This window comes from Phocoena phocoena, chromosome 9 (assembly GCF_963924675.1).
Source record: "Phocoena phocoena chromosome 9, mPhoPho1.1, whole genome shotgun sequence".
Classification (NCBI taxonomy): domain Eukaryota; kingdom Metazoa; phylum Chordata; class Mammalia; order Artiodactyla; family Phocoenidae; genus Phocoena; species Phocoena phocoena.
This window is the reverse complement of record NC_089227.1, coordinates 23,569,756-23,641,844: the sequence shown is the minus strand read 5'-3', so window position 1 is coordinate 23,641,844 and position 72,089 is coordinate 23,569,756. Positions and strand designations below refer to the sequence as shown.

Below are 72,089 nucleotides of genomic sequence, written 5' to 3'. Positions count from 1 at the left end.
CCAGGTTGTCCATTATATTTGCATATAGTTGCTTGTAGTAATCTCTCATGATCCTTTGTATTACTGCAGTGTCAGTTGTTACTTCTTCTTTTTCATGTCTAATTCTATTGATATGAGTCTTCTCCTTTTATTTCTTAATAAGTGTGGCTAATGGTTTATCAATTTTGTTTATCTTCTCAAACAACCAACTTTTAGTTTTATTGATTTTTACTATCATTCCCTTTATTTATTTTCATTTATTTCTGATCTGATCTTTATGATTTCTTTCCTTCTGCTAACTTTGGGTTTTTTTGTTCTTTTTTCTCTAATTGCTTTAGGTGTAGGGATAGGTTGTTAATTTAAGATGTTTCTTAAGGTACAATTGTATTGCTGTAAACTTCCTTCTTAGAATTTCTTTTGCTGCATCCCATAGGTTTTGGGTTGTTGTGTTTTCATTGTCTTTTTCTTCTAGGTATTTTTTAATTTTCTCTTTGATTTCTTCAGTGATCTCTTGGTTATTAAGTAGTGTATTGTTTAGCCTCCATGTGTTTGTATTTTTTACAGATTTTTTCCCTGTAATTTATATTTAGTCTCATAGTGTTGTGGTCAGAAAAGATACTTGATATGATTTCCATTTTCTTAAATTTACCAAGGCTTGATTTGTGACCCAAGATATGATCTATCCTGGAGAATGTTCCATGAGAACTTGAGAAGAAAATGTATTCTGTTGTTTTTGGATGGAATGTCCTATAAATATCAATTAAGTCCATCTTGTTTAATGTATCATTTAAAGCTCGTGTTTCCTTATTTATTTTCATTTTGGATGATCTGTCCATTGGTGAAAGTGGGGTGTTAAAGTTCCCTACTATGATTGTGTTACTGTCAATTTCCCCTTTTACGGCTGTTAGCATCTGCCTTATGTATTGAGGTGCTCCCATGTTGGATGCATAAATATTTACAATTGTTGTATCTTCTTCTTCGATTGATCCCTTGATCATTATGTAGTGTCCTTCTTTGTCTCTTGTAATAGTCTTTGTTTTAAAGTCTATTTTGTCTTATATGAGAATTGCTACTCCAGCCATCTTTTGATTTCCATTTGCATGCAATATCTTTTTCCATCCCCTCACTTTCAGTCTGTATGTGTCCCTAGGTCTGATGTCGGTCTTTTGTAGACAACATATATATGGGTCTTGTTTTTGTATCCATTCAGCCAGTCTATGTCTTTTGGTTGGAGCATTTAATCCATTTACATTTAAGGTAATTATCGATATGTATGTTCCTATTCCCATTTTCTTAATTGTTTTGGGTTTGTTATTGTAAGTCTTTTCTTTCTCTTGTGTTTCCTGCCTAGAGAAGTTCCTTTAACATTTGTTGTAAAGCTGGTTTTGTGGTGCTGAATTCTCTTAGCTTTTGCTTGTCTGTAAAGTTCTTAATTTCTCCATCAAATCTGAATGAGATCCTTGCTGGGTAGAGTAATCTTGGTTGTATTTTTTTCCCTTTCATCACTTTAAATATGTCCTGCCAGTCCCTTCTGGCTTGCAGATTTTCTGCTGAAAGATCAGCTGTTAACCTTTTGGGGATTCTCTTGTATGTTATTTGTTGTTTTTCCCTTGCTGCTTTTAATATTTTTTCTTTGTATTTAATTTTTGATAGTTTGATTAATATGTGTCTTGGTGTGTTTCTCCTTGGATTTATCCTGTATGGGACTCTCTGTGCTTCCTGGACTTGATTAACTATTTCCTTCCCCATATTAGGGAAGTTTTCAACTATAATCTCTTCACATATTTTCTCAATACCTTTCTTTTTCTCTTCTTCTTCTGGGACCACGATAATTCGAATGTTGGTGCATTTAATGTTGTCCCAGAGGTCTCTGAGACTGTCCTCATTTCTTTTCACTCTTTTTACTTTATTCTTCTCTGCAGTAGTCATTTCCACTATATTATCTTCCAGGTCACTTATCCCATCTTCTCTCTCAGTTATTCTGCTATTGATCCCTTCTAGAGAGTTTTAAATTTCATTTATTGTGTTGTTCATCAGTGTTTGTTTTCTCTTTAGTGCTTCTAGGTCCTTCTTAAATGTTTCTTGTATATTCCCCATTCTATTTCCAAGATTTTGGATCATCTTTACTATCATTTTTCTGAATTCTTTTTCAGGTAAACTGCCTGTTTCCTCTTCATTTGTTAGGTCTGTTGGGTTTTTACCTTGCTCCTTCATCTGCTGTGTGTTTCTCTGTTTTCTCATTTTGCTTAACTTGCTGAGTTTGGGGTCTCCTTTTCACAGGCTGCTGGTTCGTAGTTCCCATTGTTTTTGGTGTCTGCCCCCAGTGGCTGAAGTTGGTTCAGTGGGTTGTGTAGGCTTCCTGGTGGAGGGGACTACTGCCTGTGTTCTGGTGGATGAGGCTGGATCTTGTCTATCTGGTGTCAGGTCCATGTCTGGTGATGTGTTTTGGGGTGTCTGTGAGCTTATTATGATTTTAGGCAGCTTCTCTGCTAATGGGTGGGTTGTTTTCCTGTCCTGCTAGTTGTTTGGCATAGGGTGTCCAGCACTGCAGCTTGCTGGTCGTTGAGTTGGACTGGATCTTGGTGTTGAGATGGAGATCTCTGGGAGATTTTCACCATTTGATATAACGTGGAGCTGGGAGTTCTCTGGTGGACCAATGTCCTGAACTTGGCTCTCCCATCTCAGAGGCACAGCCCTGACGCCTGGGTGGAGCACCAAGAGCCTGTCATCCACACAGCTTTTGTGCCGCTCTAGTCTCGAAGTTCCCACCCCTGCTCCTGAGGCCTGGGGCCCCATGGTAGGTGGACCTGTGTGCTGACACTCTCCTGGCTTTTTTGTTTGCCTCTTCTCCTTTGACAGCTCATTCTCATCTAACAAGCCATTTCCAGTCACTCACCAATCCTGACATTTCTGTCTCCTACTTGTTGCTCAAACCTATCTACTCCTCTCCACCATAATTACCTGCTCTCTTAGTCCATACCGAGATGACCATTTCTTTTGTTTTACATATATTTCCTGAGCAAAAATGAAGGGACTAGGAATGGTATGTAAAATTAAATAGTGTGATTAGGGAAGGTCTCTTGGAAAGGTGACTTTTAAGCAACAAGGTTGAATGGGTTATGGGTTAAGTCATTGAGGCTAGAACTGAGTGACACAGGGAGAGAGGAACAGAAGGTAAAGTCAGAGAGTTAAAGGTGGATGGTGGACTGATCACCTGGGATCTTGAAGGATAGATATGTTTGGAAAGGTGTAAGAGTCTGGGCTCATTGAAATCATTCCTTTGATATGTACCTTAACTATTTAGGGCCAGTATCCTGTTTTCTCCATCCTGAATCCCCTCAGGGTGCACCATCTGGGGACACCTGTGGTAGCTGATGTCTTGATGGCGACAACATCCTTTGTTTATGGATATGGCAGGTGACATTCTTTGCTCACAGTGCATCCTCTTGGTGATAAATTCAACTAACATTTGGGAGGCGTTTCATGACCAGTTTTGTCCTATAGCACTTAGGAAGGCTCATTCCTAGATCAGCAAAGATTCTCTTGATAGGCCACTCAATGTGTTAATTTTTGGATTAGGCCCTGTTGATAATCTAAAATTCTCTGGATCGCCTGTCTTTACCAGTCTGTTATGATACAGGAGATGTTTTCCCTTGTTCCTCTTCCCATATCTAGAGTTGCTCTTTATTAACTTGTTGATGCATACTTAAGTATGTATCAACCCATACATGCTTATACCATTCATGTAGCCTCTTTCAAGTCAAATCATTCCAAACATAACCTTCCAGTTTTTTACAACTCTATCTAGTCATTTGTCTCTATTTCATAAGAAAAAGACAGAAACTTAATGCATTATATACACCAGTAAAAGATGCTAGGAGGCCTCAGTCTAATGCATTTTTTTTTTAAGGGCCTTAGAAACCAGTTAAAATCCCAACCATTCTTCCTGCTTCGTTCTTTTCTGATTCCTTTGAGATGTGAAAAGCTTTGGAAGGAGTGTTTAATTTAATCTGAACCTACCAGATATTTATCATCCTGTGTAAATGCAGCTCTGAGAGGTAGAATTCGATGTGTATAAAACGGAAAAGCGTAAATGTAGGGACATTATTGGAAATTGGGAGAGGCATGTGACCAGAGAGGAATCACAGTGGATCAACAGCACCTCCTTCACAAATGAGGACAAGCTTATCTTGATAATGACATTAACAGTGAGGCGTTAAACTGTTACTGTGAAAAATTATTAACGAAATGGATGGAGGAAAAGTTTTCATGATAGAACACATCTTTCAAATAGCCTGTAAATTTCAGATAAATGTTTCATTATTTGAAATTTAGAGTTTATTGCTTAGAAGTTTTGCAGACTATTCAAAGACTCCCGCTGTTCCTGCAGGCACTGGCTAGATCGCCTTCTGATTCATGCACTTGGGTCACACTTAACAAGACTTAGCCACAACCTTTGTTGGAGAATGTTCTACAACATATTGTGCTAACCAGCTACAGATCTGACGAGAAACTTTCCCTCTCACATACGGGAGAGCACAATTGTCTTCACATTTTTCCTGCTTAGTTAGAACTCTGGGTCATAGTCCATGTCTCCTCAGACTGTGGTAATTAATTTGAATCTGAAACTAAGCTTTATTGTAGGGATATTGTTTGCAAGTGTGAATCTATGGTTTTCTTGGGGATAGAGAGAGTGGGGGAAATTACTGAGTCTGAATGACTAGAGTGTAGACAGTACCAGCAGGGAAGCAATGCCTCTACAGAAAGGCTACTAAAAGGCAGAGGGAAGTGTGAGGGGACAAGTGTGACACCATTTGGCTTCTGTTCCATAGATTTGAAAATTAAATGACTCTAGCAATGTGACTTTGAATCAGTTTCCTGTTTTTCTCTCATGAGAGCCAAGTAAGGGCTTTAACTCATAGAGCAAGCATCCTTGTGATATACAGTATGAGAACCAGTAGAATGTTTTACCTGGAGTAGAGAAACTTGAGAATATCCATAGAAATCTGGAATCAAATACAGATAAAAGCCACCGGAGCTTGAGGGCACTGAGGGTGCTTCCCACAGGGGATGTGGGGGTTGGTTAAGGGGAGCCTACATGACTTGAGGTCCTCAGCCCCACCATTTGAATCACAAAAGGGGGGAAAAAGCTTTGAAGTAACAGTAATCAAAACTTGCTTAGTGCTTTATAGTTTACAAAGCGATCTTCCATACAACCCCCCAAACCCCTCTAATTTAGGTAGTGCTTTAGTATTTATTATTTCCAACTTATGGGTAAAACAATGAGATTGAGAGAAGATAATACAGTTCCTCAAAACTTTTACTAGGACCCAGGCCTCTTTTTATACACTTTCCACTATACCCTTCTCTGTATAGCCATGCCATTGGTTCAGTGTTAGACTAACGTATAGAAAGTGTTTCATATGAAGTATATCTCTGTAGATTAGTGATAGGAGTCTATTAATAAATTGAATAAACATGTCAAAGTCAGAAGCTCATTCTTTGAAAAAAGAAATATTTGGTTGTCCATCTGCCCCCCCCACGCCCCGCCGTCCACCTTCAAGCTCACTATATTTAACACTGGATTTCATCTGCCATCTAGTGGAATTTTGATAAACCACATGTAAAAACTAAGGAGTCATTCCCTCCAGTAGACTGTCCAATGTACTTCTGAAATTTCATCAAATTTTTTATGTTCACCTTACACTTTTAAAGCACTTGTATGTGAAGATTATTTCCTATATCAAAAATTAGTAAGTGTTCTCTCACCTTGAATTTTTGTACAACCTAGTTCTTGACTACTAATATCTTATGTGACCTAGGATAATTATCTCTCTCCTTACTTTATTTAACTTTTTTTTTGACTCTCCATTTACTCTTCTACAAAATGAGGTTAAAATCCCTGTCAGCTATAAAATTCAATGGCACTATGCTACATTTTGACTTAATAACAGTAAAAAATCAGTATGTTTTTAAAAAATTTGTTGATACTCTTCCCCTATTCCCATACCTAACTCTACCCTACCTTTACTCAGATAATTCCTACAGATCAGTGAGCTATTAGAAGACCAGAATTATGTGGAAAATCAACAAGTGATGTTTTAAAAGATGGTTAATGTATGTCACATATGTCATGGGAAAGAGGAAAACAATACCCACTGAGAGAACCATTGAACCTACATAATTAACTTACATAGATAAAATATTTTAAAATTTTATTTAATCATTACATAAAATTTCATTTTATCTTCACAACAGCTCTGTGAGGACTTTGGAAATGGTATTGTTATCATTCTTTGCCAATGAATAAACAAAGGAACAGAAATATTTAGACGATCAATCTCACAAAGGCAGGCGGTTGTAGAAAATGAATTAAACTCAAATCTGTGCTACTCCCTGCAGAGTAGCAGCTTCAAGATCACCTGGGAGAACTTCCCTGGTGTCACAATGGTTAGGCATCTGCCTGCCAATGCAGGGGACACGTGTTCAAGCCCTGGTCCAGGAAGATCCCACGTGCTGCAGAGCAACTAAGCCTGTGTGCCACAACTACTGAGCCTGTTCTCTAGAGCCCGTGAGCTACAACTACTGAGCCCACATGCTGCAACTACTGAAGCACAGGTGCCGTGCTCCACACCAAGGGAACCCACTGCAATGAGAAGCCTGCGTACCACAATGAAGAGTAGCTCCTGCTCACCACAACTAGAGAAAGCCCGCACGCAGCAACAAAGAACCAATACAGCCAAAAAAAGAGATCACCTGGGAGCTTGTGAGAAATGCAGACTCTGAACCCACATCCTAGACCTAAAGAATCAGAATCTGCATCCTCCCAAGATCCCTAGGTGATGTGATGCTCATTAAAGTTTGAGAAACACCAAACTAACCCATGAACCATTTATCAGACCAAGATGTCTTTCCAGGGCATGTAAGGAAGCCATGTGGTCTTTGAGGACTATTTGAATCAGTTTTAGTCTGGACAAAAGCTTAAATATGGGAAAATACTGTCTCGAGTGAGAGGGCAAATTTCAAAATAGTCAAATCTCATCAGATATGTAAAATAATAAAATGCTTTGAATTATTTGGTTTTTTATTATTAAAAAAATTTTATTGGGCTTCCCTGGTGGCACAGTGGTTGAGAGTCCACCTGCCGACGCAGGGGACACGGGTTCGTGCCCCGGTCCGGGAAGATCCCACATGCCGCGGAGCGGCTGGGCCCGTGAGCCATGGCCGCTGAGCCTGCGCGTCCGGAGCCTGTGCTCCGCAACAGGAGAGGCCACAACAGTGAGAGGCCCGCGTACTGCAAAAAAAAAAAAAAATTATTGAAGTATAGTTGATGTACAGTTTTACATAATTTATAGGTGTACAATATAGTGATTCACAGTTTCTGAAGGCTATATTCCATTTATAGTTATTATAAAGTATTGGCTATATTCCCTGTGTTGTACAATATGTCCTTGTAGCTTATTTTATACATAATACTTTGTACCTCTTACTCTCCTACCCCTATATTGACCCTCCCCGCTCCCTCACCCCACTGGTAACCACCAGTTTATTCTCTATATCTGTGGGTCTGCTTCTTTTTTTTGGTTATATTTCTTAGTCTGTTGTATTATTTGGATTCCACATATAAGTGATATTGTACAGTATTTGTCTTTCTCTGTCTGACTTATTTCACTTAGCCTAATGTCCTCCAAGTCCATCCATGTTGCTCCAAATGGAAAAATTCCATTCTTTTTCCTGGCTGAGTATCTTTTCGAATTAGTGGTCTTGTTATTTTTGGGTATATACCCAGGAGTGGAATTGCTGGGTTATATGGTAGTACTATTTTTAATTTTTTGAGAAGGTTCCATAATGTTTTCCACAGGGGCTGTACCAATTTACATTCACACCAACAGTGCACTAAGGTTCCCTTTTCTCTGCATCCTTGCCAACATCTGTTATTTGTGTTCTTTTTGATGATAGCTGTTCTGAGAGGTGTGAGGTGTTATCTCATTGTGGCTTTAATTTGCATTTCCCTGATGGTTATCAATGTCAAGTATCTTTTCATATGTGCCTGTTGGCCATTTGCGTATCCTCTTTGGAAAAATGTCTATTCATGTCTTCTGCCCATTTTTAATTGAGTTATTTGGTATTTTTTGGATGCTGAATTGTATTAGCTATTGATATATTTTTGATATTAACCCCTTGTCAGTCATATGATTTGCAAATTTTTCTCCCATTTGTTGTAGGTTGCCTTTTTGTTTTGTCTGTGGTTACCTTTGCTGTGCAAAAGCTTTTAAGTTTAATTAGGTGCCATTTGTTCATTTTTGCTTTTATTTCCTTGGTATTAGGAGACAGATCCAAAAAAATATTAGTATGATTTATGTCAAAGAGTGTTCTGCCTATGTTTTCCTCTAGAAGTTTTATGGTTTCTGACCTTTATTTTAGGTCTTTAATGCATTTTTAGTTTATTTTTGTTTATGGAGTTAGAGAATGTTCTAATTTCATTCTTTTATGTTTAGCTGTCTGGTTTTCTCAACAACACTTATTGAACAGACTGTCTTTTCTCCATTGTATATTTTTGCCTCCTTTGTCATACATTAATTGCCCATAAGTACCCACATTTGTTTCTGGTTTCTCTGTTCCATTCCATTGATCTGTGTCTGTTTTTGTGCCATAACATGTTTTGATTACTGTAGCTTTGTAGTATTGTCTGAAGTCTAGAAGGGGTATGCTTCCAGCTTTGTTCCTTATCCTTAAGATTGCTTTGGCAATTCTTGGCCTTCTATGTTTTCATACACATTTTAAAATTATTTTTTCTAGTTATGTGAAAATGCCGTTAGTATTTTGGTAGAGATTGCATTGAATCTGTAGACTCCCTTGGGTAATACAGTTATTTTTCCAATCCAAGAACACAGTATATCTTTCCATCTGTTTGTTCATCAGTGTCTTACAGTTTTCAGGGTACAGGTCTTTTGCCTCCTTAGGTACAGTTATTCCTAGGTATTTTATTCTTTTTGATGTGATGGTAAATTGGATTGTTTTCCTAATTTCTCTTTCTGATAGTTCATTGTTAGTGTATAGAAATGCAACAGATTTATATATATTAATTTTGCATCCTGCAACTTTACCAAATTCATTGATGAGCTCTTATAGTTTTCTGGTAGTATCTTTAGGATTTTTTAATATATAGTATCATATCATCTGCAGATAGTTATAGTTTTACTTCTTCCTTTCCAGTGTGCATTTCTTTTTATTTCTTTTTCTTGTCTGATTACTGTGGGTAGAACTTCCAATACTATGTTGAATAAAAGTGGTGAAAGTGTGTATCCTTGTCTTCTTCCTAATTCTAGAGGAAATGCTTTCAGTTTTTCACTGTTGAGTATGATGTTAGTGTGGGTTTGTTATATATGGCCTTTGTTATGTTAAGGTATGTTTCTTCTATGCCCACGTTCTGGAGAATTTTAACCATAAATGGATGTTGAACTTTGTCTAAAGTTTTTTCTGCATCTGTTGAGATGATCATATGGTTTTTATTTTTCAATTTGTTAATGTGGTATATCACCTTGACTGATTTGTTGATATTGAAAAAGCCTTGCGTCCTTGGGATAAATCCCACTGCATCACAGTGTATGATCCTTCAGTGGATTTGATTTGCCAGTATTTTGTTAAGGATTTTTGCATCTTTGTTCATCAGTGATATTGGCCTGTAATTTTGTTTTTTTGTAATACCTTTGTGTGGTTTTGATGTCAGGGTGATTCTGACCTTCTAGAATGAGTTCACAAGTGTTCCTCCTCTGCATTAATTTTGGAATCATTTCAGAAGGACAGCTGCTAACTTTTCTCTAAATGTTTGATAGAATTTACCTGTGAAGCTCTCTGGTCCTGGACTTTTGATTGTTGGGAGTTTTTAAATTACTGATTCAATTTTATTACTGGTAATTGGTCTTTTCATATTTTCTATTTCTTCCTGGTTCAGTCTTGGGAGAATGTATCTTTCTAAGAATTTGTCCATTTCTTCTAGGTTATCCATTTTATTGGCATATAATTGTTCATAGTAGTCTCTTATGATCCTTTGTATTTCCTTTTTAAGATTTTTTTGATGCAGACCATTTTTTAAGTCTTTATTGAATTTGTTACAGTATTGCTTCTGTTTTATGTTTTTTGTTTTTTTGGCCATGAGGCATGTGGGATCTTAGCTCCCCAACCAGAGATTGAACCTTCACCCCCTGCATTGGAAGGCAAAGTCTTAACCACTGGACCACCAGGGAAGTCCTGATCCTTTGTATCTCTATGGTGTCAGTTGTAACTTCTTTTTCATTTCTGATTTTATGGATTTGGGCCCTCTCTCTTTTTTTTCCTTGATGAGTCTGGCTAAAGGTTTATCAATGTTGTTTATCTTTTCAAAGAACCAGCTTTTAGTTCAATTGATCTTTTGTATTTTTTTTAGTCTCTATTTCATTTATTTCTGCTCTTTATGATTTCTTTCCTTCTACTAACCTTGTGGTTTTTTTGTTCTTCTTTCTCTAATTCCTTTAGGTGTAAATTTTTCAGATTCTTTTCCCATATAGGTTATTACAGAATATTGACTGTAGTGCCCTGTGCTATACAGTAGGTCCTTGTTGATTATTGATTTTATATATAGTAGTATGTATATGTTAATCCCAAACTGCTAATTTATTCCTCCCCCCACCATTCCCCTTTGGTAACTATAAGTTTGTTTTTGAACTCTGTGAGTCTGTTTCTGTTTTGTAAATAAGTTCATTTGTATCATTTTTTTAGATTCCACATATAAGGGATATCATATGATATTTATCTCTGTCTGACTTACTTCACTTGGTAAAATAATCTCTAGGTTCAACCATGTTGCTGCAAATGGCATTATTTCATTCTTTTTATGGCTGAGTATTACTCCTTTGTATATATGTACAATGTTTTCTTTATCCATTCTTCTGTTGATGGATATTTAGTTTGCTTGCTTGTCTTGAGTATTGTAAATAGTGCTGCAGTGAACACAGGGGTGCATATATCTTTTTGAATTAGACTTTTCTCTGGATATATGTCCCGGAGTGGGATTACTGGATTTTATGGTAGTTCTATTTTTAATTTTTTAAGAAACCTCCATACTGTTCTCCATAATGGTTGTACCAATTTACATTCCCACCAGCAGTGCAGGAGTGTTCCGTTTTCTCCATACTCTCTCCAGCAATTATTTTTTGTAGACATTTAGATGATGGCCATTCTGACCAGTGTGAGATGACACATCATTGTGGTTTTGATTTGTATTTCTCTAATCATTAGTGATGTTGAGCATCTTTTCACATGCTTTTTGGCCATCTGTATGTCTTTTTTGGAGAAATGTCTATTTAGATCTTCTGCCCATTTTTTGATTGGGTTGTTTGTTTTTTATGTGATATTGAGCGGCATGAGCTGTTTGTATATTTTGGAAATTAATCCCTTGTCGATCACTTTGTTTGCAAATATTTTTTTCTGTTCTGTCTGTTGTCTTCTTGTTTTGTTTATGGTTTCCTTTGCTGTGCAAATCTTTTAAGTTTAATTAGGTCCCATTTGTTTATTTTTGTTTTTATTTTTATTACTCTAGGAGACAATTCAGAAAAGACATTGCTATGATTTACATCAAAGAGTGATCTGCCTATGTATTTCTCTAAGAGTTTTATAGTATCTAGTCTTACATTTGGGCCTTTAATCCATTTTGATTTTATTTTTGTGTATGGTGTTAGAGAATGTTCTAGTTTCATTCTTTTACATGTACCTGTCCTGTTTTCTCAGCACCACTTATTGAAGAGACTGTCTTTTCTCCATTGTATATTCTTGCATCCTTTGTTGTAGATTAATTGACCATAGTTGTGTGGTGTTGTTTCTGGGCTTTCTGTCCTGTTCCATTGATCTGTATTTCTGTTTTTGTGCCAGTACCATACTGTTTTGATGACTGTAACTTTGTAGTACAGTCTGAAGTCAGGGAGCCTGATTCCTCCAGGTCCTTTTTTTTCCCCCTCAGGATTGGTTTGGGTATTCAGGGTGTTTTGTGTTTCCATGCAAATTTAAGAGTTTTTGCTCTAGTTCTGTGAAAAATGTCATTGTAATTTAATAGGGATTGCATTGAATCTGTAGATTGCCTTGAGTAATTTAGTCATTTTGACAATATTGATTTTTCGAACCAAAGAACATGGTATATGTTTCCATCTGTTTGTGTCATCTTCAAGTTCTTTCATCAGTATCTTATAGTGTTCAGAGTACAGGTCTTTTGCCTCCTTAGGTAGGTTTATTTCTAGGTATTTTATTCTTTTGATGCCGTGGTAAATGGGGTTGTTTCCTTAATTTCTCTTTCTGATCTTTCCTTGTTAGTGTATACAAATGCAAGAGATTTCTGTGTTTTAATTCTGTATCCTTCAACTTTATCGATTTTCTGGATGAGTTCTAGTAGTTTTCTGGTAGCATGTTTAGGATTTTCTGTGTATAGTATCATGTCATCTGGAAACAGTGACAGTTTTAGATTCCTTTTATTTCTTTTTCTTCTCTGATTGCCACGGCTAGGGCTTCCAAAACTATGTTGAATAAAAGTGGTGAGAGTAGACCTCTTTGTCTTGTTCCTGAACTTAGAGGAAATGCTTTCATCTTTTCACCATTGAGTATGTTGTTAACTGTATTTTTGATGTGTATGGATTTTATTATGTTGAGGTAGGTTCCCTCTATGCCCACTTTCTGGAGACTTTTTCTCATAAATGGGTGTTGAATTTTGTCAAAAGCTTTTTCTGCATCTGTTGAGATGATCATATGGTTTTTATTCTTCAATTTGTTAATGTGGTGTATCACACTGATTGATTTGTGGATATTGAAAAATCCTTGCATGCCTGGGATAAATCCCACTTGGTCATGGTGTATTATCCTTTTAATGTGCTGTTGGACTCAGTTTGCTAGTATTTTGTTCAGGATTTTTGCATCTATGTTCATCAGTGATATTGACCTGTAATTTTCTTTTTTTGTAGTATCTTTGTCTGATTTTGGTATTGGGGTGATGGTGGCTTCATAGCATGAGTTTGAGAATATTTCTTCCTTTGCAATTTTTTGGAATAGTTTCAGAAGGATAGGTATTAATTCTTCTTTAAATGTTTGATAGGCAAGTCTTAATTAACATTTGAGTGGTTGCTCTCTTTCATTTACTGTGGAAATGACTTTATATGCACTAACTTGTTTACTACTCAAAGGCATTCCATGATGGAGGTGCCAGTATCTTCATTTTACAGATGAGGAAACTAAGACACAGAGGAGTTAATTTTCTCAAGGTCGCACAGTATGTGGTAGGCCTGGAATTCAAACCTAGGTATCAGAACCAGATTTCTATCCATCACATAAAGAGAAAGGAGATATAGGAATTTTAAATTTATTCACAGTAGAAACCAGAACAGTTGTTACAAAAATAATAATAAAAGATCTCATTGAAGAAAGATTTTTTGAAATATTAAAAACTTGAATTTGTAAATTTCTACCCATTAAAAGAAAAGCAAATCAAAATTTAATTGTCCAACAAGTGTAAGGAATACCTGAGAAGAGAGCAAATGAGTTTTGAACTAAAAGAGAGGGCCCTACTGATTGAAGATATGGTTAACACGTTTTATTTAATCATTCAGATCATATCAAGCAGAGCAGCCCCATTCAGATGGTAACATGGGCCTCTAATCCCCAAAGTCCAGAGTTCATTGTTGGTGTGGCAAAGCAATTCAGTCAGCTGAAGAATAGCTGTTTTATGTAGTCCGAATTCAACATAACATATACTTTACAGAGCTGTGATTGGTTAGCATAATTGTAGTATTGTAGGAAACTTTCAGGTTAACCAAGCCACTCAAAATGATTACTCGTGATACCAAGAGCTACAAAATTGAAGCACCTTCTGCTACAGGGGTCAACAAACTGGCATGTGGGCCAATTCTAGTTCACCCTTTGTTTTGTGAATAAATTTTTATTGTGACACAGTCACACCCAGTTGTTGGGTATTGTCTATGACTGCTTTGTGCTACAGTGACAGAGCTGAGTAGGGGCAACTGCCACAGAGGCCATATGACCTGCAAAACCTGCAATATTTCCTATCGGGTCCTTTACAGAAAAAGTTCGCTGGCTCCTGTTTTAGTCCTTTAAGCACATTTTCATCAATAATAAATATCTTCTCCAGCGGGTATATAAAAGTGAGTCAAACATGCAGCTTTAATGTCTAAAAGTGAACCTTACTATTAGTATATGCTGAACTTTGAGAATTTTTATTTGTAAATATTTCTACAGTGTGACAGTGAATTAAGTTATTTGACCATAAATGTTTATCTCATTTACTGATGTCAGTGGTTAAACCTACACATTAACTTGCCCATTTCATAGTTACCTTTAGGGACTTTTCCTTTCCCTAGAGGTCCAGGGATTTTTCTCTTAACATTTCTCATGATAGAGCTTGCTGTCTGTTCGTGGCCTTTGGTCTACACAGATCTTGAACTGTCTATTTATCTTTCTCAGCCAGTTTCAGTCTTTCTCAACCAAATGATTTCAGGCAACTACAATCAAACCATTGCTAAAAGAAACTTATTTGCCATCTGGGCTTTATACTGCATACACTATTTGTAATTTTTGTTTATTTAGCAAGTGTGTTGAATATTTTCCTTGTATTTTGCATGCTGGCTTACTCTAAATAAACAGAAATTTGTTTTTGATCCCAACATAACTATAGAGTTGGGTAGGAAATTACTTTGACACAGTAGTGGCCTCCAAATACACTTTGAGGCACTTTCCCAGAGGTCTTAGAACAAAAAATCTCAGAGAACTTTAAATAGTTGAATACCGTAATTTTAAAATCAGTTTAAAATACATAGTGAGAAATTAGGAGAGAGAGATGGGGTAAGTTTCCAAACTTTGGACAGGGTGCAAGCAAGGCAGAAGACTCACTACACCTGAATCCTGAGGCACATGATTCAAGAGCAGGGGAGTCTAAAATACAGAAGGTGCTTGGTGTCTAATTCTACCCTTGTTGTGTTGGAGAGACACAGGAGCAAGTATTGCCACAGCAGCAGACAACCAGTGACCTGATGGACAGCATAGTTTTTACTTTTTTTTTTTCCCCTGTGTGATACGGACAGGGGACAAATAGGATACCTCTGTGTCTCCTACAAATGTAATGTCTTACAGATTTATTGACTCTTGTGTACTTGACATTTCCACCCCTTGCTTTTTTCAAAAAATGCTAAACTTTATATCTAATGAGTCACACTAGCTTCTTCCTTTCACACTTAGTTTCATCTATTCTTGTTATTTGTTACTCTTGTTAGCATAGCTGAATACACTTTTTAAAACTTGTGTAATTGAAGACAGTCCCTGCTCCATATCCACAGGCTTCCCACCCACAGATTCAATCAGACTTGGAGTTCAGTCTGTGGTTGGTTGAATCTGGGGGTGTGGACGGTGGACATAGAGGATCAACTGTACTATATACCATTTTATATATAAGGGACTTGAGCATCCCTGAATTTTGGTGTCTGTGGGTGTCCTGGACCAGTCCCCTGCAGATACCTAAGGATGACTGTCTAACATTACCTTAGTTTCGGGTGTATAACATAATGATTTGATATTTGTATATGCTGCAAAATGATCACCACAATCAGTCTAGTTAACAGCTATCACTGTAAATGGTTACAAATATTTTTTCTTATGATAGACTTTAAGATTTACTATATTAGCAGCTTTCAAATATGCAATACATTATTATTAACTAGAGTCGTAATGTTGTACATTACATGCTCAGAATTTATTTATTTTATAACTGGAGGTTTGTACCTTTAGACTCCCTTCACACATTTCCCCCACACCCATCCCTTGCCTCTGACAGCCACTGACGTGTTTTCTGTACTCATGAATTTGTTGTTTTCTTTTTTCTTTTGGATTCCACATGTAAGTGAGAGCATATGGTATTTGTCATTCTCTGTTTGACTTATTTCATTTAGCATAATGCCCTCAAGGTCCATCTGTGTTATCATAAATGGCAGGATTTCAGGTTTCACGGCTGAATAATATTCCATTCTGTGTGTGTGTGTGTGTGTGTGTGTGTGTGTATCAGATTCTTTATCCATTCATTCACTGATGAAGGCTTAGGTTATTTCCAGATTTTGGCTTTTGTATGTAATGTTGCAATGAGCATGAGGAGTGCATATATCTTTCAAATCAGTGTTTTTGTTTTCCCTGGATAAATAGCCAGAAATGGAATTGCTGGATAGTATGGTAGCTCTATTTTTAATTTTTTTAGGAACCTCCAACCATTTCTCAAGTGGCTGCACAATTTACATTTCCAAAAACAGGACACAGGAGTTCCCTTTTGTCCATATTCGTGCCAACACTTGTTGTCTCTTGTCATTTTCGTGGTTGGTATTCTAACAGGTGTGAGGTGAGATCTCACTGTAGTTTTGATTTGCATTTCCCTTATGGTTAGTGATGTTTGAGCATCTTTGCATGTACCTGTTGGCTATCCTTATGTCTTCTTTTGAAAAATGTCTATTCAGATCTTCTGCCTACTTTTAAATCAGGTTGCTTTTTTGGCTATTCAGTTTCATGAGTTCTGTATATATTTTGGGTATTAATCCCTTGTTACATATATGGTTTGCAAATATGTTCTCCCATTATGAGGGCTGCCTTTTAATTTTATTGGTTTCCTTTGCCTTGCAGAAGATGTAGAGTTTGATATAGTTCTATTTGTTTGTTTTGGCTTTTGTTGCCTTTGTTTTTGTTGCCAAATTAAATCTTCACCAAGAATGATGATAAGGAGTTTATAGCCTATGTTTTCTTCTAGGAGTTTTATGGTTTCAGGGCTTACATTCAAGTTTTTAATCCATTTTAAGTTAATTTTTGTGTATGCTGTAAGATGGTGGGCTAATTTGATTCATTTGCATGTGGCTCTCCAATTTTTCTAGCACTATTTACTGAGGAGACTCTCCTTTCCCCATTGTATATTTTTGTCTCCTTTGTTGTAAATTAGTCAATCATATATGCATGAGTTAATTGCTGGGCTCTCTATTTTGTTCCATTGATATATGTGTCTGTTTTATGCTAATACCATATTGCATTGATTACTATAACTTTGTAATATAGTTTGAAATCAGGGTTCATTATATCTCCAGCTTTGCTCTTATTTCTCAAAATTGCTTTGGCTATTCAGGATCTTTTATGGTTCCATACAAATTTTAGGATTATTTGCTTTATTGCTGTGAAAAATGCCATTGGAATTTTGATAGGGATTGTGTTGAATCTGTAGTTTGCTTTGGGTACTACAGACATTATAACAATATTAATTCTTCCAATTCATGAGGATGGAATATCTTTCCATTTCTTTCTGCCTTCTTCAATTTCATTCTTCATTGTCTTACAGTTTTCAGTGTGCAGGTTTTTCACCTCGTTTTTGCACCTTTTATTTCTTGTCTGATTGCTGTGGCTAAGACTTTGAATACTATGTTGAATAAAAGAGGTAAGAGTTGGCACCCTAGTCTTATTCCCAGTCTTAGAGGAAAGGCTTTTATGTTTACACTATTGAGTTTCATTTCAGCTGTGGGCTTGTCATATATGGCAACATATGTCATTATGTTGAGGTAAGTTCCCTCTAACTTTAAGAGATTTTATCATACATGGATGTTGACTTTTGTGAATGTTTTTCAGTATCTATTGAGATGGTGATATGATTTTTATCTTTCATTTTGTCAGTGTGGTATATCACAGGGTTTGATTTGAATATTTTGAACCATCCTTGGACCCCTGGAATAAATACCACTGAACATGGTGTATGATCCTTTTAGTGTGTTGTTGAATTTGCTATGCTAATATTTTATTGAGGATTTTTTCATCTATGTTCATCAGGGATATTGACCTGTAATTTTCTTTTGTTGTGGCTTCCTTATCTAGTATTGGTATCATGGTAATGCTGGCCTCATAAAATGAGCTTGGAGTGTTCCCTCTTCTTCTATTTTTTGAAAAAATCTTAGAAGGATTGGTGTCATTTCTTCTTTCAGTGTTTGGTGTTAATCACCAATGAAGTTGTCAGGTCCTGAACTTTTGTTTGGCGAGAGGTCTTAGATTACTGATTCAATCTCTTTACTAGTAATTGGTCTATTAAGTTTTTCTGTTTCTTCATTATTCAGTCTTAGCAGTTTGTACGTTTCTAGGAGTTTATCCATTTCTTCTCGGTTTTCAAATTTCTTGACATATGATCGTCAATTAGGAACATTTGTATTTCTGTGGTATCAGCTGTAATGTCTTCTCTTTCATTTCTAGTTTTTTTTTTTTTTTTTGGATCCTCTTTTTTTCTTGGTGTATGTAGCTAAATATTCGTCAATTTTATTTCTCTTTTCAGAAAATCAGCTCTTAGTTTCATTGAACTTTTCTATTTTCTTTTAGTCTCCATTTATTTCTGCTCTGATTTTATTTCCTTCCTTCTACTAACTTAAGAGTTCATTTTTTTTCCTTTTTTTAGTTCCTTGAAGTGTGAGGGTAGGTTGTTTGAGATTTTTCTTGTTTCTTGAGGTAGAAATTTATCACTGTGAACTCCCTTTTAAAACTGCTTTTGCTGTCCAATAAATTTTGGTATTTTGTACATATTTTGAAACATATTCTCATTTGCCTCAAGATATTTTTTGATTTCTCTTTTGATTTCTTCTTTGACTCATTGGTTGTTCATTGGGATAGTAGCATGTTGTGGAATCTGAACATATTTGTGAATTTCCCAGTTTAGTTCTTGAAATTGATTTCTAGTTTCATACCATTGTGATCAGAAAAGATGCTTGATATTATTTTAATCTTCTTAAAGTATTATTAAATTTATTAAAGTTGTTTTGTGGTTTAACATATGATCTATCCTGGAGATCCATGTACACTTGAGAAGAATGTGTATTCTGCTTTTGGACGGAATGTTCTATCTACATCTATCTATATCTATATGTATATCCATATCCATATCTATATCCATATATAAGTCCATCTTGCCTGACTTATCACTTAAGCCCAATGTTTCCTTATTGATTTTCTGTCTGGATGATCTATACATTGATGTAACTAGGATATTAAATTCTCCTACTAGTATTGTATACCTGACTATTTCTCCACTTACTTTTGTTAATATTTAGTTTATGTATTTAGGTGTTCCTGTATTGGATGCATAAATATTTACAATGCTTCATCCTTTTTAGATTGACCCCTTTATTATTATGTAATGCTCTCCTTTGTCTCTATCAGTCTTTGTTTTAAAGTCTCTTTTGTCTGCTATAAGCATAACTACCCCAGCTTTCTTTTGCTTTCCAGTTGCATGAAATATGTTTTTCTATTCCTTCACTTTTAGTCTGTATACATTCTTATGTTTGAAGTAAGTTTTTTGCTCGCAGCATATGGATGAACCTTTTTCTTTTTAATCCATTTAGCCACTCTTTGCTTTTGATTGGAGAATTTAGTCTATTTAAATTTATAGTAATTATTGATAGATATGTATTTACTGTCACTTTGTAAATTGTTTTCTGACTATTTTGTAGTTTCTCTCTCTTCTCTTGTTCCCTTCCTTTTTGTTTTAATGACATTTTTAGTGGTAAGCTTAGCTTTTTTTCTCTTTCTCTTGTCCATCTATTATAGGTTTTTGCTTTGTGGTTCCCATGAGGCTTACATATAACAACTTATGTTTATATTGGTCTATTTTATCTTGATAACTACTTAAGTTTGAACACATCCTACAGGTCTACATTTTCACTCTCCCCCTAATATTTTGTTTTTGATGTCACATTTTACATGTTTTTATCTTATATATCCATTAAGTAATTATTGTAGTTATGGTTATTTTTACTACTTTAGACTTTTAAACTTCATACTAGCTTTACCATATATAATGTTTACCTTTGCCAGTGAGATTTATACTTTCATATGTTTACCTGTTACTAATTAGCACCCTTCTTTCATCTTAAAAGGTCCCTTTATCATTTCTTGTAAGGCTGGTTCAAAGGTAATTTCTTCCTTTAGCTTTTGCTTGCCTGGAAATTTTAAATCTCTCTTTCAATTCTGAATAATAACTTTGCCAGGTAGAGTATTCTTGTTTGGAAGATTTTTTTTTTCTTTCTGCACTTTGAATATATTATGCCTCTCCCATCAGTACTGCAAAGTTTCTGCTGAAAGTTCTGCTGATGGTCTTATGGGGATTCTGTTGTATGGAACAAGGTGTTTCTCTCTTAATGCTTTTAAGATTCTCTCCTTGTCTTTTACTTTTGATGTTTTATAATGTGTGTTTGTGTGGGTCTGTTTGGGTTCATCTTATTTGGAACTCTGTGTGCTCCTGGATCTGGATGTCTCTTTCCTTCCCCTAGTTAAGAAAGTTTTCATTCACTATTTCTTCAAATAAAGTCTCTGCGCCTTTCTCTCTTCTCCTTCTGTGACCACTATAATGCACCTGTTAGTCCACTTGATATTGCTCCATAAGTCCCTTAAACTATCTTCAGTTTTTTCATTGTTTTTTCTTTTTGGTGTTCTGACTGGATGAGTTCCACTGCCCTGTCTTTGAGTTCATTGATTCTTTCTTCTGCTTCATTTACTATAATATTTAAGACATCTAGTGTATTTTTCTGTTCAGTTATTGTATTCTGCAGCTCTGTGACTGCTATTTCATACTTTCTTACATTTTCTCTCTCTGTGTTGAAGTTCTCATTGTGTTCTCCTGAGTTCGGTGAGCATCTTTACAACCATTACCTTGAACTCTTTATCAGGTAAATTACTTATCTCCATTTCATTAAGGTTTTTTTTCCTGAGGTTTTATCTTGTTCTTTTTGTGAAACATAGTCCTTTAATTCTTTATTTTGCTTGACTCTCTGTGCTGGTTTATGTGCATTAGATGAAATAGCCACCTCTTCCAGTCTTGAAGGAGTGATCTTGTGCAGGAAATGAACCATATCACTCATTCGTGCCCTAGCTCTTGTTTGTCTCTCACATATCTGTGATTGTCCAAGCAGCCTGTTTTATTTTTAATGGCTGCAAGTATTTGAGGGTGTACAAGACCTATAGTGTCCCAAAGAAGAGGAGTTCAGTGAGCACCTAGATTCAAGCTGACTGGAAGCCAGACCTCAGGCTGCAGCTTTTAAAATATGCAAATTCATACTATCCTGTGGGACCACAATTGTAAGCACCATTGGCTACCAAAGACAGATATTCCAGAGGTGTTCCCCTGGGTGGCGGTTGCAAAAATCAGGGCTTCAGCCAAGTGAATAAGCTCCTTTCTGGGAGATACCAGTGAGCTGTGGTGAGACAAAGAGAACTGAGCTGGCATTCACCAGCCTATGTTCCATGAGAGTATTTCCGTAGACCTCTAAATGTGTGCCATTCCTGAAGTCTGCCCCTCAGCAAAGCTCCAGGATAAACAAATAGGCCTCTGTCACAGAAAGAATGGGGGTGTTTCAGTCTGTTTTCTGTGCAGTGGCCTGGGGGTGGTAGTCAACCAAGAACTGCCTCTCTAATTTGTCACAGTCCCATGAGACTTGGGAACACAAGGCCATCTGGCCTCTAGAGTCAGGCAGTTAAGGGGTATGCCCTGGGAAGTAGCCTTCAAAATCACGGCACCACATATAAGAGCAGAATCACCAAATTCATGTAAATTTGCTCCCCTCTCTGAGATACAGGTTCTCCTTAGCACTGCAGAGGGAGAATGTGAAATTGGCATCTGCTGGCTGGAGTGAGGCAGAGGGAGAGCATAAGCATGGTGTCCACGGTGGGGGTAGGGAACAAGGAAGAGGAAGAGTGTGAAGATGGTGTCACCAGCCCCTGTCCCAGAAAGTATCCCAGCAGGCCCCTGTATGTGTGTTAAGTGAGATGCCTGCCCCTCAGTCTGACATTTTAAGGTTAGCAAATGATCCTCTTTCATATACAATCTGGGTGTCTCTTGTTCTGCTACTTTTGTACCTGCTCCTGGGGCAGGTGAATCTGAGCGTGTGAGCCCTTTAAGAGTCATTTCTCAGTTTGTTATACCCTTGTGGGTCTCGTGGATGCAAGACCTGTTGGCTTAGAAAGCTGGATGTTCTGGGGGCTCATCTTTCAGTTGCAGATATTAAAAGTTAAGGTGCTCAATGTAGGGTTCAAACTCTTTGCTCCTCTGGGAAGAGATACGGGTTTTAAGTCTCCTCCTGAATGTTGGTTGCCATGCTGGGGGTGGGATTTTTGACAAGATTGTGTCTCAGCCTCTCCTGCCTGCTTTGATGTGGATTTTTCTCACTTGCTCTATGTGCAGGAATTGCTCAGCTAGCGTTTAGTTTATTCAGAGAAAATTGTTTCTTATATAGTTGTAGATTTGAAGTGTCCGTGAGTTAAGGTGAGTTCAGGATCTTCCTATGTTGCCATCTTCAACTGGAACCAGAGCTAAATATTCAGTAATAACACAACAAATATAAATAATACAGAAAAATAACACATTTCAGCAAGAAATTATTTGTAGAAGAAATTTCTGAATCCTAATGACTCAACTGCCCATTCAGTTGGTTACTCCTCTGATACCCCTCCCTATACTTCTAGAAACATGCTACATGTGTGCTGGTGGCAGGCTTGGGTGGGAAGGGAATGGGGATGGGCAAAAGGAAGTGGCTGACTATCAATACAGATAATTCTCACAACCTTATAGGACCTTTAATTTTAAATGATTATTCAGATATCTATGGAAAAATGTGCAACATTAACGTATGTTAATATTTCCAAAAAGTTTCAGAAATAAGAAAATTTTTAGAATCATGCTCCCTGGTCTCTATCAAAACCTGAAGATATTTAATACTTTCTCACAATCCAGATTTCTATTTTAAGATGGTTCCTCAAAGCCTCCAATAACTAAATTCTCCTCTTTAATATTTAGGAGGTGGAGTTTATAAAACAACCCACCACTTATTTCCTATCCTTTCATGTAGACCCATCTTTTCATAATGACCGTGGTCCTCAACTATGTAGACTGAGGGTAGGATTAGAGAAGAACAGTAGCTGTCAACTTGGCTCTTTGAGCCTAGATAGGTCTCTCCTCCACACTGGCCTTATTTATTCTTCTATAACTGTATAGATACTCATTCTTCTCTAGAAATAAGCCTTCATCTTTGTATGCTTCTCCTTTTCTCCCGCTCCTTATCCCACTCTAGACATCCTCCAAACTAGCAATCCAGACCATTATCTTGCCCAGAGTAAAGCTCCATAGCTGTTAATATATTCCTTATAACTTATATGATATGTAAAACTCCTGGATGCTGAAGAGTCCCTTTATTCCAGTGGATAATTTCCATCTCAGATAAATTCTGGGGACTATCTCCAGTGTTAGGTCAGAGGCAGGTAAGAGATACTATCTCCTACTTTACATGCAGTCAGTATGAATATTTGTCATAAATATTGTCAAGCAGATCAAATAACATATTCCAGAAAATTGAGACAATAAAGTTAGTAGCACTTCATCTTCTACCCTGCCATATAGATTAGCTCTAATACTATCTGAAAATACCATTTACAGGCTCAACAAGGCAAACGACAAAACTTAGTGGAATATTTATAGCAGATTTTCAAGTCTGATGGGTTTCCTTTTGTCTCAGTAGGCTTATATAGCTTTGCTCTCTTAAGTCCTTGATAAATCAAAGTAATAGCAGCAACAAGTCAAGTAAAGCGGTTACATAGGTGGTCCAATTTCTGTATGACTTAAAATCAGGACTTTTCCAATTTTTTTTTGTATATGTGAATCACTTGAGGATCCTATTAAACTACAGATTCTGATTCAGTAGGTCTGGGTTAGCATCTGAGATTCTGTTTTTAAAAAAGTTCTCAGGTGTTCTGAGGCTGCTGACTCAGATTTCACAGAATTAAAGAAACAAAACTTTAAAACATTTATGTTTTCCTAGCTATGTCACAATTCCTCTTCATGAGTGTGTAGAACAGAGCATTTCTGAAATATGCACACATAAGCTTACTAGCATCTGAGAACAGTTGGGAAAAGAAAATTGGAGTTAATATGTCAATAATTCATGCATAGACAAAAGCAGCTAATATAGAATTATAGTAGCAATATCAAACAACTTTGAAGTCAAACACATTCAAAAATTATAAAGGAAAAATAAATCATTATTCTAATCATGGAAGTCTTTATGTCCACAAATATTTAAAAATGCAGCTAACTTTGAGTCAGGAAAGGAGAAAGCAGAGTATGCCTATATGTATTTCATAACAATATTCAACGCTAATTCATTTTTAGTTCATTAGCTCAGCTCACTGCAAATAACTCAGAAAAACAATCATAGGTAGTTCTGTTAGTGTATGCAGAAAAGGTAAGTGACAGTGATCATTTAAGTGGAGTGAGTGGAGTGGTTATTTAGAGTTGTAGACGGGCCAGAAGAGGCAGAAAAAGAGAGAGCAGCCACAATGTTTCTCCTACATTGAACTTCAACCGGAAATACTGAACTGAGAGTTGTAACACACCTGCAACAAACTGAAGCTCCAAAGATAATTAATGTGTAGATCAGACATTGATAATGGGACAGATTATATCTAAACACAAATATCCAGCACCTTCACAAGTGTAAAATTTCAGGGATAGCTAGTTTGCCTATAGCTACATTTTTCCTGAAATGAAATCCTCTTTTTTTCTGAGAACTGAAAGCTGTGTACATTGTTCTCTTTCTTCATGTACTTGTCAGCAAGAGTAAACATTAACCCATTTAAATATGCTATAGATTCTCTAATTTGTGTTAACGCCTTTGCAGATGCTATATTACACTTTCTGTAGGGCAAACTACAAGTCATGCATTGAATGCATTTCCAAAAGTGCCTCATCCCATCTCAGTGCGTACACACACACACACACACACACACACACACACACACTCACTCACTCACATGCACACACGTCCAAATATATTTTTCATTAAAAAATCTATCATTTTTTAAAGAAAGTGTCATATTTTCTACTGGGTGTTTTTAATGTATTTCACTAATGTTTGTGTATGGATTTTCTTTCATCTTGTTCATAATTTATAGAGTTTAAAGAAAATATGGTGAGGAATGATGAAGATTAGAGTATACATATATTTAGTTAAATATACTAAAGACACATAAGTCAAAATCTTTTTCCTGATGTATAAATACTATGAGATTCATTTCTGTATGAAGATTTAAAAATCTGAGTCATTGATTGGTTATATGGTTCTACCATGAGGTGGATATGCAATTTCTCACTCCTTTTGAAGAGTTTCTACTTTACATCATTCAGCCCTACTTATTTTAAGAATTTAAAAAGTATCCTTTATATTCCTGCTAGATCAACATGTCCACAAATATCCTAATGCAAAGGGAGTAGACTTTCAAGTATCAGAAGAGGATGTCTAGGATCTCACATGTCCATATCTTAGGAGGATACTTTTTTTCCCCTCCCAGTTAAATGAAAGGACACTATATCAGTATATTTTGAGTATCTTCAGATTTTCCAAAGATCCTTCAGAAATGGTGGTATCTTGGTTTGGGGTTTTCAGTATTTAATGTGACACCTAATATGAGGAGACTGAATTATTCTTGATTTTAGTAGCCAAACAAATCAGTTACAAATACTTTGTCCTATAAATTTCTGTTTGTAAAACATAAGACAGAATGTGGTCCATCTTCCCTTTCTATGGGGAGCTTTTTAGGAGAATTCGTGCTCTCTGCCAAAAGTGAACCCCTGCTGAAGAAAGTAGGGTTATCCTTCACAGTCTAGAGCTTAAGTCCTGCTGCTGAAAAGGGTGAAACCAAGGAATAAAAGATACTTGGTCAGTAAGCTGTAACCAAGTATCTTTTATTCCTTTCCCCCCAACTTGCTTTAAAAATTAGCTTAGTGGTCAAGATTGAATTTAGAAAGAATGTTTCAGAAGAAAATGTTTCAGAAAGGAATATAGATGCATAAAGAAATAAAAGTTCAAATAGACTACGTCAGACATAAAATTAGACAGTTTTGTGACATAACAGGAACTAGGCAAAGCACTGATGGGATTTAAGGGATTTAAGAAAAGACATCTTTTAATGATTGAAACCAGTCTTTCTGCAGTTACTATGAAAGCAAGAAATATTACAACAAATAACTATGAATGCACATTCTACACTTTGTACTCTTCCACACAATAATTTCTTTATTATCATTTATATCTCTTAATACTAGCACAGCATTCTGAAGTTGCCAAGCATAAGTTGTATGCAACTGAGTGAAAAGATCAAAATCTACTCAGTTTTCCAGAAGAGCTGCAGAACATGGAAAATGACAAAGTCCTTATACATGTCCATTTGCAGAATCGTTGACAAAAATATAAGCCATATTCTTGTAAAGAGCATGGTTATAGTGCCTACTGATGCTGTACAAAGGATTCCATAGAGAAGGAAACTTAAGTAATGTATAATAAATGGTTCATAGGCCAAACATTTGGTTACCATTCTTAAATGTCTTTCAAAATAGTTGATGCTTGTGAAATGCAATGTCCTGACAGTCCTGGGGTCTGTGTGTTGCAGGGGCACTGATGAAGGTAATGGTATTTCCTCTTTGATGAGGAAGACAAGAGTTCAGGGTCCAGGATTTGTTTATATTGCCTACTCCTCTGTCAAATTTGCCACCAGGGAATTAATTAGTGAATCAATACCAAGTAAAAATAATGGGATCATGAATAAGTGAAGTCTATAGCAACTTAAATCAATTCAGTTGTGTGTACCTGTTGAATTTTAAAAGGTACCTATTTTTGTTCAAAGTATGGACTTCACTGGCATCCTAATAATCCTTTAGAAATGTGCTGATGCTCAGTGCAAAAAAAGTGCCCCCAGTTCTTCAACTGTAAGATAAGGTGTGTTTTGCAAAAATAAAGCATACAAATCTTCGTTTTGTAGGTCGATATTAAGAATGGTCCTGACGTATTTGGTGCATGAATGTAAAGACTCATTTGCTTCCTGGAAAGTAGAAGAGAGGTAAGTACTTATCAGAAAGTTGTGAAAAAATAAAACAGGTAATACTCAAATTCTATACATAGATAAGATATCATATTTTCTATAAGTTAGCCTAGTTTCTCAAGCTACAGAGAAAAATTCTGATGAACTTCATGGATAAGGCAGTTATTTTCCCATTCCAGGATACGTGGAAGGCTGCTTCCCAGCTCTCAAGAGCTGCACATGGCCAGATAAGGAGGGGTAGCTCATTATATCTGCTCTGGATGAGCATTTCCGCTCTTTTCTGTCCCTTCAGACCATTCTCCATTTAGCAGTGTATATACTGCTACTTTTGAAAGGACTATTGGCTTACTCTCTTTGTGATTCATTGAGTAAAAGCACACCTTAGCTCCACTATCTTTGCTTTATTTCCTCTGGTACACCCATTTCCTTATTTTTTCAATTGTGTGAAAGTCTGCCCAAAGGCACAATTATAATAATACTAAAACTGAGGCTTGTTTAAGGAAATCTATACCTGTGATTCTTCTAAATCTAGTAAATCATGTAATCTACAGAGAACAGTGTTCTTCTCTATTTGTAAAGAAAAAAAGAGACAAATCATTGTGTAAAGAGCAGTAACTTTTCTTTGTAACTGTCAAATGTTTAAGCCAAGTCAATATACTTGTTGACAAAGACACTCTAGAAAGTTTTCAATCTTTCACCTTAATTTAGCCACATAGAGACCCAAGATACTGGACATTCAGGGCTCATTAAGCACTGATGAAATAGATCATATAATTTTAGTAGAGAATAGTATCAGAAAATGTTTACAACTACTATACTTCATTTTGAAAAACATATTTTCCCACTAGAACAAGGTTTTTTTGTAATTTGGCTTTTAAGTGGATAATCTTTTCTATCTATTATATAAACAGTCATATGAATTACTTTGTTTAATCATAACTTATCTGTTAATTGACTAATGACAGGTTTTAAAGGTGATGCAGTATTTCCTTCATTATAATGTGAATATATTAGATTAGCATTTTGAATATATTCTGTTCAAAGGATTGTAGGCAGAATTGTTCAGTCCTTATTTTAGTGAATAAATATAGGCAGAAAGCATCAGAACAAAAGATTGAGTTGCCTTCCTAGGCCCAAGCTCTCAGTCTCACATACTCACAAATATTGTTCCAAATGTTCCACTTTATTTTTTTAATATTAGATTAGATTCACATTTTGAAAATGGACAGTTTTTCACTGTTAAAATTTAAAATTTTCTGGAATGTCTCAAATAGAATGGTTGCCGATGAATCCCTGGCTATTGGAAACATAAAATTTTATTAGAGATTAGTTGTGATAATTCATGTAAAGTAGCATAATTTTGGTGCATAAAAGAAGGTCAGTAATTATCAGTGGCAGCTCCAGAATTTCTGTATAAGACAGCTTACAGTCAGCAATCTGATTGGAAGTAGGGTAAGACTTGTTTTGAAGTTGTGATTTTCATACTAAGTATATTGCTTTTATTTTGATTGTATATATATATATATATTTTTTTTCTTTTTGTATATATTTTTTGAGGTTCCTAGGAAGGGAGGGAGGATGGAAACTATGGTTAAGTGGAAAATTACCCTCAGCAGGCCATACTTATTCAACGTGTGTTTATTAAAGAAAGGCTTCCATTTAGGGGAGATAAGGTCAGACAGTCACAGGCAGTAATGTCTAAAACACAGAGGCCTGAACCGCCTCTACAGTTTTGCTAAAACTCCTACTGTCCACAGTTACCTGATTTTTTCCTGTAAACTCTGAGTAATTCAGTTTTCCTGCGTTGAACATTGTTTTTCTTCTATTTTCTTGTACTGTTGTATTCAGTTTTAGTTCATGAATTGTAATCATTTGTCAGGGCATCCACATTTAAACATATAGGGTGCACGCCGTGATTTTGGACAGCATGTCTATATGCTAAAATCCTGTTTCTGTATGAATATGTTATCTTCATTTTAAAATAGCATATTTATCCTATTTTATCTCTATCATTTACTGAGTTTTTATTTCTCATTAATTTCTAGGTTATTTAATTTTGCTTTTTATTTTCTTTTCTCTTGTAAATTTCAGTCTCCCGAAATAGCTACCATTTTCATTTTTACATAACCTTTCCTAGTCAGTGACATAATAAATTGTCTGTGATTTCTAAAATAATTAGCTAGAAATAATCAAGAAATGAAAAGTTAGCACATATATAGCTTTTGTGCAACATTCTAACTTTTCAAGGGAGACAATTTCATATTTTAGCCCATTCCTCCCAGAATAAACATGTAATCTAGTGATATGCTTGATATTAATAGGCCTTATTAATCATTCAGCCTTCATTTATATTTTAACTTACATTAAGCATCTCAAAACTTCAAGGATGTATTAAAAACATTAGTTGACCAGATATGTTCAGAAATATTTGCAGCCTAATTTATAACCTCTTTTTGATAAAATGAAAACAGCTAATATATAAACTAATGTTATTGAAGCTCTATATAATTTTTGTTATATACTTATTTTACTTTGATCTTCATGCACAGTATAAAATCGTAAAAGCAGTAAACATCACCACACCAACACTCATTAAGATCATTTCTACCAGACCAAGGAGGTTTATTTTTCCAGTCACTTGATTTATGAACATTGCTCTCTTCTTATCACCAAATGGTGCCAGTCTGTAATCAAGTTAATAATTTTTAGCATTACTTGGGTAGTTTAGTGGAGCAAAATAGTCAAAACCCTCCACTTACGTATCGGTCTTTTTTCAAAACGCTGCATACATTTTAGTCGTCTTTATCTGTAAGACAAACCAATGGAAGTCCTTTTGCATGTCAAACAAGGTAATAAATGCCAAGGTGGAATATTTAGAGAGAGAAATATAATCCTCTTCCCTTTAAACATGTTATATAGCAGTTTTCAATACACTGGCCTCACTGATCAATACATTGGTCTTACAGAAATATTTTCCAGTTTTCCAAATGATGTTTCCTAGTGACAGAGGGAAATGGCAAATATCAACAGTTTCCTTCCTCTAAAGGCTTATGAAATGCATTTCCTAATTCTGTGCCTAATCAGTTCCATGATTCACACTAAAAATATCTTGTCAGGTAATAGATAAACTGCCTATACCTACTCAGACCTGGTCTTTATAAACTTGGTTGGCTTTTATTAGCAGTTCAGAATTCACATTGAGTTATTTGGAGTTTCACATTTGCCTGACTCTTTCCCACCACAGGCAGTATGACAAGAAATAGTGTTTAATAGATGCATTATGAAAATAATCTTAAGTGATAGGAAGTACTTTGTCTTTCTAAAATAAAAACACTGAAATCTAACATAATCCTGACATTTCTGTGTGTCTTGGTTCTCTCAAAATAATTAATTAATAATATATGAACTTGTCCATATGGGTAATGGAAACTCATACAACTTCAAATACTATACATATTTATTCAATTTTCAAACATCAAAAGCTTTTTCTATATACAAAGAAGTTTACTGTTTTTAGTGACTAATAGATTAAAAAATACCTCATTAAGCCAAAGAATAGGCATCATATAGTCTGTGTCAGACCCCTTAATGCTCTGTTATATACATTGAAAATAATTATGAAAATTTATACTAATACATTACACATGTATAACAGAAATGTTAGTAATTACTAGTGTAAATGAATGTTCAGAAATTAGTTATTCTTGCAACTAATTTTTGTTCCCTGTAATAAATCATTTAAATTTTAATATGGATGTTTCTCAGACATCTTTCACTCTTATAAATCTTTCTAATACAGATTTCTAATTAGATTAACTCTTTCTAAGCATATATTTTCCCTTTCACAAATTATGCCCAGGAAACTAAAATATGAATTCTAGAAACTATTGTCATGGAAATATTTGGACAGCTAGCAAAATGAGCAATGCCACCATATACTCATTCCAAAATGTGTGTAAATACCAGTTCAATAGAAAATATATATAATTCTAAATTACAAATGAAAGTTACAAGCATTTCATAATTATTTAATGACATTAAGCCAAAGAGAAGTTGACACTTTATATTCTTTCCCCTTCCTTTCATAGATATACTCATATTCTTACAAGAAAATACTAAAAATCATAATGAAGCTCATTCAAGAGACTCACTCAATTTTTCTTGCTGGCTTAACCAGTATATTGATCTGCAGCTGTTTTTTAAATCATAAAGTAAATCCAGATACCTAAAAAGAGAACAAGCTAAAATAATTACCAACTTCCTTTAAAAAAAAATGTCTTTTATAAATCCAAAATTTATTTTTACTGTTATGTAGAACCTAAGGTGAAACTGTACTACTTGAAACTTATGAAATTTATTAAATAATTAATTGAACATATTAAATATCACATACATAACTCTCCATAATTAAATTTTATTTGTATATGCCTGTACATATACAGATGTATACGCATATGCGTATACATGCACACACACACACAATTCCTTTTCCCAGCCTCGTGTCTAAGCTTTCGTTAGATTTGTGATATTTTTCTGATCTGGTTTTGGAGGATCAACAACAACAACAACAATACTGATACCTAGAACTCATACAGTCAATTTAAATCCTGAGCTATGCATGTTCAACTATATATCAGCCAGAACCTGTGTATCATCAGTATAATTATAATACTACTTCTATCATTATTTAAACTGAAACATGCCTGCTAAAATTCTGGCATGTCATTTAAATTTTGAAAAGGAGAATATTAAAATAAATTAAAAGGTGAAACTGTTACACTATAGGAAATTTAATAGATGTTTTCCTGACGCTAAGTATAATAGATCTTGCCTCAAATACACATATACCCATAAAATCTCTTTTAATCCTTTGTAATCTACAGTGTCAATTCATAAAAGCAATGCTTGTAGTTAAGTATAAAATGAGCATAAAATTGTAATTTATACCAAATTGTTTTAAGCCAGTTAGAATCATTCCATCATTGCTCTCCCTGACCTGTGAACAATTAAAAAGTCTATAAAATTCCACATGCTAAAAAACTAGAATAGAATTACTGTGACATTTCATAGGCAACAATAGGAAGAGATCAATGTAATTTTCATTGAGGTAAAAGTAAGTAATTTATCAAGATTTTGATGTAATAAATATGATCAATAAATGTGATTGAGAAAATGGAGATAATATAATTTTCCCTTCATTTTTAGAAAACAATATTAAACAAATCAGATCAATTATGTAGTTGCTTACAGGTTCAGCATCTAAGTACGTGCTATGTTCTTCTTCATTTGGACTTAAGTCTTCAAAAGGTTCTGTAATTTCAGGACTTGCATGTAGAAAATGAGGAAGTGAAATGTACACGGGTTTTCCTGAAAACAAGTTTTAACAGACAATCGGGATAAATCATTTTCCTCATTACACATACCTCTCAGAAAAGATTTCCTTGAAAATAAAGCTTTTTAAGTTAAAAAAGAAGTGCAAATTTGGCTTTGAATACTAATTGGAGGGTCAGGGTAAGGGAAGATTATAACATCTAATCACTTTTGAACAAAAATAAAGTTTAAACTTCTCCTAGTAACCAGTCAATTGATGTCTGTTGTTCATCGCTTTGGTGTTTATTTTAAATATGTAAAGCTTAGCTGTTGAACACAAAGTTACAACCATATACCTTCATGTTTCAGGCAGTAATATATCTATGGACTGAGAATTTATTGAAGAGGTTTTTCTCTCTTTAGTCACACTAACTCCAACATGAAGTAGGTGAGCAAAATAAGATAGACTCCAAATTTCGTGTTTGAGTCAATTCTTCTTTCAGAGACATCCTGAAATATACTTATTTTTATTTACCATTTTCTAGGGTAGAAAAAGTTAGAAAAATGTCAGCTGGATAAGTTGGGATGCACAAAGTATTCTGGGAACTATTTTCATTTTACCCTAAATCTAAAAGGAGCACAGGGTTTCTGCACAGCAAAGGAAACCATCAAAAATGAAAAGGCTACCTATGGGATGGGACAAAATATTTGCAAACCACATATCCCATTAGTGACTAACATCCAAAATATACAAGGCATTCACACAACTCAAAAAAATAAATAATCCAATTAAAAAATGCATGAAGGACCTAAAGTTATATTATCCAAAGTAGCACAGGGAAATATCAGTATGGTTTTACCTAACAGTAACTAAGTTTTGCAACACTGAAACAAATGGGAGCTTGAAAGCGGTACAAAAATCAGAACAAAAATATCCTACCATCGCCCTAACTTTCTGCCCTTATTGCTTTCTCACTTTAAATTTCTAGTGGAAAGGAATCCCGGGTGAAGTTTACATTTTAAAGAATAATGCAAATTATGCCATGGATAGTGACACTGAGAACTTGTACTCACCTTCTTTGCATTTGCTAACATCTAGCACACGATATAAGGTATAGTCTTTGGAGGTAATTTTTTCTGTGCAGAAACAATGGTTGCCTGGATTTTGAAGTGGAGATGCAAAAGCCCTGGATGGAAAAATGAATCTACACAAGGGGATTCCTATCAGATCAATTTTGCCTTCAAACACAGCATAGAATGACCTAAACACAGATAAGAAAGAGCTTCATTCTGGGAAACTGAACTTCATTCTGGAGATCCATTTTTTTCTATTTTTAAATTTATATTATTGCTTTAACTTACAAAAATTAGATATAATCTTGTTAGAATTCATGCTTAAATCTTAGGGGAAAAAATCTTGGGAAATTTTAAGGCTTAGCAGAACTCTACTTGAATATGAGCTATTCTTATCTTTGTTTTCAAAAGCTTCTCAGATTATTTTTTGCTTATGAACTACCAGAGAGTATTTATATTGAAGACATTTCTCATAGTTAGTTTCCTCTATGGACTAAATATTTATATGACTCCCTCAAATCCTTTATTTGTGCCCAGTTTAAATGAAATAAACATAAAGTTTCAATCTTCCAAGGCTTAATCCTGGAGAGAAAGGCTGCTCACTTGCTGGGGTCCGCGCATGTGGGTGTTTATTGTATGTCTCCTACGCTCCATTGTTTGCTATGTGTCCACCATAACCCCTAAGTTTGTTGTCTAAGCTGTGAGTCTGTTTCTGTTTTGTAAATAAGTTCATTTGTATCATTTTTTTTTAGAATCTACATATAAGCAATATCACATGGTATTTGTCTTTATCTGTCTGACTTACTTCACTTAGTATGATATCTCCAAGTCCATCCATGTTGCTGCAAATGTCATTATTTCATACTTTCTAATGGCCGAGTAATATTCCACTGTATATATGTACCACATCTTTATCCATTCATCTGTCCATGGACATTTAGGTTGCTTCCATGTCTTGGCTATTGTCAACAGCGCTGCAATGAATATTGGGGTTCATGTATCCTTTTGAACCACGTTTTTCTCCGGATATATGCCCAGGAGTGGGATTGCTGGATCACATGGTGGCTTTATTTTTATTTTCTTAAGGAACCTCCATACTGTTCTCCATTGTGACTGTACCAGTTTACATTCCAACCAAGAGTGAGGAAGATTTCCTTTTCTCCACAACCTTCCCAGGCTTTATTTGTGGATTTTTTGATGATGGCCATTCCTATCAGTGTGAGGTGATATCTCATTGTAGTTTTGATTTGCATTTCTCTGATAGTTGACGATGTTGAGCATCTTTTGATGTGCCTCTTGGCCATCTGTTTGTCTTCTTTGGAGAAATGTCTATTTAGATCTTCTGCCCAATTTTTGATTGGGTTGTTTGTTTTTTTGATATTTAATGATTTTTTTTTTTTTTTTTTTTTTGGTACGCGGGCCTCTCACTGTTGTGGCCTCTCCCATTGCGGAGCACAGGCTCCGGACGCACAGGCTCAGCAGCCATGGCTCACGGGCCCAGCCCCTCCGTGGCATGTGGGATCTTCCCAGACCAGGGCACGAACCCGTGTCCCCTGCATCGGCAGGCGGACTCTCAACCACTGCGCCACCAGGGAAGCCCTGTTTTTTTGATATTGAGCTGCATGAGCTGTTGAAGATTTTGGACATTAATCCCTTGGTGGTTGCATTATTTGCAAATATCTTCTCCCATTCTGTGAGTTGTCTTTTCGTTTTGTTTATGGTTTACTTTGCTGTGCAAAAGCTTCAGAGTTCAGTTAGGATTTATTTATTTTTCTTGTGATTTCCATTACTGTAGGAGATGGCTCAGAAAAGATATTGCTGTAATTTACATCAGAGAGTGTTCTGCCTATGTTTTCCTCTGAGAATTTTATAGTATCCGGTCTTACATTTAGGTCTTTAATCCATTTTGAGTTTATTTTTGTCTATGGTGTTAAAGGATGCTCTAATTTCATTTTTTTTTTAACATGTAGCTGTCCAGTTTTCCCAGCACTATTTATTGAAGATACTGTCTTTTCTCCATTGTGCAGTCTTGCTTCCTTTGTCATAGATTAATTGACCACAGGTCTGTGGGTTTATTTCTGGGCTTTCTAGCCTGTTCCATTGATCTATATTTCTGTTTTTGTGCCAGTACCATACTGTTTTTTTGACTGTAGCTTTGTAGTATAGTCTGAAGTCAGGGAGCCTGATCCTCCAGCTTCATTTTTCTTTCTCAAGATTGCTTTAGCTACTCAGGGTCTTTTGTGTCTCCATACACATTTTGAAATTTTTGTCCTAGTTCTGTGAAAAATGCCATTGGTAGTTTGATAGGGATTGCATTGAATCTGTAGATTGCCTTATGTAGTATAGTCATTTTGACAATATTGGTTCTTTGAATACAAGAACATGGTATATCTTTCCATCAGTTTGTGTCATCTTCAATTTCTTTCATCAACATGTCATAGTTTCAGAGTATAGGTCTTTTGTCTCCTTCAGTAGGTTTACTCCTAGGTATTTTATTCTTTTTGATGAAATGGTAAATGGTGTTGTTTCCTTAATTTCTCTTTCTGAGCTTTCTTTGTTAGTGTATACAAATGCAAGAGATTTCTGTGTATTAATTTTGTATCTTTACCAGATTCATTGATGAGCTCTAGTAGTTTTCTGGTAGCATCTTTAGGATTTTTTATGTGTAGTGTCATGTCATCTGCAAACAGTGACAGTTTTACTTCTTCTTTTCCAATTTGGATTCCTTTTATTTATTTTTCTTCTCTGATTGCCATGACTAGGCCTTCCACAACTATGTTGAATAATAGTGGCAAGAGTGGACATCCTTGTCTTGTTCCTGATCTTAGAGGAAATGCATTCATCTTTTCACCATCGAGTATGATGTTAACTGTATTTTTGTCATATATAGCCTTTATTATGTTCAGATAGGTTACCTCTATAGCCACTTCCTGGAGAGTTTTTCTTTTTTATCATAAGTGGATGTTGAATTTTGTCAAAAGCTTTTTCTGCATCTGTTGAGATGATCATATGGTTTTTATTCTTCCATTTGTTAACATGGTGTATCACACAGATTGATTTGCAGATATTGAAAAATCCTTGCATCCCTGGGATAAATCCCACTTTAGCATGTTGTTGTCCTTTTAATGTATTGTTGGATTTGGTTTGCTTGAATTTTGTTTAGGAATTTTGTGTCTATGTTCATCAGTGATATTGGCTTGTAATTTTCTTTTTTTGTGGTGTCTTTGTCTGGTTTTAGTATCAGGGTGATGGTATCCTCATAGAATGAGTTTGGGAGTATTCCTTCCTCTGCAACTTTCTGAATAGTTTGAGAAAGAGAGGTCTTAACTCTTCTCTAAACGTTTGATAGAATTCACTTGTGAAGTCATCTGATCCCAGACTTTTGTTTCCTGCGAGTTTTTAATCAGTTTCAATTTCAGTACTTGTGATTGGTCTTTTCATATTTTCTATTTCTTTTTGGTGCAGTCTTGGGAGACTGTACCCTTCTAAGAATTTGTCCATTTCTTCCAGATTGTCCAGTTAGTGACATATATTTGCTTGTAGTTGTCTCTTATAATTCTTTGTATTTCTGTGATGTTTGTTGTAACTTTTCTCCTTTTTCACTTCTAATTTTATTGATTTGAGCCCGCTCCCTTTTTTTACTTTATGAGTCTGGCTAAAGGTTTATCAATTTTGTTTACCTTTTCAAAGAAGCAACTTTTAGTTTTATTGATCTTTTCTATTGTTTTCTTCATTTCTATTTCATTTATTTCTGCTCTGATTTTTATGATTTCTTTCCTTTTACTAACTTCAGGTTTTGTTTATTCTTCTTTCTCCAATTGCTTTAGGTGTAAGGTTAGGTTGTTTATTTGACATTTTTCTTGTTTCCTGAGGTAAGATTGTATTGCTATAAACTTTCCTCTTAGAACTGCTTTTGCTGCTTACCATAGCTTTTGGATTGTCAGGTTTTCATTTTCATTTGTCTCTAGGTATTTTTTTATTTCCTCTTTGATTTCTTCAGTGATCCATTGGTTGTTTAGTAGCATGTTGTTTAGCCTCAAACTGTGTTTTTTTTAGTTTTTTTTTTATTTTAGTTGATTTCTAATCTCATAGCATTGTGGCTGGAAAAGATGCTTGATATAATATCAGTTTTCTTAAGTTTACCAAGGCTCATTTTGTGGCCCAATGTGTGATCAATCCTGGAAAATGTTCCATGTGCACTTGGAACAGTATATTCTGCTGCTTTGGGATGGAATGCTCTCTAAATATCAATTAAGTCCATCTGGTCTAATTTGTGTTTTAAAGCCTGTGTTTCTTTTGGTCTTCTTTCTGGATGATTTGTCCATTGATGAATGTGGGGTATTAAAGTCCCCCACTATTATTGTGTTACTGTTGATTTCTCCTTTTATGGCTATTAGTATTTGCCTTATATATTAGGGTGCTCCTATTTTGGGTGCATGTATATTTACAATTGTTTTATCTTTTTGGATTGATCCCTTGATCATTATGTAGTGTCCTTCCTTGTCTCTTGTAACAGTCTTTAATGTCTATTTTGTCTGAGTATTGCTACTCCAGCCTGAAGTGGGTCTCTTGTAGACAGCATATATATGGGTCTTGTTTTTGTATCCATTCAGCAAGCCTGTGTCTTTTGGTTGGAGCATTTAATCCATTCATATTTAAGGTAATTATTGATATGTATGTTCCTATGACCATTTTCTTAATTGTTTTGGGTTTGTTTTTGTAGGTGCTTTTCTTCTCGTGTTTCCCACTTAGAGAAGTTCCTTTAGCATTTGTTGCAAAGCTGGTCTGGTGATGCTGAATTCTCTTAGCTTTTGCTTGTCTGTAAAGCTTTTGATTTCTCTCTTGCATCTGAATGTGAGCCTTGCTGGGTAGAGTATTCTTCGTTGTAGGTTCTTCCTTTTTATCACTTTAAATATGTCATGCCACTCCTTTCTGGCCTGCAGAGAAATCAGCTGAATCAGTTTCTGCTGAGAAATCAGCTGATAATCTTATGGGAGTTACCTTGTATGTTATGTGTTGTTCTCCTCTTGCTGCTTTTAATATTTTTTCTTTGTCTTTAATTTTTGTCAATTTGATTACTATGTGTCTCAGTGTGTTCCTCCTTGGGTTTATTCTGCCTTGGACTCTGTGCTTCCTGTACTTGGGTGACTGTTTCCTTTCCCATGTCAGGGAAGTTTCCAGCTATTATCTCTTCCAGTAATTTTTTGGGTCCTTTCTCTCTCTCTTCTCCTTCTGAGACCACTATAATGCAAACGTTGGTGTGTTTAATGGTGTCCCAGAGGTCTCTTAGACTGTCTTCATTTCTTTTCATTCTTTTATCTTTATTCTGTTCTGCAGCAGTGATTTCCACCATTCCGGCTTTCACTTATCCGTTCTTCTCCCTCAGTTACTCTGCTATTCATTCCATCTAGTGTAATTTTCATTTCAGTTATTGTATTGTTCAGCTCTGTTTGTTTGTTCTTTAGTTCTTCTAGTTCTTTGTTAAACATTTCTTGCATCTTCTTGATCTGTGCCTTCATTCTTTTTCCAAGATATTGGATCATGTTCACTGTCACTACTCTGAATTCTTTTTTGGGTAGATTGCCTATCTCCATTTCACTTAGTTGTTCTTCTGGGGTTTTATCTTGTCCCTTCATCTGGGGCATACTTCTCTGCCATTTCATTTGTCTAATTTTCTGTGATTGCAATTTCCATTCTGCAGGATTGTAGTTCTTGCTTCTGCTCTCTGCCCCTTGGTGTATGAGGCTGTCTAAGCTGTTTATGCAGGCTTCCTGGTGGAAGGGTCTTGTTCCTGCCCACTGGTGGGTTGAGCTGGGTTTTGTCCCTCTGGTGGGCAGGGCCATGCTCATGAAGACGTTAAGCAGCCCGTTGGCTGATGGTTGTGGCTGTGCTCCTGCCTTCTTCATTGTTTTGCTTGAGGTGTCCCAGCACTGGAGCTTACAGGCTGTTGGGTCAGGTTAGGCCTTGGGGAGGAAATGGCGGCCTCCAGGAGGGTTCATGCCAATGAGTACTCACCAGAATTGCCACTGCCAGTGTCTTTGTTTCCACCATGAGCCACAGCTGCCCCCCACCTCAGCAGGAGGCCCTCCAATACTAACAGGTAGATCTGGCCCAGAGTCATATGATGTCACTGCTTTGTTCTGTAAGTCCTGGTGTGCCTGGGACCTTGTGTGTGCCCTCCAAGAGTGGAGCTTCTGTTTCCCCCAGTCCTGTGGAATTCCTGCAATCAAACACCATGGCCCTTCAAAGCCAGATTCTCTGGGGGCTCCTCCTCCCTTTGCCAGACCCCCAGGCTGGAAGCCTGGCATGGGGCTCAGGACTTTCAATCCTGAGGGAGAAATTCTCTGGTATTATTATTTTCCAGTTTGTGGGTTGCCCACCTGACAGGTATGGGATTCAGTTTTGTAGCAGTTGTGCCCCTCCTACTGTCTTGTTGTGGCTTCTTCTTTGTCTGTGGATGTAGGGTATCTTTTTTGGAAGTTTCTAGTGTTTTTTTGTTTTGGTTGATGGTTGTTCAGCAGTTAGTTGTGATTTGGGTGTTTTTGAAAGAAGGGATGAGCTCACGTCCTTCTATCCTGCAATCTTACCAGCCAATCAATCCAGAAATTTGTATACATGTAATTTTTAAATCCTCCAGTAGCCACATTTAAAACTGATAAAAATATCAGTTATATTTTATTTAACCCAGTATATCCAAAATAATATCATTTTAATGTATAATCAATATAAAAATTAACAAAATCTAAAGATCCAGTGTGTACTTTATACTTATAGCACATTTCAGTTTGTACCAGTCACATTTCAGGTGCTTAATAGTAACAGGTTACTAGCTGCTACCATATTCAACAAGTCTGTATACTATACATATTCAATGGTATTCAATTTTGTATTAAAATTTCCCACTCCTTAAAAATAAATGAAAGTTTAAAAAAAAAACAATGGCAAAATCACATGTTGTTAAAACTGTGATTGTGTTTTTCTACCCAATCAGTAGAGTGGCAATTTCCTTACCTTGAGCTTCCTTTACAAGTTCTTTTGGTAAACGTTCTTACTGTCAATTGTGATTCATTCGCCTAACCTTATGGCTGATTAATGTTTTTTAAATCATTTATTGAAGTTCTCTCACTAAACAGAATTTCATGCAAATAGTTTGAAAATGTATACATCAAAATACAAAGGGCATTTGTTGAGTTTATTGAACGTCTACAATTGTTAAGATCCATGGCACACACTGGATATAAGAAGAAATAACTAGATAATACCTCCATTTACTCCACAAATGAATATCAGTAAAATGAGCCACCACTGAATGTGTTTGTTCAAAACAGTAAGACCCATCCTTCAGTTATGAATACCATGCTCTTTTTCTTGTAACTGCACTTTGGAATCTTCTTACATTTCACTTATACTCTTGTCTTAAGTGAAATATAACAGAATATCACAGTGAGCTTGATCCTGAGATTGAGATAATGGGATACTGAAGGTTAACTTATACTCCCCAGATAGGTCCCTAAATGGGCATTGTCTACAACTGCCTTCCCAACCCTTAGCCATTAAAGGAAAATAATACATCAAAAAGCCTTAAAAATCATCTGAAGTATCATCAAAGATTATGTCATAATGACACCATAAAGTATGTCATAATGACACCGTAAAGGTCATGACCCTAAGATAGTGGATACTAGCAGGACTCTTTTTTTTAAAAAATACATTCAAATGTAAATCAATATTTTCATTTTATGTCTCTTTAAGCTTATTAAAGAAGGTATAGGAAGTACTTCTAAATCATGATAAAAATGTTGGAATTTTTCCATTTTATCAGTCTATTTTCCTAGTGCTATAACCAACAGTCTCTCTCACACAGATTCTGTCTGAGTCCCTGGCTTGTCCAAACTACCCCTGCTCCTTGTTTGTTTTACTTCTATTTTCCTCTTAGATACTTTTAACTTCATGCCTGATGCTCATGTATTTATATTATGGTCATTAATGAATCCTCCAATTCCTGTTTTAAAACTTCACTACTTCTTAGTTTTGGACAAAGTTTTTAAATACATTTTTTAAACTCATAATAAAAACTATTTAAAAGAAGCACAGTATATTTTTCTCTGTATTGAAGGATTGAAGTTTATTCTTAGAAAATTACTAAAGTTTGTGGTATTGGGACACCTTTATTGGTATTGGGACATTATTCACAGAAATGCATCACTTGGAAAGGAATTTCTTCACCCATCCCCATGGCTCAAAGCTCTGCAAATCAATCAATCAGTGTTTTTGCTTTTTTTTTTTTCCTAGAAGAGTGTTAACAAAATTAAACATGCAAAACTCAGCAATACCTTTGTGAAAATGAACATTCCCTGTGTTTCCTTTTTATTCCCTACCTTTTACATAACTTTAACATTTTTCATCTTCATTATATATTTTCCTATAAAGTATTGCCTCACCAGCTTTGTAAACATTATGCTCTGCTTCTGTTGATATTTCTTAGTAGCTGAAAGCTCGCCTCTGATTTTAATTACCTCATTTTGATTCCCCTTGCTTTTTAAACCTTAATTCTTAAACTAATAGTCATATGTGTACTTTGCTTTCCTTCAAGGAGAATAATAAGTTGGATCTAACTATACTTTAAATCTAAGTTCATAGCACCTTCTTTCTTCCCAACTCTAACTCAGAATGTTCATTTGTGCATACATTTTTCATGGTTAGTACCTTGGTTAGTACATATGTAACCTTGTTTTTGTTGCTTCTGTTGTTCTTTTCTCCATAATTTTGATCATCTTATTCAAAATAGATGGCTCTACTTGCAAATTCACTGATTCTACTTCATATTGAAACCTCCCCTTGGATGTATGTTTACCTTTTGTAATTATATTGATTTTTAAATTATTTCAGTTTTAAATTATTATCTCTACAGTATATACAAAACATGTGAACAGTAACTACTACTCTAAGTTTTTCTAACCCCTTACTTCTGCGGCCAGGAAGGCAGTTAATTAAGTAAAGTTTTTACAAAGCAAACATTTCCCTAGGAATGCAGTAAAGGTTTATCCTCAGTGGTTAATCTTGAGAAATTCAGTCACGTTAGACAGACATTTACTAAGCCTGTATAAGAACAGAGATTCTGAATTATGTTGTAGGGATCTAAAGACAGGTAAATGCATACCCCTCCAGAACATTGTAGGTACGATGGTGGATTTATGGGAGAAAGGAGGTGATTTCACTGTGATTATTACCACAAAACAAATGCCCTTACCTGTACCATTAATCATGTCACAATCGCTTGCCCACTAAGAGACACGCCTAAGGAATAAAAAATAAAAAAAAAAAGGAAATGAACATTGTCATTCCAAGAACACCATCTCACATTACTTTGTCTATTATGATTCAGTACTTCTGCTAAAATAATAAATATTGATTAGACTAGATGTGACAAATGCTAAGTTTAAGAAATATTCTAAATCATTTGGTCTATGTTTTGTTTGAAGTTTTCATCTTGTTGAGATAAATGAAGTGCCTGTTACCATTAAGTGGCCAGATTAAAAAGTAAAAACTGCCAAATGTTGTTAGTGAGAAACAATTTGGAGCAGCCAAAGTTCTTCAGAAAAGGTTGAGAAATATTTATCAGAAATTTAGATCTCTTCTTAGGGTTAGGTGTTTTTTGTTGGAATGGGAGAAGTGTATTGTATCATAGTATGTTGATTGTTCAGCTGAATAGGAGGAAAATATTAAGTGGATAACTGATGCAAACTCAGTATGAGGGAGAAGAGGGCAGTGTGGAGGAGGACAGAAAGAAGCAGATGTTTGATCAATAGCGATTGGAAACATGCAGATAATCAATTTATACTTTTCCCCTCTTTTAACTCTTGCATGAACTGACATTAAAGTAGGACAAAGTTTATTAATTTATACTCTGGTATCTATTTAAGATGTTTGTATTGTTTCCTGGTATATATACATATAACAGTAGAGATAGTTTGCCACTTTTTGATGATGGAAAACAGGTTTTTCAAACGCCTAACATAACATTCAGTAAGATGTCAAGGCAAGCTGCTGCTTCTTTTTTTTTTTTTTTTTGCGGTACTTGGGCCTCTCACTGTTGTGGCCTCTCCCGTTGCAGAGCACAGGCTCCGGACGCGCAGGCTCAGCAGCCATGGCTCACGGGCCCAGCCGCTCCGCGGCATGTGGGATCCTCCCGGATCGGGGCACGAACCCGTGTCCCCTGCATCGGCAGGCGGACTCTCAACCACTGCGCCACCAGGGAAGCCCTGCTGCTTCTTTTTTAAACAGAGTAAGCTATTAATCATGTTCAGTCTTGCCGTGGTCAGTTAAATTAACCTTATCATAATCTTAAACTCATGTGAAATTCTTACTCCAATTAGGAGCATATAGTAACTCTACTCAAAACCTCTCTGTGATATTGAAATGGAAGAAATGCTCACTTTTGTCAGTGTACAAACACTATGTGATATCCTCTAAAATGAACATTTAGAAGTGTTTGTTTTCCTCCGTTAGACTTTTCTATAAAAAAAAAATGTGACTATGGACTCAGTAGAAGAAAAAGGGTTACATGGGTTAGTATTTAACTGTTTTATGCAAATTTTAGATAGGAACCTAGTGTGAGGTAATGGTTACTTAATAAAAAGATTTCATCTCTTTTGATTTTGATCACTTTATTCTTCGTCAGGAAATCACTGATGTAAAACTCATTTTAACTTTGAGGAGAAAAGGCTTTTTCCTTGATATTTATTGGGATTCTTCCTATTTTAGACATAAGAATTAGGTGTCTCCAGATAAACAGTCAGGAGCTAGGGAAAAGTAGGAAATCATGGCTATATAAACATATCCCATTCTACTGTTACTTCACAGGAGGCGTACTCTTTATCAAGTTTAATATGTCAATGTTAGAGCAGGAAATAGTAATTCCATTTTCGTATTGATAAAGTTTTAAAAATCTGAGTTATCAGTATATAAAATTATTTCGAGAAAAATTTGAAGGGGAATGTCATGAAAGCATTGGCATGGATTCATTTACCTTCCATTTTTATAGACATATTTAGTCATGTCCCTGGAATGAACAATTTTTATATTTCATGTTTAGTAAAGAAATAAAACAACAGTAAGATATATTTTCCTACCTGTTGGATGATAAGTTGACATATTGACTTTCTTCCTTTTCATTTGTGGTTATGTAATTGTATGAGTGCACGATAACGCTGGTTATGCAGCAGAGATGGAAGTAGTCCCTTTAGATTTCTTTATGTAAGAGACCCTGTTCATAAACGTCAACCCTCAAGTGGGGCTGATACTCAGCACCTATGCACTAGTGTGACCAGTCATCACAACTAAAGGGTTAACACCTGGCAGAACAGGAGTTTCTAGGGCTGAGATACAGGCAGGTCTGTTCCATAGGTTGGTGCCTGTGCATTACCAGTTGTTAAATAAGTTTCTTACCTGCCTTAGAGTATCCTAGTGACACACACATACACATACACACTTTGCCTGGATACTTACTTTTTGCCTTTATATGTGTCAATTATGGCAACTTTGCTTATGTCATCTTTTCCATTGAAAACTTTATAAACTCCATCTGCAGTATTGTGGTCTGAAAGATGTGTACAAGAAAAAATTACTTCTAGAACAAGCCATATTTTCCAAGTTATAAAATATGTAATTAACTCACTTTTGCATTTCTCAAACACTGGTTGTTCATAATTATTTTATGTGATTTGAAAGATATATGCAATAAAGTTTTTAAATTATTGGTCTTTCACATTTTAAAAAGACAGAATGTAAAATGTGCCTAGAAATAGCTGTAGATGCTGAGACAAAGGTAGAAAACAAATATCAGAATCTGACGTGATCGAACTCCAGCACTCTTTGTCGTAATTAAGCCAGAAAGGCCATTGTGATCACTACTCCTATTATATTGAGGTGAGGGGATAGTGAACAAAACCTATGAGAACAATGACAGATTTCTAGAAATTTTCTCAATGTTATGATCTCTAATAAGTGGTTACTAAAGATTAGGTACATAGAATTAAAAACAGAATTAGCCAAGGAAAGAAGAGTATTTGAGTTAAATAATAGTAACTGAATTCATTATTCCTCAAGCCTTTCTATACTTATATTTAATTGATATATAAGCTTGCAATCCTAAAAACCATCTAAAATAGAATAACAGCAATGAATTAGAAAATATAACAAATATCTCATATAGTGACAAGTGAATCATACTCAGTTTTTCAGTTCAATAGTCGTCTTGTTCTATTCGTGACTCAAAATGTTAAGCTATAACTAAAAACATCACCAAGTTCACATTTTTAAAAATCTCCTAACTGCCATTTCATGACATTTGTAGATTACTAGGAGTTCATATCAACTAATTTTATAAACATATGACATTGCTGAGTTATCATTCTCATGTAAATTTTGGGTAACTTTTAAGTTTACATTAAAACAAATTTGTAAGAGGTCTAGAGAAGGAGGAATGATATGATAAATACATTTAACACAAATATATGGCATTAAGCTTGATTATTTATAGATAGGAAATCAAAGCCAAAACTGTATTCAAAGCCTTACCAGCTTACAATCTAATTTTAGACAATTTATGTGTTTGTCAAAGAATGGAAACTTGATTAAATGTCAGCTTCTTAATTTTAATTGTTAAATTCAGATACGTAAATTTCCCCAACTAGTATAGCTGAGTTCATGTGAGATAGAGACTTTTAAGTAATTAGAATATGTATTCCCAGATCAGAAATACACACTAAATAATAAAATTATGAATTGCCAATGCCACCATTTTTATCCAGTTAAAGTCTAACAATATCGACATTCATATTTGGTACTCACAGGATAAAACACACCAACTGTAGTAGTAATAGGGTGTGGAATCGAGCTCAAGAATGGATCCTTATAGCCCCACAATAGTTCTTTCAAAGTTCTCTTTTGAAACATAGAAGAGCTTGATCTTTTGATAAGTAAATTGAGTACTCCTTGAATAAATACATTTGGATAGACATGGGGTGCAGTCTCCAAAAAAGAAATCACGGTTTAAGACACCAGTTGCAGTATCAGATTTTTAACAAATAAATGGAAAATACTAGAATTTAGCTTAACAAAAGAAAGGGCCATAATTCAAAATAATGCCATAAGAACACATTTTCATAAAAATGACAAAATAAATAATATCTAATGATAGTTCTAATCATGAGATTAATTACAGTGGATTCTAGAGATTTCAAAACCAGTAATTTTGCTGTTTGTCTACTCACTGCTACAGCCAGATTGAGAACAGTGAAAGTGTCATTTTCGGTTCCAACTGATAGTGAGGGTTCAAAGATGGTACCATTGGGCTGCAGAAAAGAGACTGTGTGGGTCTCGGAGTCCCACGTTATATTTTCCTTGGCTAGATAACAAACTCTGAAAAACAAAAGTAAATAAAATTCAAAATAATTGTTGCAAGTGAACATTAAGTCTCAAATGCTGTTTATTCATGCAACAAATAATTTTTGAGTGCATAGACTATGTCAGAAATTAGGCTAAACAAGTAGGTTAAAATGATCAGTAGGCCAATGCTGAGCCTCTAGCAAAGTTGAGAAGAGGAACCTTAGATGTGCATAGTAGAGGAGAAGGAATACGTGTTATTATAGTGGGTTACACAGATTCTGTGGGAAAACACAGAACAGGAGCAAACCCAGGCTTGGGTTGGTTGTGGTGGGGATAATGGACAAGATAGGAGACTGGGATTGACATGTATGCATTATTGTTACTATGTATAAAATAGACAGCTGATAGGAACTTACTGTACAGCACAAGGAACTCTACCTAATGCACTGTGGTAACCTAAATGGGAGGGAAGTACAAAAGGGAGGGTATCTGTATGTGTATGGTTGATTCATTTTGTTGTGCAGTGGAGGCTAACACAGCATTGTAAAGCAGCCATACTCCAATAAAAATAAAAAAGATACAATTCCACATAAGTGGTCTGCATGACAAAGAGAAGTTTAGTTGGGTAAAATAGCGTAGAAAATAGCATGTATTAGGTAAGAAGTAGGACCCAGGTGTAATTTTAGAAATGCAGATGTTTCAATATAGTTGGTTTAAGGAGTAAGGAGAGTGGTGGAAATAAAACGACTGTAATAGGCAACATCTGGAACGTAAAAGGGTTGCATCCCATACTTAAATGTTTAGCTTTTATCCTGAGAGTCAGGAGGAGACAGCAGAGAGGTTTAAACAGGGGAACAGTAAGAGCACGTTTTCTTAGAAAGACTGTTCAAAGTGCACAGACTTTCCTGTACTGGCTTTTCCATAATTTCCAGTATTTTAATGAGAATTAAAGATAGCTAATGGAATACAATTTCCACTTTGGAGATCAGTTCCTCTCCATCCCTGCCCCATATACTGTATACTCATTAGTTCTAAGCTCCTGGAAAATACCAACTACTTTTTAGGAATGAGGTGAAGGGTGATTATTATGGAAAAAAATCTTTTGCAAGTACAAGATATTTACTGAGATGAAATAGGGTATTCATTGCTCTATCATATATTTGAATGTCTATTATGTGAGGTTCTAATAGTTATCTGTTGTTATCTAACTAAGGTAAAGACTGAAAAAACATGAAACTGAGGTGTAAAAACCAAAGCAAACCAAAGAAAACCTGACCTGATTTCAATCAGGTATAATAAAAAGGTAAATTCCTATAGGATAGGTATTATGTGTGTTTTGTATCCCCAAGCAGTGTCTGGTATATGGTAAGTACTTGGTAAATATTTTTGAATAAATAATTAATTGTTCATATTCTTTAAAAAGGGAATTCACAAAAAGATAGAAAGATCTTATTTCTAATATAAGTTCATCAAAGCTTTATTATTTACTGTTCTTGGAATACTATAGACATACAAAGAATATAAAAATCTGAAACAGCAGCCAGGACAGTCTATTAGTAGTCAGTTACTCTTTTCTCTTAGATAATTGTATTTTAAACTTAGGTTACATATTATTAACATTTAAAATTAAAATACTTTAATTTTCAGGAAGATTGATATATATGTAGTAGTTGAAATAATAGCAAAAATAATTGTGACCCAAATTCTAGTTTACTTGGTTGTACTTACAATGCTATACCAGTAGATGGCACTCACTAAGGGAAAAAATCCTTCAAACTGAGGCCTGTGCTTAGAATGTACTTTTAAAGAGAGAACATCATCACTCAATTTTTGGGTTAAAAATGAGAATATATACAGCTTTTAGAAAGTGTTGGTTAATAAGGTCAAAGGGAGGAATTTGTCTCAGATTTAGCCCAGTATTGCTTTCTATGTACTCCTGTCAAAGCAAAGTAACTTAAATTATTATTATTTTTTATGTTGGATCTGAGAATATTCTGAAGGAGGTACCAGGTCTTCACAGAAATGGTATAGGTTGGAATATATATCATTAAGATCTCAATCCAGGCAATTTTATGCTTTGACCCATGTCACATCTTTTCAATCAAAGTTTCATCAAGCTCACTTTAGCAGCAGAAAGCCAAATAAAGCCTGTGGTTCTGTTTGAGGAGAGACATCCTCCTCCACTTAGAACTTCAGCTGAGTTCAGGGTGTAACTGATGGAGAGGCAGGATCACCTCAACACGTGGAAGACTCTCAAACTCTTAACGTTTTCTGAAAAGTAAACAGTTGTTTTCCCATTATTTAAGGCATCCAAGCAGACACTAAGGACTCTGTTTTGTTGACATCATGAGACAAGATGACTCATAGTTGATCATAATTTCCTTTAACATTGTCATGTAAATAGGAGTTTATTGTTTATGTACTTTAGCTGCAAATCCAACTTCTCTAACCCTCACTTCATTGCTTCTCCAAGTAAATCAATTATATCTAACCCACCCTGCTTTCATCCCAGATAGAGATAGGTTAAAGCCTCTAAGAATAAAATTTATATAACCTATCAAGCAAGACTAGGACAGGATTCAATATTATGTTTATGTTTTCCCATACTCCAATTAATATCCTTAAAGGTAAAATCATAACCCCTCCAAACAAACAAAAAATTAAACAAAAACTGTGATGAGTTCTCAAATTCTAGAAACTATTCTCTTTTCTTGCATGTGGTCAGTTCACAGAGTTGTGATTTTTTAAACAGTTATGCTTAGATTCTTATTAGGTCATATGTGAATTCTAGATTTTCATAGGTACACATCGTAGCTACAACATTTTTTGAACAAGATATTCATATAGGCTTTTGATAATGACATAGAACTATAAGACCCTGAAAAAATAGAAATATTTTTGAAGGTAAGATTTTTTTCTGTAACAATGAAAACCAAGTCTTCTTTGACAGAGTTGTGAATAGTCGCAGACCTGTGCCTGAAGACAAGGAGATGTGGGGATAATTACTAGACCAGAATAGGTACCAAGGTGCTCTGCAGCTTATATATCGTGTGCTGCGGCAGCAGACATCACCCTTCCAACTACTGTTATTTCATTATATTTGAGTGTGAGTTGTCAATCTAGAAACATATTAATGCATGGAGAGGAAAGAAATTATATAATTGTAGAATATCTGAAACAGATAAGAAAGTTAAACTATGAATTAGAAGAAACCATTATAAATATGAAATTTTGTAATAATGCTTGATCATAGTGTATAACTAGTTGTAGTTATTCTTGAGGAAAAAAATCACACATTTGTATAACAAATGATATAGCAGGACTTAACTCTGTTCCCATATGGGCACCATAAATGTATTCCTAATCCTTGGGTAGGTTTAGTGTTTTTAGCACCTCAATCTTTCCTTTCCTTACTTTGATAGTTAGAAAAGGCACATAGTCTAAAATTTAGATAGAAGAAAATGTACTCAACAGTCTAAGAGATATCAGTCCTAAGTTTGTATAAATATGGTATATCACTTCAAATCCCCTGGTATCAGTTTTTTAAATTTACAATTGAAAAGTTCTGGCTAATTATTTTCCCTTAGTTCTTATAGTTTAAGAATGAGTTCAAAAGTCTATTAAACTGTTAAGGCATGTAAGATAAAGGTATAGCTTATTTAGTCTCAGTACTGAAGAAAATATAAGAATGAAACTATTGAATAAATACAAATACCCTTAAGACCTGGAAAATAGTTTGAATAGAAGTCCTTAGCAGGTATTGTAGTTAGGTAGAATCAGTTTAATGCTGTGGTTCTCAGAACTGAGTGTGTATTGAAATCCCCCAGAGTATTTGTAAAACTCATTGCTGAGCTCCAAACCAAGAGTCTCTGATTCATTTGGTCTAAGGTGGGGCCTGAGAATTCACATTTCTACTTAGTTCCCAGGAGATGCTGATGTGGCTGGTTCAGGAGCCACCCTTGGAGAACCACTCATATAACCTACGCTTTCAATTTTAGGATTTTAAAGTGCTCTGGTTTTAAAATTGTGATAGATGTTTTTCTATTTAGCATGCATATTTTAGACTTGTTGAGAATACATGCCACAAGTGTAAAACTCCTGTGACTTCCTAAATGTAGGGCAGTTAATTGATGCTGATAAATTCATAATAAAATATATATTTCGTATCATCATTAAATCCTTAGATTAGGGTTTTATATAGGCAGAAACAAAAATTTCAGTGTATATTAATGGCAAGAAAATAATAAGTATATTCCAATACAATGGCAGTTGTCAAGTGGAAGCTTTTTCAGAAATACATATGGTCAAGGAAAGAGTGCCACTTATTATGGGGACTCATTCACCTGTACGTGTAAGGACCTGTGCTTAACTTTAATTTTGCTGCTGTTAACTGCCACTCCCTCTGGATTCTGCACATCAAAGATTCAGAACTGTCTGTAAACTTCTGTGCCTGTTTTAACCCAATTTTTAAAAGCAATTGTACCTTCATCAAGGACAGCTTCCTATGAAAAAGAAAACAAGTTTGGGTTATTTCTTTGTAGTAGGTACGGGCAGTTGTTGGAGTTTAAAACCTTTAATTATTCAATAAAAGGACTAAGCTCAAGTATCTTGCTTGTGAGAACCTTTGTAACCTGCCATATGTTTGCAACAGAAATGTTTTCAACAAATTATGATAGCAATCTCTTTTAGTTAATCTTTTACAAAGGGAATCTGTGTGTAATATTGCAGACATGTCTGTTGATTGTAAGGCCAACCGTTGGCAAGCTTTAGAGTGACTTTGTGTGAGAGTTCACAATTTACTAAGGAAATTTTATTAAACCTTTTCCAAAAAGTTCTTATCAGGTTGAACATTAACTTCTCTTCTGCCCTCAGTGAGTTGGACTGAGAAGGAAAAACAGAGAAAAATCTAGTGGGATTGGAAGCTTTTTCTCTTTTTTCAAAAGTTGGATACTTCAGGGGGAAGTCACTTAACGTTTGTTAGATTAAGAAAAACACAAATTTGACTTTTCTCCTTCAAAATCCTGCTCAGTGTGGCTTCTCTAATTCTCAATACATTTACAGCAACCTGTTAGTACATGTTTCCAAAAATTACAACAGTCTAATTCAGTACAATTAGGTTACTACTTTTTAGATAAAAGGATGAAGGAAGTTTTCCTTTTATTCTTTTGTGAAATCCATTCAAATAATTGATGCCCCTCATAGTAATGATAGAAAAAACAGGAAAAAAATACCAATGACAGAATCAGAAAACCCTACATTAGAAATCTCTCCTGTGCTTCAGGAGCTGGGACTGAGTAGAAAGTCACCAAACCCCTTGGGTCAATTTCAGTATCTGTAAAACGAGGGAGTTATCGTAGATGCTCTCCTGGATTCCTTGCAAGGCTTTCACTCTCTGGGCAGGAAGCCTCTGTAGCTCTAGTAGCTAACGCAGACAAAGGTGACTTTGTAGCAGGCAGTGTTTCCAAGTAAGTACCTTGGGAGGGATGCCCAGGTGTAAAGTTCCAACTTACTTTAGTGCTAGAGGAAGAGGGAGGAAGTATTTCACACAAAATGAGCCTAACCAGACCCATGAATACAGGGACAATCTGATTTCTTTGTTTCCTTCACCTGCAAGCATCAATTCATAGAATGATGGATCAGGAAAGGACATTGGGCATTAGCACATTTTCTAGGAGAGCGTGCTGAGGCTCTGAGAAACCAGGTGTCTGGCCCAAGGGTAACCAGGCAAATACCTAGAAGTAGAATCATGACGAGGATCCTAGTCTCTGACCCTTAGGCTGGTCCTCTTTTACACCGTGTTTTTACTAATTTTTTTGTTTCTGTCATCTCTGCACTTAGTTGGTAGAACTCAAATTGAGTTAGCTGTCTTCAGGATACTTTACTTATTGCTTAATGTAGAAAATAAGGGGAATCCTTAGAGAAGAACAGGACATTGGGTATAATGCCTTTATGAAACCCTGTGCTGTTGTGATCCTTTTACACTGGGTACATTGGAGCTGCTAAAGCAATGTGAGACCTTCTTAATTTTTACAAGCAATTGTCCTTGGAAATCTTTTTATTTGCTCCTAAAATGTCTTATTTCCGTAGCAAGCCCAAAATTAAGACAGAATTGCACATAGATAAAGTATTATTGCTATTCCTCTAAATGTAAAGATGTTTACCCTAAATGATCAGAGTGTTATAGCTGAAATCTATATGGAAGCTGAAAACTATGTTAATTTACCCATTTCAAGAGACTTTATGAGGGGAAAACACACATGAGCATACACACATACACATGATTATTCTCACACTATAGAATCTTAAGGACTAATACAATATTAAGTGTTTATCATGTACCTCTGAAGGTACATATTTATTTCAGTTTTTAATGAGAGGAACGCAATATATGTTTATATTGAAAAGGCACTGTGATAGAATGTACTTGGCAGGACAGAAAACTCCCTAACTATCATGCTTGTGCATTTAATATCAAAAGGCATCATAAGTGTATCATGCTTTTTCTTCTAAGTGCCATGAATCATTTTGCCTTGTTTGTTCATCTGGAGACATAGAGAGATAGATTTTTTTTTTTTAAATGGGAAAGTTGAAACACAAAGAGTTGAAATCAGTGCATGAATTATCAGCTGTTAGAGATAGGGTCATCTAACCCCATCCATTTTTTTTTACAGGTAGAAGTGGGTTCTAGAGAAACAGATGTCTGATTCAGTGTTGTATGACAATTTAGTAGTAGGTAATGGAGAATCAGGCCTTTTACTCCAATCTTGTGTAGTTTCCATAATACCATGATTTGTTCAGAGACAAAGAAAAAAATATTGAAGCAGTCAGAACAGAAATAAATTTCTTCTGATCGTAACGCTACCGTATGTATTAGAAAATTGTATTGGCCTACTTGAGTACTAAGACTAATTTTAGCTCCAGTTCCTTTAGTTTTAAAAGGAGGAAAAGTTTTTATGTCCTTTGTGAATTTAAGAGGCCTTGGTTTTAAATTGACCTTGGACTATCTGGTCTATTTTGCACATCTTTCACTAAATTTGAAGTACAAAGGTGATAAATATGTGTACAGAAAAAGTAATATAGTTTAAGATCCTCTCACTTGTCTGAGAAGTACATCAGTATGTGTCCCTGACTTTAAATGTTCAGATTATCCAGCCCTAGTAATAACTGGATTCCAGCCTGATGACTCTTACATGGCATGGTCTGCAGCTGCATTGAAAGCCATTTACCTTGAGACTTCTCTTTGCTACATTAATTTGAAAGCAGATGTTTGGGAGAATAGTATCGTCTATCTAGTCACATGGTCGCTTCATTATTGCTGTTACAGGAAAACAGTACTCATCAACATGATGGTCAACTTTAGTGTAACTATTAAATTTAATATCTTCTTATGCATGAAGTGTTTAGAATACATTTGTAAAAAAATATATATATATCCCATTTCTCAAGGCTCTTATAGAGTTCCAAGAAACAGAGTCATACACAGCAGATTTTAATCTTTGAGTAGATTTCCTTGTCCTAGTCCCAGCCTGATCGAATACATTGGCTTCTTTACTCAAAGCCTAGAGTGAAGTGGTTAACAATGAAACTAGATGCTATGAGTTTGATCCCCAGTTTGGTCACATGCTAACCATTTAAACTTGGGCAGGTTATTTAATTTCTTTGTACCTCTGTTTCCTTATCTGTGCAATGGGGATAATAAAAATATTAATATTAGGTTGAACTGTATAAAATTAGTATTTTTGAAAGTCAAAATAAGCAGAATATGGAGTAATTAAATATTTATCCTCATAGGTTGTTATAAGAATTAGTAAATGTGAGCACTGAGAATAGTGTTAGCATATAATAAGCATTCAATAAACATTGGCTACTATTATTATACAAATTCTATCCACCCTTTCTAGGGAGAACTCTCATCTCATTTACTTCCCAGATTGCTTTCACTACTTTGTTCTTAACATTACTGTCTAAACCAGTCCGGTGGAAATAACTCATGTAAAATCTTATGACACTTCTTTTTCTGTTATTTAATCATTTTAATATTTACTCCCCATCTAGTGAAATCAAAACTTCCTTAAAAAAGTAGAAACATACTGAAAACAGTATTCATCCTCTCCTCTCACTACTAAAATTTGTTCTGATTTGGACGAATTACAAGCAGTTCTCCCATGTTCAAAAAATTTTCTCGTGTGTGAATTATGTATATGTATGTCTGTGCATGTTGCGAGAAAGAAATCTTTAGTTCCCTTCTTTGTCCTTTTTCTGAAGTCCTTTGGTAGTTTCTACTTTCCACATTCGTGATAGCTCATACCATTGACTTCTAGTCTATCTAGCAAGATTGCATAAACCTGCTGGGTCCATACAAATCTAGTAGGAATCATAGTCTAAAATACTGGTAAAGAAATTTTCACATACAATGCATAAAAAGCACGAAGTCCCTAAAAAAACACTCCTTGGAAATAGAGTAAAGAAATACATATATATATGAAGTAAAATATATGGACCATTTTAGGCTATTCCAACGGCCAGTGTCAAGGTGCCATCTTTTAGAATGAGAGGGCATCATAGAGTCCCAACTCTATACTTTAAAAATTAGGTAACAACATGAGATGATCTTCTGATCTTTTAAAATTAAGCAATTTAATTCTTCTTTTTTTAATGGCACATTTATACAGGTAATAACGTTCTCAGTTTGGTATTAGTCCATAAAATGAAGCAAGTAATCTGCATTGATTTCAGTGGTAAACAAAATCTGATTGGTACTAAAACTTGTATACATTTGTAAAAATAACAGCAGTAACCTAAGTGGTCCTGAGGCAGGGGTAAGATGCTTTGCTCTCTGGGATTACACATAACTCAGAGATGTGTGCCAATTTCTCGGTCCTTTGTCTCTACATTCAGACTCTCTAGAAAGCAAATCTACTGTTTAGTTTTATCTGTAACCTCTATAGTAAAGATTAAATCTGAGCTCTGATCTTTGATATATACACTGATGTTCATATCAAATCATTTATAAAACCTCTCTCTTTTTCTCCTAAGGTATACATTTCTATCAGTAACTCAGTTGGACATTTTGCAGTTTGTTCTTTTTTACTCCTCTCTCTCCCTGTTTAGTCCCTCTATCCCGCTGCATCCCATCACCCATCAGTTCTATGTACTCCACCACACTAGACCAGGGTGCCTTTTGTTATGTGCAGACTGTGCAAAGATCTTTCTAATGAGAGTCTTAAATTCTCCTTGGAAGTGGTCATGTCCTATATTGTTGTTTCCTGTTTTTGGTCTCCTCACTTTCCAACACTTATTATTGTAGAATTACAGAGTACAAAGCTGTGTAAATCAGCAAGTCCCTCCTTTCATGTTGCCTAGGTTTGGAAACTGACTCGTCCTCTTTTTGGCTAGGTGAGTTGGCAAGTTGATTTAAGGTTGTGTGACTATAAAATGGGTAAAATAATAGTACCTTCTCATAGATACTTGTGAAGATTAAATGAATTTGTATATATGAAGCTTTTAGTAACACTAAATTAATTATTTAGTATATTAGTATATAGTATATTTGATATGAATCTCTAAATGCAGATTTTGTTATATCTAACCCCTACCAGAAGACATAAACCAACTACTATTGCCTATCATGTCATTAATTAAAGTCTTCTGCGTAATGTTCAAAACTTCCTAAATCTTACCACATGTTGTCTTTCTAATCATCTCTCTTGTTAATCCTATATTTCTGGCACATTTTCTACATTGTTCCTTCCCTCATCACATTTAGTTGCATTTCCACAACTTTATCCATCGTATTAACCAGTTCTTTGACACCTTTACTGCAGTCTACTTTGGACACTCAAAGTTTTATACTTCAAAATGCAACTCAAGTCTCTCCTTCTTCCTGAAATTATTGAGTACTCTGAGAAAGTTCTTTTTCTAGATAACATTTATTTTTCCATATTCTATACTTTAGAATTCAATTATAGAGTTTCACAGGTCTCTATATTTTTTATAATTTGCTTTTCCCCAGTTAAAACTTACATTTCTTGAGATAAATATTTATTTTATTCTCTTTTAGCCTCTATACCAAAGCAAATTTCTGATGTCTGAAAACTCTTACTTCCTCAGGATTAACCATTGTGAATTTAGAGATACGTATTAAACAATTAAAATAGATGCTAGCACCTCTCCTGCCATCTAACAGAATCTATATGTATAATATTGTTTAATAATAATAAAAATATATAGTTGTTCACTATTCAGCTATTGATCATCAATTATGTATCAGAAAAAAATAGTCTTAATGTAAAATGCTATGCACTGGAAGATTGTTGTGACTTTTCTATTCTGAAAACTTTTCCATAATATAAGTTATAGTCTGTGTGTTAGAACTGACCCTGTTCTCTCTACACAGAAAATTCAGAAGGGAAGCACAGTTTATAGAATAAGAAGTGTGTTGAGCAATGACAATTCTCTGTCACACCATTAGATAACCGTCACCTCACCATCACCTGTATGTCTCTGTTGAACTGTATAAAAAATGGTATCAAGAAATCTGGCAATTCCAAGGAAGGAGATGGCATTCAACTTATAATATTTTTTTCAATTAAATGTATGCAGTTGAAGATAGGCAATCTGTTAGTAACAGAAAAGATAGAAATTACTATATTATTACTAAGCCAATATAGCAGGCAAGTATAGAAAGTGTACCTTAAAATGTCCTATTTTTCTGTCTTTTATACTGAGACAACAGCTGTAATGGTACAATGAGACAATTTATTTAAACTGTAAAACATAAGCATTTTAGCTAAGCAACAAAAACAAAGCATTGGAAAATAATAACTTCTTGTCCTAAGAAACTTGATTTGAAATTAAATCTACATATTTATTTGTCAAACATGGATGAGACAGATAATGGTCTTGGCAGGAACAGAAATTGCAGTGTGAGTTGGTAGTCTAGCCCATTTTATGAACCAGTTCTTGTTCTCCAGTGTGCACTGTGCTTACTAACATCTAGACCACTGACATCTGAACCACGCTGAGAGCTGAGGCAAGCACTCAGATATGTTTTATTTGGTCAGCATTAGGTTTAGAAAATGAACACACATGCCTTTAGGCAGGGCACACACTTTTAAATTCCAGTAGTCCCTCTCTTCACTTTATCTTATTCTTGGCATCTTCAAAATTTTTTGTTAAGTTTGTCTTCAAACCCTTGAAGCCACTTGAAATTTGACTTTTCCATCCCTGGTTTAGGACTTCAGCAGATCTGCTACTCCTTATCCTAGTTTTCTGTCTCTTTATCAATTAAAGTTGGTGAGTGTGAAGCTGAATTAGAAAGAGCTAGGATTGAGATAAATTTTGGCTTGTTGTGCAAAGTCTATATACCAAGTCATTTTATTTTTAGTTAAAACTATAGTCAACTTATTATGCATATACTGGGGTATGTCCTATATATATCATTTCTGAAAATATTTTTTAAGAGTCAAGTATAAAACTTCATCAATAGGAAATATCAATATTTATAAGACAATCGTATATTATTACACATATTTTAAAAAGCAGTTTAGCAAACAAAAAATCATTTTTTACCAGTTTTGCCAAATATTCCTGTATCAGTATTAAACACAATTATGTTTAAGTTATGTATAAGAAATATCATTTTACTTTTCTGCATATTAACCAGAGTGCAACTACTTCTGTAAATATACTCTCACAAAATACAGTTACTTATTTCTTATTCAAAAGCATATCAATATATGGTTTGGACATAATTAAAAACAATAATAAGCAGTTAAGGAATACAAAAAATAACTAGATTAAAATATAATATCAAAAAGTCATCACGAGAGGAGGAGAGTACAAATGCAGGTTTTTAAAAATGCATTTGAAATTGAGATCAACAACTTAAAACAGTCATACATGTATATATAGACTGCTATACAAAAACCACATGGTAACCACAAATCAAAAGTCTATAATACATATACACACAAAAAAGAAAACAGAATAACTCATAACACTAAAGATAGCTATCAAATTACAAGATAAGAGAACAAAAGAGGAAGGGAAGGAAAAAGACCTACAAAAATGAATCCAAAAATATTAATAAAATGGCAATAAGAACATAAATATCAGTATAAATAAATATCAATAATTACATGAAATGTAAATGGACTAAATGCTCCAACCAAAAGACAGAATGGCTGAATGGATACAAAAACAGACCCATATATATGCTGTGAGCAAGAGACTCACTTCAGATCTAAAGACACAGACTGAAAGCGAGGGGTGGAAAAAGGTATTCCATGCAAAAGGAATTCAGAAGAAAGCCAGAGTAGCAATACTTATATAAGACAAAATAGATTTTAAAATAAAAACAGTTATAAGAGACAGAGAAAGACACTCCATAATGATCAAGGGATCAAACCAAGAAGAAGATATAATACTTGTAAATATATATGCATCCAAAATAGGAGCACCTAAACATATAAGGCACATAATAATGGACATAAAAGGAGAAATTGACAATAACACAATAATAGTAGAGGATTTTTAACACCCCTCTTACATCATATAGATCATCCACATATAAAATCAGTAAGGAAACACTGGCCTTAAGTGACACATTAGGCCAAATGGATTTAATTGATTATATGGAACATTCCACTTGAGAGCAGCAGAATACACATTCATTCCAAGTGCACCTGGAACATTCTCCAGGACAGATCACATGCTAGGCCACAAAAGAAGCCTTGGTAAATTTAAGAAAATTGAAATTATATTAAGCACCTTTTCTGACCACAGTGCAATGAGACTTGAAATAAACTGCAAGAAAAAAACTGCAACAAAACAAAACAAAACACGTGGAGGCTAAACAATATGTTACTAAACAACCAATGGATCACTAAAGAAATCAAAGAGGAAATCAAAAATTACCTAGAGAGAAATGAAAATGAAACATGATGATCCAAAACCAGTGTTTTGCAGCAAAGGCAGTTCTAAGAGAGAAGTTTACTGTAATACAAGTTTACCTCAGGAAACAAGAAAAATCTCAGTTAAACAATCTTAACTTACACTTAAAGGAACTAGAGAAAGAAGAACAAAAAGAAACCTGCAGTTAGTAGAAAGAAATCATAAACATCAGAGTAGACAAAAATGAAATAGAAACTAAAAAAAAAAATCAATAAAACTAAAAGCTGGTTCTTTGAAAAGATAAACAAACTTGATAAAGCTTTAGCCAGACTCATCAAGAAAAAAAAGAAATAGCCCAAATCAGTAAAATCAGAAATGAAAAAGCATAAGTTATAACTGACACCACAGACGTACAAAAGATCATAAGAGACTACTATGAACAACTGTGTGCCAGTAAAATGGACAAGCTAGACTAAGAAATGGACAAGTTCTAAGATACAGTCTCCCAAGACTGAACCAGGAAGAAATAGAAAATATGAACAGACCAATTACGAGTAATGAAATTCAATCAGTAATTTAAAAACTCCGAATAAATAAAAGTACAGGATCAGATGGCTTTACAGGTGAATTCTACTAAATATTTAGAGAATAATTGACACCTATCCTTCTGAAACTATTCCAGAAAATTGCAGAGGAAGGAATACTTTCGAACTCATTCTGTGAGGCCAGTGTCATCCTGATACCAAAACCAGACATAGTACAGAAAAAGAAAACTAAAAGCCAATATCACTGATGAACATAGATGCAAAAATTCTTAACAATATGTTAGCAAACCAAATCCAACAATATGTTAAAAGGATCATACATCATGATCAAGTGGGATTTATTCCAGGGATGGAAGTATTTTTCAGTATCTGCAAATCAAACAGTGTGATACACCACATTAACAAAATGAAGAAAGAAACCATATGATCATCTTAATAGATGCAGAAAAAGCTTTTGATAAAACTCAGCATCCATTTATGATAAAAATTCTCCAGGAGGTGGGCACAGAGGTAACCTACCTCAACATAATGAAGGCCATGCATAACAAACCACAGCTAACATCATACTCAATGGTGAGAAGCTGAAAGTATTTCCTCTAAGATAAGGAACAAGACAAGAATGTACACTCTTTCCACTTTTCTTCAACATGGTTTTGGAAGTCCTAGCCTCACCAGTCAGAGAAGAAAAAGAAATAAAAAGAATCTAATTTGGAAAGGAAGAAGTAAAACTGTCACTGTTTGCAAATGACATATATTATACATAGAAAATCCTAAATATGCCCCCAGAAAACTACTAAAGTTCATCAATGAATTCAGTAAACTTGCAGGATACAAAATTAATATAGACATCTGTTGCATTTCTATACACTAACAGGGAACTATCAGAAAGAGAAATTAAGGAAACAATCCCATTTACCACTGCATCAAAAAGAATGTAATACCTAGAAATAAACCTACCTAAGGAGGTAACAGACCTGTACTTGGAAAACTATACGACACTGATGAAAGAAATTAAAGACAACACAAACAGATGCAAAGATATACTGTGTTCATGGATTGGATGAATTAATATTATTAAAATGAGAATACCACCTAAGGCAAACTAGAGATTTGGTGCAATCCCTATCAAAATACCAATGGCATTTTCCACAAACTAGAATAAATAATTTAAAAATCTCTATGGAAACACAAAAGACACCAAATAACCAAAACAAACTTGAGAAAAAAAAATGGAGCTAGAGGAATCAAGCTTCCTGATTTCAGAGAATTATACAAAGTTACAGTAATCAAAACAGTATTGTATTAGCACAAAAACAGATACATAGATCAATGGAGCAGAATAGGGAGCCCAGAAATAAACCCATACCTATGATCAATTAAACTTCAACAAAGGAGACAAGAACATACAATGGAGAAAAGACATTCTCTTCAGCAAGTTGTGTTGCAAAAGCTGGGCAACCTCATGAGAATCAATGAAACTAAACACTCCCTCATACCATATACAAAAATATACTCAAAATGGATTAAAGACCTAAATTTAAAACTGGATATCATAAAACCCCTAGAGGAAAACATAGGCAGAACGCTCTGTGACATAAATCACAGCAATATTTTTTTAGCTCTGTCTCAAAAAGCAAAGGAAATAAAAGCAAAAATAAACATGGGACCTAATGAAACTTAAAAGTTTTTGCAGAACAAAGGAAAGATTGACAACACAAAAACACAATTTACTGAATGGAAGAAAATATTTGTAAATGCTATGACCATGGATAAGAGGTTAATATCAAAAATATATAAACATCTCATACAATTCAACATCAAAAGAAAACCGAACAACCTATTTTAAAAATGGGCAGAAGAACTTACTAGACATTTTTAAAAGAGAATATCAGATGGCCAATGGGCACATGACAAGATATACAACATTGCTAATCATTAGGAAAATACAAATCAAAACCACAATGAGATATCACTCACACCTGTCAGAATGGCTATCATTAAAAACATGACAAATAAGAAATGTTGGTGAGGATGTGGAGAAAAGGGAACCCTGATTCATTGTTGGTAGTAATGTAAATTGGTGCAGCCACTGTGGAAAATAGTGTGGAGGTTTCTCAAAAAAACTGAAAATAGAACTACCATATGACTCAGAAATTCCACTCCTGGCTATATATGTGAAAAAAACAAAAACACTAATGTGAAAAGATACGTGCACCCTAGTATTCATAGCTGCGTTATTTTCAGTTGCCAAGATACGGAAGTATCTTCAGTGTCCATCAACAGATGAATGGATAAAGAAGTGGTATATTTTCACAAAGGAATGAATACTCAGCCATGAGAATTTTTTTAGCTATTTGCAGCAACATAGATGGACTTGGAGGGCATTGTGTTAAGTGAAATAAGACAGACGGAAAAGGCAAATACTATATGATATGACTTATATGTGGAATCTAAAATATACAACAAAGTAGTGGAAAAAAAAAAAAGCAGCAGGCTCATAGATATAGACAACAAACTAGTGGTTACCAGTGAGGAGAGGAGAGGAGGGAGGGACAATATAGGCATAGTGGATAAATGGTGAAGAAAATATTTAAGGTAGTGGATGCCTAGTTTCTGTGATAGGTCTTGTTTTCTTACTAGCCTCAAATATATATATTTTAACATATTCTAGTACAGTATTGTTCATTTTGTCATGGACAACTGATTAATGACAATTCTGTTAAAATCAACCAGATGGTGTCAGTATGTATTTCACCTAGTCAATCTTATCTTTGGTATCTTTATATGATATATGCTTATTTCATAAAGATGGCAAGAAAACTCTTAGTGGAATGAGTAGATCCTATTGTAACAAAGAATTTATTACTCTAATATTTGAAAATATAGTCAGGTGAGCTATTTTGGTTGCAACAGGATTTTTTTTAAATGGAGTTGACCTGACATTGATAAGCAGATTGTGCTTTGTAGCTTTTAATCAAATATTCCCTACTTCAAAATGCCCCTGGCCAGGAAAAACAAAAATGCCAACAGAATGGAGGCTATAGACAAAAAAGAGGCACACATGATATTTTTGTCAACCTTGTAAATATAGTAATAAAAATTATATTTTGTTATGGTCTCAGATTTTCCCTCCATAGCTTTGTTGTGGTAGAAACACCACTCTTATGAATTTATTAGTATCTCTTTCCACTTTAGGAACCACTTAGTTTTTCAGAATTATTACCAGCATAGCTAAGAAAATAAGGGAAATTAGAGTTTCCCCAAAATGCAGAAAGACAAATGTTATAAAAAATTTTCATGGCAATTTATTAATATTTTACTCTTTTTATCTATTAGGATTTCCCTTTACCTGTTTCACTGTAAGTCAGGATAAACAAACTGATTCACACTGAGGTCCTGGTGGCTGAGAAGCTTGAATAGTCATGAGTGTCACATGTTTTTTTTTTTTTTCCATTGTAAGTGAAAAACTCACAAGCCTAAACAAGTGACTTATTTTTCCTGTGGAATTTTATGTGTCACTGAGCAAGTAGGGTGGGCTTTTTATTAATTCCTTGGGGGTGGAGGGTGAAGAATAACAGGCTACCTCCTATGGCTTTGGCCAGGGTTGTCATAATGCGATGGAACAAGTTATGTAAACCTGATAATAATGACTAGATATTCTCAGGTAGATAATTGTACAGCACCTGAAAATTTTCGTGGAACATAATCTTTTAAACAATCATTGTAATTGCTAAGTAGAGAATGTCACCCAGGTGTCCTGTACTGTATACAAGTGATCATATTCAGGGGAGCTTATCAAGTAATATTTTACTGAATGCCCATTTCATAGAACATTCCCCACTTTTCATCTGCAAGTTGTACCTAAGGTGGTCATTAAAATAAAGGGATCCAACCTGGTGTAATTGAGACTGGTAGACTGAAAATGAAACCAAAGCCTGATATGCTGCCACTTAATGGCTGTATACCTCAAATTCCTCATGTGTAACACAAGATGCTAAGATGAGATCTGTAGTTTTTCATTTAAGCAGCTGAACTGGCTCTTCACTCAAATTCTTACACGGAAGACCAAGCAGAGTGACTATGATTATAACAGTGGTGGCAACCCTGAGACCCCGATGTCCTTTGCAGTTCTGACAGATGGAATATAAAATGATTTAAAAATTATAATTTGGTTGTTGCTAAAATGGATATACGTGTGTATATTTGCTACTTTTCAGATTCTGTGCCATCACCTAGTTGACAATCTATTTGACCTTTACCAGAATCATTCTCCTTTATTCAAGCATCCCCATGGACTGTAGGGAAGAGTCCCAAGGGGCAAAGAGTCCCAAGAAAGTCCACTGGAGAACCCAGGGGGCAGCACGTTCTTCAGTGCCTCCCTCTTTAAACCTGAAAACTCATTATTATGACTTATAAGAACCCTGAGCTGAGAGACATCAAATCATGGGCAGACCTGCATACTGCCTAGACTCTGTCTGCTTTAAAGTTAAAACTAAAGTGACATAGTGTACACAGCCCACTGCTGTTGAGTCAAGTTCATCAGAAAACAGAAGTGTCAATAATTTATTGTGTTGAATCGCATGGTTAGGCAGTTCCTAGTCTAACTCTGGATAATGCATAAGCAATGATACCAGAGTTACTCTAACATTCCTGCACATGTGTACTGATATTTTCAACAGAAAAAGATTGAGTTTATCTACTTTTTCAAATTTTTAACTGCGTGACTCACTTTTGTTACCTTGATGTAAGTTTCCACTTTTTTCCCTCTAAGAATAGGGAAGATATTTCACATGAGTGTAGTCCTGCTTTATCAGCAGCTTTGCTTTCTGTGGTTTCAGTTACCCACAGTCACATAAGGTCAACTGAGGGCAACTAAAACTGTCCAAAGCAAAATCTTGAATAAGGGGTATTGCTTAGGATTTGGTGCTGTCCATGGTTTCAGGGCCATGCTGAAAGTCTGGGAAGGTACCCCAAGACACCCATGGATAAGGGAGTGATTACCGTACTTGGGTACATTTATTATGCTTCAGTGCCTTGTCACCATGAATAAGTATTGCTATCATAATCATACTTTAACCTTATGCTTCATACTACAAAATTATAAATACAGTTGACCCTTGAATAACACAGAGGGGTTATAGGCACAGACCCTTTTCACAGTGGAAAAACCACATTATAACTATATAGTCAGCCTTCCTTATCTGTGGTTCTGCATGGATTCAACCAATGACCCATTGTGGATTGGGCAGTGCTGTAGTTTTTATTGAAAAAAATCTGCATAAAAGTGGACCCTTGAAGTTTCAACCTGTTTTGTTCAAGGGTCACCTGTAGTTTTATTCACCTGAAGCAAAAGAGGGACAAACCCATTATGTAAGGCATACACTGAGTACATAAGAAGAAAGTTCAAGTTACTCAGCACATCCTATTCAACAGAAAAGTGGGGACACTTTTCTCTCAAATGCAGTTATTTATAGCAAGTAAAGTTTTTTCTTGCTTACTTGGTTTTCTTAACAATGCAGCATCTTACATATTAAAATTTATTTTATTTGCTAATTTTAGATTAAACTTTTTTCTTTATTGTTTCTTCTTCGTAGAAATAGACAAGATATTGATGTCTGTAGTAATTTACTGCTTGTTTAAAGTACTTAAATTTAGAAAACAAAGGTGCTGGAAAGAAAATTAATTATTAAGACTTATGTCAAGTAGAGAAAGTAAAAAGTATGTTTTAAGATATCACTAATCACATACTTTTCTTGAGTCTGTAGGGATATCAGCTGTATCCTATCAGTTCATAGATCATAAATTCTATTTCTTTTGTAGAATTCGTGAGTATATCTACATGTGGGCTTTCTTTGAAAGAAGGAAGAATAGAATTTTTCTGTTTCTTTTTTTGTTGTCATATCTACATAGTGTTTCTAGAATGAGCAGTATGCCTTTGCACTATGTTGCACTGGTGGTAGGAACTGAGGCTGAGCTCTAAAAAGCATCTGCAATACGTAGTTCAGGACAACAAAGTTCCCAGGGAATCTGTAATTATTCCCATGTGTGGATAGAGCTGTGTTCCCTGGGAAACTCCACCTAGAAAAGGCATCACCCAGGGACTTCCCTGATGGCTCTTTGGTTAAGAATCTGCCTGCCAATGCAGGGGACACGGGTTCGATCCCTGGTCCGGGAAGATCACACATGCCACGGAGCAACTAAGCCCATGCGCTACAACTACTGAGCCCGCGCGCCACAGCTACTGAAGCCTGCGCACCTAGAGCCCAGGCTCCACAACAAGAGAAGCCACCGCAATGAGAAGCCTGTGCACCACAATGAAAAGTAGCCCCCGCTCGCTGCAACTAGAGAAACCTGCACGCAGCAATGAAGACCCAAAACAGCCAAAAATAAACTAATTAAAAAAAAATAAAAATAAAAGCCATCACCCAGAGGTAAAATTTCCTGGGATGTGAACTACGAAACTTTAAAACAGTTTCAGATTACAAGAATATATACTTGTACCATAAATGAATGCCAGGACCTGGATGATGTTTTCTAACTCATGAGTGAGTATCACAAATTTCCTATTCTATCCATAAGTCTTCTTTCCATTTTTCCTTAGAATAGGGAACCAGATCAGACACCTGTGTTTTCCACTAGACACACACTATTATTCTTTTGATACTCAATCTTCCTCACCTAATAAATACAGTATCTGCCCATAAAACTCAGTTTTAGAGTTTTGAATGTAATTAACACAACAACAGGTTGAATATGAGTGGTGAAATTCAGCTTTCAAAATTAATTAAGTTCCTTTTCACACTCTTACTTTACACGATATCTAGGTGTGTTTACAAAGCCATGATTCCCTAGACATGAGTAAAATGCAGATACACATCCAAGCTAGTTAAACCAGTCATTTAAATCTGGTTGTGTTTCATCATGTGGAAACAGAAGGTCATTAGACTAGTACGTATTTTACATGCGATCCCAATATGTAAAGATAGTTAAAAGAACAGCTATTCTGGTCAAAGTGGGAACTATGGCCCATTCCCCTTCCAGTCACATCTCATTTGGGCTCTGAGTCATCCCCACAGAACCCAAGGGCTCTGTGGAAAATGTTTAAATAACTAGATTAGGAGATCTCCAACACATTTTTTTCTTGAACTTACCATAATCCTTTTAATATACTTGTGCATTTCCATCCTATCAGAATATATGGAGGTAAAAATATGTAATAGAAAATAGTTTATAGATATCTATAATATAAAACAATAATATATGTCACTAAATTATGTTTTTCAAATATAACAACTTAAAAGTTGTTTTGGATGGGGCCTGAACCAAGATGGCGGAGTAGAAGGATGTGCTCTCACTCCCTCTTGTGAGAACACCAGAATCACAACTAACTGCTGGACAGTAATCAACAGGAAGACACTGGAACTCACCAAAAAAGATACCCCACAGCCAAAGATAAAGGAGAAGCCACAATGAGATGGTAGGAGGGGTGCAATCACAGTAAATCAAATCCCATAACTGCTGGGTGGGTGACTCACAGACTGGAGAACACTTATACCACAGAAGTCCACCCACTGGAGGGAAGGTTCTGAGCCCCACATCAGGCTTCCAAACCTAGGGATCCGGCAACTGGAGGAGGAATTCCTAGAGAATCAGACTTGGAAGGCTAGTGGGATTTGACTGCAGGACTTTGACAGGACTGGGGGAAACAAAGTCCACTCTTGGAGGGCACACACAAAGTGTGTGCATCGAGACCCATGGGAAGGAGCAGTGACCCCAGGGGAGAATGAACCAGACCTACCTGCTAGTATTGGAGAGTGTCCTGCAGAGGCAGGAGGTGGCTGTGGCTCACCGTGGGGACAAGGACACTGGCAGCAGAAGTTCTGGCAAGTACTCCTTGGCATGAGCCCTCCCAGAGTCTGTCATTATACTCAACAAAGAGCCCAGGTAGACTCCAGTGTTGGGTTGCCTCAGGCCAAACAACCAACAGGGAGGGAACCCAGCCCCATCTATCAGCAGACAAGTGGATTAAAGTTTAACTGAGCTCTGCCCACCAGAGCAAGAGTCAGCTCTACCCACCACCAGTCCCTCCCATCAGGAAACTTGTGCAAACCTCTTAGATAGCCTCATCCACCAGAGGGCAGACAGCAGAAGCAAGAACTACAATCCTGCAGCCTGTGGAACAGAAACCACATTCACAGAAAGATAGACAATATGAAAAGGCAGAGGGCTATGTACCAGATGAAGGAACAAGATAAAACCCCAGAAAAACAACTAAATGAAGGGGATATAGGCAACCTTCCAGAAAAAGAATTCAGAATAATGATAGTGAAGATGATCCAGGACCTCAAAAAAAGAATGGAGGCAAAGATCGAGAAGATGCAAGAAATGTTTTAACAAAGACCCAGAAGAATTAAGTAACAAACAAACAGAGATGTACAATACAATAACTGAAATGAAAACTATACTAGAAGAAATCAATAGCAGAATACCCGAGGCAGAAGAACGGCTAAGTGACCTGGAAGACAGAATGGTGGAACTCACTGCTGCGGAACAGAATAAAGAAATAAGCATGAAAAGAAATGAAGACAGCCTAAGAAACTTCTGGGACAATATTAAACACAGCAACATTCTCATTATAGGGGTCCCAGAAGGCGAAGAGACAGTGAAAGGACCAGAGAAAATATTTGAAGAGATTATAGTCAGAAACTTCCCTAACATGGGAAAGGAAATAGCCAACCAAGTTCAGGAAGGACAGCGAGTCCCATACAAGGTAAACACAAGTAGAAACACGCCGAGACACATAGTAATCAAATTGGCAAAAATTAAAGACAAAGAAAAATTATTGAAAGCAGCAAGGGAAGAATGACAAATAACATACAAGGAAACTCCCATAAGGTTAACAGCTGATTTGTCAGCAGAAATGCTACAAGCCAGAAGGGGGTGACATGATACTCTTAAAGTGATGAAAGGGAAGGACCTACAACCAAGAGTACTCTACCCCAGCAAGGATCTCATTCAGATTCAAGGGATCAAAAGCTTTACAGACAAAAGCTAAAGAAAAGCTAAAAGAATTCAGCACCACTAAACCAGCTCTACAACAAATGCTAAAGGAACTTCTCTAGGCAAGAAACACAAGAGAAGAAAATGACCTACAAAAACAAACCCAAAACAATTAAGAAAATGGTCATAAGAACATACATATTGATAATTACCTTAAACGTGAATGGATTAAATGCTCCAACCAAAAGACACAGGCTTGCTGAATGGACACAAAAAGAAGACCCATATATATGCTGTTTACAAGAGACCCGGTTCAGACCTAGGGACATGTACAGACTGAAAGTGAGGGTATGGAAAAAGATATTCCATGCAAATAGAAATCAAAAGAAAGCTGGAGTAGCAATACTCGTATCAGATAAAATAGACTTTAAAATAAAGAATGTTACAAGAGACAAGGAAGGACATGACACAATGATCAAGGGATCAATCCAAGAAGAAGATACAACAATTATAAATGTATATGTACCCAAAATAGGAGGACCTCAATACGTAAGGCAACTGCAAACAGCTGTAAAAGAGGAAATCAACAGTAACACAGTAATAGTGGGGGACTTTACACCTCACTTACACCAATGGACAGATCATCCAAAATGAACATAAATAAGGAAACAGAAGCTCTAAATGACACAATAGACCAGATAGATTGAATTGATATTTCTGAATTTATTTGAATTGATATTTCTGTATTTATTCTGACCAGCTGAATAAAGACCTCTAAGTCAGCCTTGAAAGACAACCTAACAGTAACAGGCAGAAATACATTTAGTTCATTAGGTCATATTTAAACCAGTCCTTATTGGATTGCTTGTGCTGTCCCTTCTGGGCATGTGTTGGATCCTCATTTGCTAGCTGTGCAATACAACTGGAAAGGAATCCAAAGCACTCTTCTTCCTCAAGTGTTGCATTATTTTTCCAGAGTATTTTGACTGACAAATTTATTGTAAAATTAATAAGTTATAAAAAAATTTTAGGTATATTGAGATTCTTTTTTCCAATGTCAGACCATTTAATTACGATAAAGTAGAAATGACCTGTGTGATCTCATTATGCTTTTCATTTAAGAAGAGTAACTTATGGACATTTTAGGTAATCTAAAAAGATGATTTCCTTATATCTGTGAACTTTTATCTTTGTTGTATTAGTAAAAAAGGTAGTATAAAGGCTAATTTAATATTTTGATTAAGAATGTCTATTTTATTGTATTTAATCTGCTTTGATACATTTCCTTCTCAGCCTTAATTCTCACAAATACACATATGCAGACCCTCCAGTGTGACAATTCAGAAATAGCCCACCAACACAGGAGTTCAGATGCCATTTTAAACAGCATATCTTAAACATATTGAAAGGATAGTTAAATGATAATGAAAATATGAAGACTATTAGAGAAAGGTGATTCAGAAGAAAATACATGTAAAATAGATGCATAAGTTGACACTGAATTTACTTGGATCACTATTTAATCAATGGCCTAATGCCATCCAGTCCTCTGTCTCTGAAGAGGAAAATGTCACACCCTCCCATGAGCAGCCCAAAGAATCAAATTTACATTCCCAAAGGCAGCTGTTAAGTGTTCAGCCCCATAGACAACAGTTCCTTAGTAGCTTAGCACACAAGACCCAGAAAATGCAAGCTATGTATAATCTGCAACCATATATTTACATTTTGAGCAAAACATTCAGCTTGAGCAATAAGGCAGAAAAATACTGTACCCATTTCTAATGTATGTTGGGGTTTCCACTTTAAAACGATTGTGTATGTGCAATATTTTGAAAGGATATTTTTTATGAGGGTATACCTTGCCTTATGTAAATCCACTAGAGCTCTAGACAAATTCAGTGGAGTGAAAGTTAAAACTGTCAACGTGCTAAAGTCAGCTTGGGCACAGTGCTTCGGGAGCTCTTCTTTTTTTTCTGAAAGACCACTTAGAATTTGGAAACAGACAGACATAAGTGACTCCTGATGTTACCAACACTAGTTATATTGATTGGGGATTAGGAGTTAAATAAGTACTTATTCATATTTTCTTAATCAGAAAATGGAGAAAACTAAATAAGAGAATCATAATAGGAATTAATTGAGGCGAGCTGTGTGCAACACTTGACAGGGGCCTGATGATGAGGCAACAAAGTGCTTCCCTTTCCATAGGTCCCTTTCCCCTTTTCTCTCTTTGCTCTAGCTCCTGGAGATTACGTCTCTCTATCAGACATATATTTGACCTATTTTTTTGTCCTGTCTCTGCATCTACTAGAATGTTGGCTTCATGGGAGGGGAGATAGTTTTATCTGTTTAGAGGTATAAAATGAGAAGTCTTGTTCAACCACCAGTTCTGTTCCTCAGAAGTGACCAATGTCAGGTGTGTCCTCATACCCTCCATTAATTTTAAGAATTTTAAACTTATATACATATGTGTATGGACTATTACATACACTGAATCATACTTTCTGCAACTTGCCTCTTTTAATATCAAGTACCTTGGGGATATTCTCATATCATTGATAGTGTTAACTCTATTTTTTTCCATTATTAAAAAATGGTCCATAATAAATGTAGTATTGTCTTTTAAATGACCAGTATTATTTTTAATGAAACTTTTGATTTTTCTAGTTCTCTGATCTTACAAAAACAATGCTAAAAATTCATGCCTGTATAGTTTTGTTTATGTGCTTGGGCACTAGTAAACAGAAAGTGAAATTTCTGGGTTGAAAGTACATACTTTTGTTTTGATAGGGAGAGTTTTACCAAATTTCAGTTCATACAGGTAAACAACAATGTGTGAAAATGCCTCTCTCCATACATCACTCACACTGGTTTATATTGTACTTTAAGTTTTTAGCATTTATTGGTAAATATTTAATTAAGTGAAGTTTAACGTATTTTCTTAATTATATTGGC

At 35.3% G+C, this 72,089-nt stretch overlaps 1 pseudogene; it reads right to left on the bottom strand.

Annotated features, from left to right (window-relative positions):
* Positions 1–29,461: 29,461 nt before the first annotated feature.
* LOC136127884 (platelet glycoprotein 4-like) lies at positions 29,462–56,815 on the bottom strand (annotated as a pseudogene).
* Positions 56,816–72,089: the final 15,274 nt, after the last annotated feature.